Below are 72,089 nucleotides of genomic sequence, written 5' to 3' on the forward strand. Positions count from 1 at the left end.
TACACTCATTTCTGGTTATCATCAAATTATTAGAACCGCTACACAAAAAGCTTTTTTTTATTTTAAAAAATGGAGAAATTTGTTTTCGAGTGTGGTATTTTTTTAAGGGCGATTTTTCTTGGTAAGGTGGTGGTAACATCCTCTAAAATAGTTACGAACCTTCCAAGGACCTGTGAAAAGCTACACTGTTTATACGTTTTACAAAAAAATATGTGGATATGATATAATGCGGAGGTAAATGCACACCAAACAAAGATGGGTTTGAGCTATAGTACTTTATTGCTTTATCTTCTTTTATTTCAACTAAAGAGCAACAAAAAAAATTCAAAATTTTCTTTAAGTTTTTAAATGGCTGAAAAATATAGAAACGCCGCCTAGCAGATATTTTCATTAAACAGCTAAAACCAAAAAAAAGCATAACTAACACCATCTGGCCCCCAAAAAATATTTTTTTTGTATTCAGTTGATCTTAAAATAGTTTGAAAAGAAACATTTTACTTGCCCCTAAATGCATCTAGGGTCATAGCTGCACTAGTATACCTTATATATTAGTTGAATTGTACATACCTTCAATCCATTCCAGAGTAGACCAGGTGGACAGGATCCAGGAAAAGGCTGAAAAAAAAATAATTTTGTAAAGGAATATTCGCAGTTTCTCTAAAAGTGCCTTGTCAAACATAGGAACCCCCCTCATTAGTTTCATTACTTTTTTTGTGGTGTGAATTGTTATCTCTAACTAGGTTATGTTAGATATAGGGTAGTCCCGCAGGGGTAGGATACCGCAGGTATGGGCCAAAGTTTAGGGGAATGCAACTTTAATATAACAATTTTTAAAAAAAGATTGAAAAAGGGGATTATTACACAAGTCAAACGCGGACAGACAGACAAAGTGAATTATAGAGTAGCTTCGCTACTAAAAAAATGTACTGTCACATATTCGCATTCATGTGTGTAAAAATATTACAAAAAAATTATTTGCCATTTAAATATAATAGTTTCCTAAGCAAAATTAACCATGTAACTTGCAATATTGCTTAGTTAGTTTAGGAAAGGTTTAATTAGGGACATGTAACCCCAATAGAGTTTAATAATGTATTATAATTGCATGGTTTTAGAGACAGTTCACCCATTATAACCCGAATTGTATCCAGCTGAAATCCAGCTCATTTTAAGCTGAGTAAAAATAGCTTTTTGATGGTTACACTAATGCTTAGTTTACTAAATAAAGGGCTCTACCTTGTAACCTTGTTATTTAGCAATAAATTTAATAATAGAAATTTCAGTGATTTCAGACATTAATCTTTTTGGGAGCACACCAACTAAGTGACTATCTGTCAGTCTATGAAAATGATAATTTGTTTTAAAGGTTAATAAGAAACATTTTTTAAATATAATTACGGACTTTCTGGTAATGATTATAGAGTAGCAACGCTTTCTAAATCATACCGAACTGTTATAGGAATTTTCATGCAAAGTTTGAAATCAATAGGCAATTCTAACATGTACAAATTTACGAAAAGGGCTAATCATTTCGGACGTACAAACAGTCGGACTGGCCCTAATCATAATAATAGCCTTTAATAATTATATTTAAGAGGTAGATTTTTATACACTTAAAGTTGGAGGCTGCACCCCAAATAGATAGGGAGCATACAAATAGACTAAAATCGTACAATGAATTTTAGAGACCATCTAAGACCATCTTAGGACCTGTATGAAGCTTCCCTGACATTGAGATTTGTTGAGTGGTTGACAAAATCTTGACGGACAAACAAAAATCAAACTTTATATGATAGTATAGTTGATGTATAGGTCAAACATTCCAAGGGAAAGATGTGTCGGTTTAGCCACTAACAATATAAAATGCATGAGCTGCGATTTTTATGTTCTTTTCATCCTTGATCTTCCCAAAATTTGGTTCCGATTTTATTAAGTTATTATCTAAATTATAGTGTTTCCTTTTTTGTATTAATTTTACTTCCGTTTCTCATTTAGGATAAAGTTAAGATATATAGGGGTTTTCCCTCAAAGTGCTCTGTTGATCATCTAAACCCCTTCCCCTTATTTTGAAAAAAATCTTTTATAAGGGAGGGGATAGTTTTTTGTTTGTTTGTTTGTCAGATTAAGTTAGGTTATATTGGGTAATAGTAGCCCACAGAAGTCAGACAAAGGAGAGTAACTACCCCTTATTTTGAATTTATCCCAAAAATAGGAGGGAGTTGCAGAGCTCGACTCTTTTTTTAGGAAAGATTTTTTTTTCTAAATAATTTTGGTACCCACCCAAAAATAGCTGTAAACCTTACCAGGACCTATGAGAAGCCCCACTTTTATGGATAACCATATAGGTTCAGTGGTTAACGCGATCTTTCGGTACACACGCACATATACATAGACAGACACAGATCCTGTTACTTTAATGTAAGGATATAATTGTTTTGGGAATATACCATTGGAGGCTAGAGGCAAAGCCATCATAAAAGAAATGAGATACTTACATGGTTGTTGGCACAGTGAAAGTAGGAAGAACAACTCTCTGGATCTGGAAAGTGTCCATCCGAGGGACATTGGAATATTGCCTGAATTAAATCTCGTGTTTTGACAATTATAGTTGTTAGTTTTGTTCATGAAGGTTCATGAAGGAAAGTAAAACTGTATTTAGAAGATAAAAAGCAACAAAAAATCTGTTGAAGTAAATCCCAAAATTACCTGAAAGCAGGATTCTTATTACGGACATACTTACATTTTAAGACTTAATTGTATATTGCCTAATTGTCTTTGATATCGATTAGAAATGAGTAATACTTTCCAATAAGAGCTATACGTTAAGGACAGATGGACCGACCCTATGGACAGAAATGCTTCTCTTTTAAAAACATTGAATTTTACACTTTAAATGGAAGATTCATTTATCATATAGAAACTCATAATTGTAAAAAAAATTACTCGTTTTTAAACAAGGTCAATTAAATTTAGTGCTAAAACGCTTTTAAGGTGGAAAATATGTTCATACAAGGACAATGTAAATGAATCTTTATATATCTTGGGCATTACATGCAGCGCTATAGACATATCATATGGTTGTAGTTTAGAGCAGCTTAGCTATAGACAAACAGATAAGTGAGAAAAAAAATATAAATAATATTTTGGGGGCAAATGGAGAAGTCGTCAAGTTTACTATGTGTTGCGCCCCCCCCCCCCCCCCCCAACAACAGCTGAAAATAGATTTCGTGATTTTTTTCCGTTTAATTTCATTGTTAATATAATCTGATGGACAAAACATTATCTATCTACACCAAACTGTTTAAAGGTTTCCTTTGATTAATGACAATTAGATGACAAAAATGTTCCGGTGACTTAGATTGTTATGTAACAGCAATTTTAGATTTTACAACATAATTTGTTAACACATTACAATATGTAATATTATCATGTTTAATTTATTTATAATTTGTCTAATAAGAAGAATAAATCATTTAAAACACAAGCAAGACTCAGGGAGGGAGGGGACATTGGGCTGTTTATTACACCAGCCCCAAAGTTTTATACTAACGTTATACTATTCTAATTCATTGGCTTAACAATCTTGGGGACTTTTACTGAATTGTGATTGGTTGGTTCATTTAGATGAGTGTCCAAAGGTTTCAACCACGAATTTTAATCCACAGGAGATATTTTGTTTATCATTATTGGATATGTACATCAATTTATCGGTCATTGTCATTAGATCCATTGACAAACTATTTGATGATTTTATAATCATCTTTCTTAAAGTTTCTACAATTTTTGTACATGCATTATTCCATTCCATTACAATACAAAAAAATATTTCTAAGAACAATAATTTAAACTGTCCTTAATTCTGGGAAGTAAAAAAAAAGTTTTAAAAAATGCATATTTTGGTTATCTGAGATCAGAGTGGAATTTACATCCTTGCTGCAATAAATTACCTCAAAATTATCATGAAAATCAATTTTATGAAGTGCAACTTCTTATAATTTAACCTTTTTCTTCATACAAATTTTATTTTAAATCAGGACCTAAAAATTTATAATTTTAAGATAAAGCTGCAGTTACAATCTGCTATTTGGGACAATCTAAACCACAACCGCTAGAATTTATGGCTGAATGCTTAAAATTTAGCAGCCGTCGCCACCAGTAAAGGAATACTAATCTGCCGTTTTTTTATAAATTGGAGATTTTGTTGTTTTCGTCAAATTAAAATCTTCTTGTTTTAGTATTATCAAACCAAATTACTGTACATTATTTTTTTTGCAAAATTATCTAATTGGGTTATTTAACAAATTGTTTAAAAATTAAAAATGATTCGTGAAAACACGATTCCTGTCCGTAACTTAGAATCATCAAAGCTAAAAGTATTATCATTGTCATTTTGTCTAAAACAATCATTCTAAATAATAAAAATGCTTTAAAAAAGGTAACTTGTTCAAGAATGTGTTTTTCCTACAGTAGGCTAAAAAGATGGGATGTATATGTGTTTGTCTGTTTAAACCTAATAATCAAACTAGCCGCTGCGCTAAAATGTTTCAAATTTTTTGAAAGCGTGAAAAAATATTTGACAAAAACAAAATTAATGGGTAGTACCTTTTAGCACTTTTAATAAAACCTCTATTTTTCATTGAGATTTTAATGAGATCATTATATTTTTTTTTCAGGTTCTTTATTACAACTTTTAGCTTTGACCAGGTGTCTAAAGGCAAAATATTTTAACTGTTATGGGGAGGGGCATTTTCCAAGAGCCTACTACTACTGCTAATGCTATTTTTTGCTTTTTTAAAATTTCAATAAGTTCTTTTAATTTATGTTTGGACACTTTGCTGCTATCATTCTTGTTACTACTAAAAAGCAATCTTTTTTTTATCACATACTTAAAAAGCAAAACTGTGTAATGTGTAAAAAGTCATAAATCACTATAACTATAGTTAAGTTTATGTGTGCACGAATTATCAACGCGCACAGTGTGCGACCTTTTCGAGCGCATTTAATCAACTGAACGTTACAATTGCATAGTGAGCGTATTTACGCCAGTTTCATTCTATGAGATTAGAGTTACTATTCAGGGATCTAAAGGGATAAGGCAATGGCAGATATATTAATGTAAATTCCTATTCATGATACACAGATTTACCCATTCTGTAATTTAAAATTAGTGGTAGAAACGTTTGAACACTAAACTTAATTAACTAACCAATCAAAATTCATAAATTCTCTAAAGTTGTTAAGCCAACGAATAAAAAATTTTTATTATAAAACTTTGGGGACTAGTGTAATAAAAAGCTCATTGTCCCCTCTCTCTCAGCGAGTTACGAGTACTTCAGTTGCAAAGATGTTGAATAACATTGAAATCAAATTGAAATAAATCCCTTATGTAAATATATGCCTTTTCACATAATAAATTTAATCTATACATGAATATAACTTAAGTTTAATATTGTTCCAGCTTAATTATATTTGTAAAATCGTTATATTAGCCAGCTGGGAAAAACATTTTATGAGGGTATGCGAGAATCGGCTCAATACCAGCTGAGTATCCACGATTTCCCCAATAGTAGCTAAGTATCCACGCATATTTCCCAAGAGTAGTTGAATATCCACACTTTTTCCCTATGGTAGTTGAATATCCACAAAAGTTTCCTATTGGTATTTTCATTATATCCTTTCATACTGCTGATTCCCATGACAATAAAGATTTTTATATGTGTTGTCCTTTATTCTAGACTGATTTAAAAATAAAAAAAAAAACATTGTTTTTATATAAGACTTATACAAAACAAGGATGACAAAATAAAATCGTAGTTGGGCATACGAACATTTTGGTAATTACGTTCTTATAGAGTTGATACAATACCCAAAAAATATAGAAAAACTTTGCTTTCATTTATTATATTATATGAAAAAATTGGTTTCTGAAAACATCAACATGTTTAAAATGGACCAACAGACTTTCTATTATAGAATTGCTACGCTTCCTAAATCGTACCTTTTGTATTAAATTGATAGGAAAACTATTTTTCCCCAAATGGTAGTTGAATATCCACACATTTCCCCAATGGTAGCTGAGTATCCAAAAATGGCCCCAATAGTAGCTGAACATCCACGTGGATACTCAGCTGGTATTGAGCCCAAAAAAATATATCTTGTAGGAATCCCTTTCATTTTTGTCTCCCTTTATTCTGGAGTTTTGATCATTTTCAGTTTGTTTTCTCTATCACTCTATAGCTCTATGGTTGGCTCTATGTTTTAATTATAATTAGAAACAGCTTCAGGCGTTATCCTCTTAGAATTTTGAAAATATGAGTACCCCGCCCCCCCCCCCCTCCGACAGAACAACTATTTTACTATTTTAGGTAAGGTTAGGTTTTAGGCTAGGGAGCCGAGCGCTGCGGCTAGGCAGGCAAGGGGGCCGAGTGCTGCGGCTAGGCAGGCAAGGGTGCCGAGCGCCGGGGCCAAAGTTCATAGTTATGTCGCGGGGGGGGGGGGGGGGACTCAAATTTTCAAAATTGAAAAAAAAATACTTCTAAAAGGATATTACCCAGCTGCGCTGTTATTAAATATATAGTTGTTTTTCTTTTAAATGTTTATTTAGAAGCCTCTTATGTGCCTATAAAAAATGACGTCAAACTGGCCAACCATTGGTCTATTGAAATGTATACTGGCCTGCCATTGGTAATTTAGTCTTTGTATCTGCCTAACATTGGTCATTTTTATTGTATGACGTCGTTTTTATAGGCACAACAAATAGCTTCGTTTATTTATCTAGGTTACTCCACTGCTATCAGAAGGGCACAGCCATGAAGTGGAATTTGATGATATTATTTCAAATATTCAACAACTAAACAAACTTATTTCTGATACATTTATGGTAAATATCATAATTAGTAATTATTAAAGGTATCCAATCCAAAGAATAATAATATATCTTGTTAAATTAACTGGTAAAGGTTTTGTGAGTTTTTATTTACAAGTTACAATAATATTCATAGAATTGTAGATTTTATAATTTTCAGAAAAATATAAAGTGGTAATTTTTTTTGTCTGTAGCAAAGGATCTTGCTACCCAGGTTCTACGAAATACCAGAAAAAAAAATCGTTTTACCAGAAAAGTGGTAAAGCTGGTCAACCTGGTAAAATATACCAGTTTCGTGGTAAATTTTACCAGCAAAAATTTTAGCCAAAAAATTAGTCAAATTTTACCATTTTTTTTGTAAAATTTGACGAAACAAAAAAACCCGTTTTTTGTGTTTTAAATAAAAAACAGCTCTTCATAATCAGTTGTAGTACTTTAAAATAATGACTTCTATACAATGAAGCCTAAATTTAAATTTTTTTTTTTTTTTTTAATTTTAGCACTTTTGGAAGTTTTACCAAAAATGTGGTCAATTTTACAACTCTATTTTTCAGGTTAAGTCCGAATTTTCGGACTTAGACAAAAAAACGCAATTTGGTCAATTTTTACCAAAAAGTTGGTAAAATTTGACAAGGTATTTTTTTAGGCTAAGTCCAGATTTTTGGACTTTGCCAAAAAAAATGAACTTGGTAAAATTTGACCAACTTTTTGGTAAAAATTGACAAGGTAAATTTTTAGGCTAAGTCCAAATTTTTGGACTTTGCCAAAAAAAAAAACTTGGTAAAATTTGACCAACTTTTTGGTAAAAATTGACAAGGTAAATTTTTAGGCTAAGTCCAGATTTTTGGACTTTGCCAAAAAAAAAAACTTGGTAAAATTTGACCAACTTTTTGGTAAAAATTGACAAGGTAAATTTTTAGGCTAAGTCCAGATTTTTGGACTCTGCCAAAAAAAAAAACTTGGTAAAATTTGACCAACTTTTTGGTAAAAATTGACAAGGTAAATTTTTAGGCTAAGTCCAGATTTTTGGACTTTAACAAAAAAAAAAACTTGGTAAAATTTGACCAACTTTTTGGTAAAAATTTTTACTTTTTATTGAATTTTTTCGCATAAAAGAAGCTAACTTTTTTTTAAAACCTTGAAAATTATTTCATCATTTCTTTTAAAACATCCTCCCGCATCATCAAAAATATATCAAATTTAATATTTACTTATTTGAGCTAGCTTCATACGAATTAAAATTAAAAGAAAAAAAATCCAGGGTGTGTTTACGCAGATGTGCCGTGTGCATTTGAATTTATCGATTTTTCATCTTTAATATAAATATAAGCTTTCGTATATTCCCCTGAATGTTTCTAAAAGAAAGACAGAGATTTCGAATTATAGAGTAATTTCGCTACAAAACTTATATTTTTAAGTTTTGAAATTTATGGCACCTCTGTGCGCGCATGCGACTATTGATAAGCTTATGATTATTTGAATATAGAGTGCCAAAAATAATTATTAGTTTTGATTCAATTTAATCAAATATTTTGAATCAAGAAGTAAATTACTACTCAATTTTCTCTAAATATTTAAATTACAAAATTGAAAAAAATTGAAAAAAAAATTTCTAAGAGGATAACGCCGATTTTTTCTCCCATTATAGCTAAAATTAAACTTTTTCACATGGTACAGAAAGACATCCTGTTAATTTTATTTAAGAAATAGATATTCCTAATCTAACAATAATTTTATTTTGGTCAGGTTTATGGTAATGAATGTAAAGATGGACGGGCGAACATGGGAGCAGTTACTCTTTATCTTGCAGCAGATAACTCAACTCACCCTCACAGAAACACCACCAAGACGCAGGCACATAGATAATTATTATAGAGAAGTTACGATTTTCTTTAAGTATTTAAGAACAAATTCACTAGCATTTTGCTTGTAAAGAAGAAGTAATGAAATTAGTTTGTTTAGTCAGCACACTAAATCTAAAATAAAGAAAAATTGATATTAATGTAGTTTTGACCTAAACAAAGAGTTTCCAGTATGGCTTTGAAACCGATAAATATCCCCTGGATTAAAAATGGTTCTGGGCCATACTGAAAAATTACGTATTACAGACAATTTTCTATGAACAATAGTCTAGAAATTATATTATCAATACCAGCTTTGTTAGGCCAGTCCTTTGGCCCCTCGGGGCTAACAAAATTGCTATTGATCTGAAAATTTCTCATTTTACCAGTCGCGGAAAGCTGTCTATAATACGACGCGATAAATAAAATCAGAGACAAAAATACCATTTTTAGATAAAAAGTATACTTTATACCTACCTACACACTTAAATAAAAATAGCCTATTTATATTTAATTTGTTCTTGGATCTTTAGTTAATAGTTATCTATGCTTATCAGGGAGGACACCCTTGGAGGAAGGTTGACCCAGGCCATCTTCCAGACCCTCATTGTCACATGGATCAAGGCTAATCTCTATGTTGTTGTGTCCTGTGAACTTTGGGATCAGTTTCTAGAGGTAATGTTAGCTATACTATAATTAAGATAACCTGCAGAAATAGATATTTTATTACTTGGATGTTACACTAGATTTTTATTTTCTCTAATAAAGTAAAACTCCCAGTGGGCTAAAATGACGATAACCCTAATTCGCCCCCTTTACTCCATTCCGTCCCGTCCTACTGGATAAACAAACTGACCATTGAATGAGTTTCATGTTAGCAACCTAAATTGACTTCAATTTTTCCACTGTCATCAATATCCACGTATATTCTATATCCATTCCATAATGTTTTATTTGTTCTACAGTACAGGAATCAGATCTATTTGCCAATCGTCCTAAAGACAACCAATGGTTGATTGTACGTCAAGCTTTTAATTTTAAGAGGGATAAAATGAGGGATTTCAAAGGTTTGAGGTTGGTAATCTAATATATTTTTTTTTTAATTTTGAAGGGAAACAAATAAGGGGTTTTACGGGTTGAGTGGAGTTAACACCCTTTAAGCCCCACCCTTTAAAATCTGTATCAAGAATTAAAAATGAAGTTTGGGGACGAATTTTTGCTTCATTAATTTAGATGAATTATTTTTCCACCAACTTTTCTACTTGTCAAAATAAGTTCGTTTGTTTTAGGTTTTGAGTGGACTAACTTTATGGGAAGAATTAATCCGGGAGTGGTTTAAGACTATGGAAACCCTTACCAGAGTGTTAGCTAGACAGGTATATTATTTTTTTAATGTTTTTTCCATTAAAGTTTATAAAAATAATCGATATATTATTACTGGGATGTTGTACCACATTTTCATTTACTCTGATAAGGAGATGCTCACAGCTGGCTAAAATAAAGATACCCCCCTTCTTTAAACCCAATCCTTACCCTACTACTGGTTGAACAAACTGACCAATAAACGAATTTCATGTTAGCAAGCTAAAATAACGACAATTTTTTCCCCCTGTCGTAATATCCACGTATATTCTACATTCATTAGAGTAGGTGGTATTATCCTTTTAGAAATGTAGCGCTCGGCTCCCTAGCCTGCCTAGCCGCAGCGCTCGGCCCCCTTGCCTGCCTAGCCGCAGCGCTCGGCCCACTTGCCTGCCTAGCCGCAGCGCTCGGCTCCCTAGCCTAAAACCTAACCTAACCTAAAATACTTGTTCGTCGGTAGTCGGGGGGGTGGGGGGGGTGGGTACAAAATTGAAAAAAATTGAAAAAAAAATTATAATTATAAAGATATAATTTTGTTAATAATCATTAATGATGTGGATCAATTTATCGGGGATTGCCTTATCCCTTAAAATCCTTGAAGTTTTACCAACAAAATTCCGTTTGTCCCACTGTCTTATTTGAGAGCTTTACTCTCATAAACGTTATCATTGTTATTTTGTGGAAGGGAATTATGTTTTTTGTAAACGCGAAGCTTTTCTATAATTAGTGTTGGATGGCCGGTCTGTATGGACGAAACTCATAGCTATTATCATTAATTCAAGCATGTAGGAATTGTCCTATCTATTTCAAACTTGTTACCTACTGATTATTTTGGTCTAGCTAAAAAGTATAAGGTTTCTTGTCGTATTTTTTTAGTTTCATACCTATAGTTTTTGATTATAACAAATTCTTTTATTTAGATTGTAAAGAAACAAGACCTCAGATCAGCATTTGAAACATAGGGGGCAGTTGAAGAAGTAAGTTACAGAAAAGTTTCGCAGCTTATATTTATCTTTGTAGATCTGTATAATAATACAAACAATATTTTAGTTTCTTTACAACAAAATGGCTGGGTGTTGCCACCCCCTTAAAAGTCAAGGCTTGCCTTCACCTTTTCATTACTTGAATTTTTTGTTTGAAACTTTCACTACTGCTTTTAGTTAGGTTTAGGGAGATCAAGAAGGGTTTAGAATATTCCACAAGGGTAGGACAGTTAGGGAGTTGAATCCATTTTTATAGAAGCAGAAATATAATCTATGATTATGGTTTGGACCCTCTAAAACTGTAATCTACCCTTCCACTTTCCCCTCTCTTGTTGAAGATATCTTCAACGCCGATACGATTTTTGAAATATAAGATTCCACTTTTGTCTCTCTTGTTGAAGATATCTTCACCAAGAGAGGCAAAAGTGGAATCTTAAATTTCAAAAATCGTATCGGCGTTGAAGATATCTTCACCAAGAGAGGGGAAAGTGGAATCTTACATTTCAAAAATCGTATCGGCGTTGAAGATATCTTCACCAAGAGAAGGGAAAGTAGAATCTTACATTTCAAAAATCCTATCGGCGTTGAAGATATCTTCACCAAGAGAGGGGAAAGTGGAAAGGTAGATTACAGTTTTAGAGGGTCCAAACCATAATCATAGATTATATTTCTGCTTCTATAAAAATGGATTCAACTCCCTAACTGTAGGAGGTATTTTTAAGTTATAGGGAATTGTTTTGATTTATTTTTACCTTATTGTTATTAAACAAACTTCAGGTCTTGAAGTTATTTTTACTTCACTTTATTTTTTAAGGAAATGAACGGTACATTATATGCCGGTGAACGGCTGAGAGTGGAAATATCCCGGGGACGAGGCAGGGGACGTGGAGGCGGAGGTGATAGGGGGCGCAGTTCTTACAGAGGTAGAGGCCGGGGTGGGGGCGGGGATAGGTATGAAAGACGCAGCCCCCCACATTACTCTAGGAAAGTTTTTGTTTTAAAAAGTAAAAGTTAGAAAATCTTTAGGTAGGCTTATTTATTAAATGTAACGTTTAAAAGCAATGCATTTTTTGTAATTTCGCCATGGACTGACGTACAGTTTTGTTATAAAGTTGCTGCGCTAATAAAACAGCAGTACCTAAGATAAAAAAATTTAAAATTAATCTTCCAAAATACTTACTAAAAATCATCGAATTTTTTTTTTCAAAATGAAAACATTTAAAAATAACAGAGGTGGCTCTAGAGGAAGGGGAGGTGATAAGGGTGGCTTTAGAGGCAGAGGCCGTGGAGGGGACAGGGGTGGTTTCAGAGGACGTGGTGGCAGAGGGGGTGGTAGATCCCCTCCACCAAGGTAAAATTTTAAATTTTAAGATTAGTTTAGATATTGCTAGCGGCTGCGGCCCTAGCATTTAGGGGCTCTGTATTAAAAAGGATAGATAGGGGACAGAAATATAGTCTAAAACCATTCCGTGTCATATGAGAAGCTTTCCTACCTATAAAGGAGAACTCAATCGGTTTAGTAGTTATCGAAATCTTAAGCTAAAGACAAAGAACCTTTTTACTTTAAACAATTTAGTATATAAACAAAATATATTAGTGTAATTTCCAAATTTGCTAACTTTAAATGCCTACCATCTCTTTTATTGCTTTATTAAAGATTTTCTAAAATTACAATAACTTTCCTACCTAGATATGCTCTTTTTTATTAGTTCTTCCCTTTTCTACCAATCAAAAAATTTTAAAAACCTTTTTTTTAATGAATTTTAACTTTTTAAGTAAATTATTTTTATTTTTTCAGGTATGAGAGGAGAGATGGCTACGGACCCCCCTCACATTACTTCACAAGGGAGGCACACCCCAGGGGCGACTACTCCCCTCCACAACAACGTTACAGAGGCCCCCCACCGCCAATGAGGGATATGTCGCCACGAGGACCCCCCCCGCGGACCTCCTCCCCCCCACCACAGAGAATATTCCCCGTCACCCAGGAGGGGACCTCCCGGTAGGGGCCCAGGGATTACTCACCTGAACCAAGAGGTCGGCCACCCCCAAGGTAAAATCAAATTTATATCAGGGATGTAAAGGGATAAGTCAATGGCCGATAAACTGATGAACATCAACATCGATGATACATAAAATTAGTGGTTAAAAAACGTTTGAACACTCAACTTATTGAAACAATAAATCAAAATTTAATTAACTCCCCAAAGTAGTTACCTAAGCCAATGAATAAGAAAACGTTATAATAAGAAGAAAATAAAGCTTTGGGGACTAGTGTAATAAACAGTCCACTTCCTTCCTTCATTTAATCCTCCATAACTTAGGACCCCGCGTTCCACGACTCCATACGCCACGTGAAGCATATAATCAGTAATGCATCATCCTATTATATAAAGCAGTAAGACTTTTTTTCTAAATAACTACTGATCCGATTGGGTTCTCTATTTTAGGTAGGCATCACATAGGTCCTGAGTTGGTTTTATTCTATTTTCTGATCATATTTAAGCCTTAAGATGGATTTTTTTTACTTTTTCTATTGAAACTAAAATAAAAAAATGTTGGGATCTATTTCAACTCACCACTAACTCAAGTGCCCCTAGAGGCCTCTAGGGGCTTAGTTACTATTGACCATACACTGTATTATCTTAGGTTGCGGCGGAAACCGGCTCCGATGCTGTACATCCTGGCTATGGATTTCTCTCCGAGAATGTCGAGTTTGCTAATCTTTGCCAGGTAAATGCAGGGAGGGAGGGGACAATGGGCTGTTAACTACACGTGTCCCCAAACTTTTATAATAACGTATTCTTATTCGTTGGCTTAACAACTTTGGGGATTAAGTGATCCCTGATTGGTTGGTACATTAAGTTGAGTGTCCAAACGTATCAACCACAAAAGGTAATCTATGTAAGGGGTAATTTTGTGTATCATCAATGGGGTTGTACATGTACAGTACATCAATTTGTCGACCATTGTCTTATCCCTTAAGATTCTTGGGTAAATGGATATATTATTACCTGGATGTTACACCAGTTTTTCATGTACTCTAATAAAGCGGTACTCACAGCGGGCTAAAATAAAGATACACCCTTATTCCTCCCTTACAACACCCCCTTACCTCCTTCTGGGTAAACGATCTGACCAATATATGAAGTCCATGTTAGGAACCTAAATTCATGACAACAAATTTCCATGATATGTCATTAATAATATCCACGTGTATTTTATATCCCTGGACAGGTAATATTTTCCATTTGACTGCAGGGAGGGAGTGGATATTAGACTGGAAGTTATACTGGTACCCAAAGTTTTATAAACACGTTAGCTCACAACTTTAAATCTTGATTGGTTCATTCAAACTAGCAGTGTCTGAACTAATCTAAGGTGTTGTTTTGTTCAATATATTTGGGGATTTATATATGTATATTTCGTTCATTATCTTGTCCACGGTCATTAGTGTGAGGAATGGGGTTGACAACACACCCCTTAAAATTAAAATTATGTAGATTCCCCCCCCCCCGTTTTTTAAAAACCTCTAAGATTACATCCCTTCCCGTAAAAACCCTGTGCAGACTGTACTGCTTACGTTTTTTTCTGGTTAATTTCAAGAATGTAATATTATATTAATAAGAATGATACCTACCTTTTAATTTAAATTTTTTTTTTTTATCAGGAGAAAGGAGTTATATTTGTTGGTCCACCGTCCACTGCCATTAGAGATATGGGTATCAAGTCTACATCTAAGGTAAATGATAGAGTAGCTACTCAGGAACTTATTTTGGTTGATTTCAAGTAGAAAAAAATAACACTCTATACTATACCGGAGTAACAGGATGTCTGTTCATTTGTCCTGTACGATCTCAATCTTCTGGTCTTCCATAATTTTCAGGGAATGTTTATGCTGTTTTTTTGGCGGGGGGGGGGGGGGGGGGGTATGACACCGCTTCTTGGAAAAATGACCTCGAATATTTTCATTGGTAAAAACCCTCCAACCATCCTCTTTTAAGACGAAACACAAGTAGGCTCTAGGAAAAGCAACTGTGTATTTAAAAGAAGTCTGTCGTTACAATTTTTCTAATATTTAACCTGTTTTTTAGATGATCATGGAAGCCGCTAACGTACCTGTAATCCACGGTTACCACGGAGAGGACCAGAGCCTGGACACCTTGAAGGCGGAGGCAGACAAGATCGGGTTCCCTGTTATGATGCCGAGTAGTATGGACACAGCATGTTCTTGTTAGCCAGGGATGTTGTTACTGCTTATGTTTTCCAGGTAAGCTTTCCCTTTATTTTTTCTCGTTCTGCGTTTTCAAAGATGTTTAGTTAGATAAGTTTGCTGATTTTTTTGCCACGTGTCAAGATGCCTGTAGGAAATGAATGAGGGGGGAGAGGGGGAGTTGAACCTACACACTTTTATTTTTGCTTTCAAAAGAAAAAATTTAGGTGTGAGAGTAAGGGGGGGGGGGGAAGTTCTGACACATTTGCGTAAACAGCGAGTATAGGCTTTATCTTTGGGACGGACGGACGGACGGACGGACGGACAGACATCGTTCTACTTTGTATTATAGATTAGATATTTAGTAGGGAGGGATGGGACATTGGGCTGTAAATTACACTAGCCCCCAAAGTTTTCAAATAACATTTTCTTATTCTTTGGCCTAACAACCTTGGGTACTTTTATTGATTTTTTATTGGTTGGTTCATTAAGTTGAGTGTCCTAACATTTCAATCACTTATTGTAATCTACAGAAGGGGTAACGATGTGTATCATCATTAGAGATGAACATCAATTTATCAGCCAATGTCTTATCCCTTTATATCCCTGTAATTATCTAATTAACTAATGAGCAATTTTATTCCAGGTTGAAAATCAGTGATACGAGGTCGAATGGGGCCGGTGCCAGGCAAATCCTGGAGGTTGCGCAACAGTTTTCGCGGCCAGAGCAGTAGAATCAAGAAAAATATGTTTAAGTGTTGTTTCAATCAATAAAGATAATAATGAAAACAATTTTTTTTTTATTTTTGCGTTTTGTGTACAAGCGAGGTTTTTCTATAATTAAGGTCGTTTTTTACCACTTTCTCGTGATTTTTACCACCCGTTTTTACCACAATTATTGGTAAATTTTTACCATATTTACCCTATTTCTGGTAAAATTTTACCAGTTTAGGGCAAAAATATTACCAGGTGTTGAACAGTTTTACCACTTTTTCGGTAAAATCTACCAGAAATTTGCGGTAAATTTTACCAAAAAAGTGGTAAAAATTGGTCAAAATCTGGTATAAATTTGCGTCCTAAAATGGTAATATTTTACCGGAAATCTGGTAAAATTTTACCGATAATTGTGGTAAAAATCGATGGTAAAAAGCGTGAGAAAGTACCACTAAAAGTGTTTTTACCACGGTTACGGTAAAATTTTACCACCTTTTAAATCGTATAGGCTGGTAAAATTTTACCATAAAAGTGGTAAAAACTAGGTTTTTTTATGGTATTATATCGATCCTGGGTAACCGCTGAACCGATATGGTTCTCCTTTACATTGAAGCTTCTTATAAGTTCAGGGAATTTTTAAAAACTATTTTGGAGGATGGTATCCCATCCTTCTATGAGAAATCACCCCTAGAAATAAATTCCACCCAGCATTTTTTTTACTTTTTCTTTTTAAAACTGAAATTGAAAGTTGGGGTGGGGACTCGGAGTCATCTTAAGTGCCCCTAGAGACTTATAGGGGCGTATCCGCAAGTATTATAAAATACACATTAATTTAATTAATTTAGGTAAAAACGAAGGAAAACGAGGGATCTTTTGAGGCCCGTCCATCTGTGGAGCTAATCCTTCTCCAAGATTGTTTCATACTTGATAATTATGTCCGGGACTATAATCATCAGGTTAATATTTTAAATCAAACATAGTTATTTATTGAATTGTATAGACAGCTTTCCGTGGATAATAATAGAGGCTCAATACCAGCTGAGTATCCACGATTTCCCCAATAGTAGCTAAGTATCCACGCATATTTCCCAAGAGTAGTTGAATATCCACACTTTTTCCCTATGGTAGTTGAATATCCACAAAAGTTTCCTATTGGTATTTTCATTATATCCTTTCATACTGCTGATTCCCATGACAATAAAGATTTTTATATGTGTTGTCCTTTATTCTAGACTGATTTAAAAATAAAAAAAAAAACATTGTTTTTATATAAGACTTATACAAAACAAGGATGACAAAATAAAATCGTAGTTGGGCATACGAACATTTTGGTAATTACGTTCTTATAGAGTTGATACAATACCCAAAAAATATAGAAAAACTTTGCTTTCATTTATTATATTATATGAAAAAATTGGTTTCTGAAAACATCAACATGTTTAAAATGGACCAACAGACTTTCTATTATAGAATTGCTACGCTTCCTAAATCGTACCTTTTGTATTAAATTGATAGGAAAACTATTTTTCCCCAAATGGTAGTTGAATATCCACACATTTCCCCAATGGTAGCTGAGTATCCAAAAATGGCCCCAATAGTAGCTGAACATCCACGTGGATACTCAGCTGGTATTGAGCCCGAGAATCTTTCTCAATATCCATGTATTTCATAGCCATTCTGGCAGCTGCAACACTGGCACTAAGAAAAAGTTACACGTTACAGCAGTTGGCAAGATCTTAACGGACAAAATTTTTTTTTCTTCTTTAAATCACTTGTTTAAAGATTGGATGTCTTCAAAGACCTCTGAATATAAACTGGGCTTAGTTTACGGGGAGGTGTTTATGCCTTTCATCCAATAATTTAAAACTCTAAATGTCTTGGTTGGAAATTGTTTTTTTGATCTTTAAGCTACATTGGATACTGGGAAGCCCGCAGGGTTATGGCACCGCAAAGTTAGGTTGCTTCGCAGGGGTTACCATAAGAAAAACTACCATATTTTTTTCAATTTATTCCAATAATAAGTTATGTGTGGGGTTCTTGGCTCCATAGGGAAAGCATAAAATTCATTTTTAAATCCGATAGATTTAAAAAGGTTTTATGCATTCGACAATGGCCGAGAAAAACTTATCTTTGATAGTGCTAGGTGCTATTTAGAAAATTTTTATTCGTTGTTTTGATAAAACAGGCAGTGCCAAACCCATAACCACAATAAACCATTCAAGGAAATGAAAACCTCTTCCCTTTCATTCTTTTTCTCTCTCTCTCTCTCTAATTTTTATTTGATCATCTAATGCTTGGATTTCTTTTATAAGCAATGGTTTAATTAGATTGAATTTAAATCATTTATTAGAAGATTTACTATAGTATTTCGACTGCGTGATTTTTTTTATTACTTTTTAGAATGATTGTCACTATTCCTCGTGACGTAACCTACCCTTCTTCTTCTCATAAATGTCACTATTTTATGGTGAAGTTTAATCTAAAGTCAAGAAAACAAAACATTATTATAACCGGTTCTACCCGCTTCCTTGTTCTCTTCCCCACTTTCAGTTCAGAAGGGTGACGCAGATTTCGCGATTTGAATAAAAATTATCTTTATATTATAGCGAATTAAATAATCTTGCAAGCATCGCTTTTATCTTATGAAGAAAAATCAGCGAAAAACGAGATCTGGAATTTGCGTCACCCTGCCAATATGACGCAAGAAGCATGACCGCTACGACCATGGCAATATTTTAAACCCAATCCTATTTTATAGCGGGGCAATCAAAGTTTTTATATTGAAGTAGTTAATAAAATTCAATAATCTCTATGTATTTTTGCAACATGTCTGTTACTTTTCAATAACTCTGTGGCTTCGCCAGTAGTCTCCAAGGACCTCACACAAAGATGTGGTGTTTTACCCCAAATTTATTTTCATTTTGAAGATCGATATATAATTAGTTGAATGTTACAACAGATGTATTATAATAAAGTGGTACGTCTAGCTGGCTAAAATAACAATACCCGCGCTATTTACCCCATCCCCTCCCTTCCTACTAACCATTAATAGATAGCCTAGATATAGATAATAGATAGCCTAAAACCTATCCTGGACTATTGCTAAACTTCTCTAAACATTGTGAAGCGATCGGAAAACCTTTTCCGAGATCTTTATGTACACACATACATAAATCCTTTATATAATTTTAAGATTTAACCATTTTGTGTAACATTTATTTGACATTGATAATTTTACATTAATCAAAAGTAAAAATGCAGTACTGTAATAATGTTTGAAAAATAACTTATATTCATTACATAAAATACAAATATTAGTATTATCTACATATTAAGAAAATCTATAAAAACAACATTAAACTATAATACATAAATTTTTATAATTTGTCTTTTTTGATTCTTTGATCACAGCTAGAAATGATAATTGACTTTGTCTTTTTTTTTTTACATAAAGCTACTTTTTGCTCAATACCCGTTTGGTTGGGGGGTAAAAACTGAAAATATTAGGACGTGGTGTAGGGGAAAGGAGGGTAAAAAAGTAATAATCTCCCCCCCAAAAAAACATTTCTCCAAAATATATTACATTCTACGCCTCTCCTCAAAACAATTTGAAATCATACCCAAATTTAAGGTTCCATAGGCACCCTTTAAACATCTGAAACCCACAACAATTTTCTTAGGCGCTTCACGCACTAAAAATCCGAGTGATATATTGACATTTCTTACACAATAATAATTTTTTCATGGGTGGTATGAGCCCAAAATTAATAACACTATGGGGGATTTTCTATACCCCCCCTCCTCTCCACAAAAAAATATACATTAATTTTCAAGTGATTCCAAACTTCAAACCCTTTTACAAAAAATAACTTTTTAAAATTGTGTTAGACAACATCGAAATTTTAGCGCATTGCGTACCTATGGTCTGTCCGTTTGTTAGTTTGTCAGGTTGTAACCCATTCTGCGAAATTAAAATTAACTAAGCTAACTTATTGGGAAAATTTGATTATTTCGGCTGCTATTTGAGATTGACTTTTCAAAATTGTTTTAAAGAATATTAAAACCAATAATGATCTACTCTATAACTAACTTTGTCCGTCCATCTATTAAAACTGCATTAGGATTAGAATAATTTTAATTTATGTGCTTTACTAATTGAGGACTTTGTCATCCTTGTTCAACTATCTTTTACCAGTGTTAAATATTTTTAAAGTAAATTTAATCCACATCTGATCTGAAGGCTAAATTGTTTCAGCGGAAGATCACACAACAAGTTAATGAAAACTAGTAAAATATGTTGCCCAAGGAACCCAGAACTAGTTTTGGATAGGGAGGGGGTGGGAGGGACTGTGCCCAACACCCCACAGTCATCAAATATAAAGTTTTGGCATACTGCAAGTATAAATTTTTCCCTTGCAAAGTTTTTTTTTTCCACTATCTCTTACAGGAAAAAAGTTATTAACCATCAAAAAAGTAATTTTAAAAAAATCATTGTGGGGAATGGTACTCATACAGAGCTGTATCTTTAAATCAGTTTTGTGGTGATCCAGATCGGGGTGAGCCAATTTTCCACCAATGAGAGCACAGCATTTTATGAAATGCCGCGCTGTGATTGGCTGAAATTCGGCTAACCCCGATATGGCTCACCACTAAAATGATTTAAGGATCCAGCTCAGTTTAACTAAATCTGGTTCTGGGTTCCCTGGGCATTATATTTTACTAGTTCTCATCAACTTGTTATGTGACTTTCCGCTGGACCAATTGGGCCTTCAGATCAGCTGTCAATCATACATAATCTATAGACATAAAACATAACTAACATTTTTACAACATTAACACAATAAAATTACAATATAATTCCTTTTAAAATCTTTAGTTAAAGTATTATAATGCCACTATATGATAATATGTAAATTTAAGTAGTTGTAGTTTTGGTCCTAAATAATTAGGAGAAGATTTTTATAGTGCCTATAAAAAGAATGACGTCACACAATACAAATAACTAATTATAGGCCAATACACAGAATAAAATATATACAATGGTATGCTAGAATACATTTTAATTGACCAATTGTAGGCCATTATGACGTCATTTTTATAGGCACTATAAAAAGCGCTTCGATAAAGGAATGTGAAAATACAGTTTGGTTTATATACAAAATAGATAATAATTTAATACAGAATCCTCAAATATTTGTGCTAGTATTACATATTTTTAAATCATTAAAATGCTCTAATAATGTACTAGCACTAAAAAAATATGGAAAACTCAAATTTTTGTTGGGAAAAATCACGAAACCTTTACCTTAAGAGGAATTTATTTTCCAGCAAGGTTTTGAAACCGATTAATATCCGCTGGATTAGAACCGGTTCACAGCTATACTGAAAAATTATGTATGGCACTGCATTACAGACAATTTTCCACGAATACCAAATCTTAAAATTGATACCAGTTTTGTTAGACTGGGTTTACAAAACTGGTATTAATCTTTTAATTTTTATTTTAATATTCGCGGAAAACTGTCCATAATATAATTTTAATTTTTGTAGAAATATTCATTTTAAATTTTTAAAAATTTACAATAAAACCTAAAGAAAAGTTTCTTCTGTATTTTCAATGTAATGCATAAATGAAAGAATAGACGCCACTTTTAACATCGAGCTTTTACGTCTGAAAAAAAGAAAATTTCATTAGCATTATTAAATTTAAACAATAAATATGTATCATCGAGGATCTAAAGGGATACGACAATCTCAAATAAATTTATGTACACCCTAGTGATGATAAACAAAATTACCCCATCAGTAGCGTAAGATTATTGATTTAAACGTTTGAACACTAAACTTTATAAATAAAAAAATAAAAATTCAATAAAGTCCCTAAAGTTGTTAAGCCAACGAATAAAGAAAACAAATAAAAATAAAAATTTGGGGACCCACTCACTCTGGTATCATCAAAGATTACAAAACAACTTAGCAGCTTAGCAGTGGCGGCTGAATTATGTGGCAGACTATAGATATATTAAGCCGCTATGGACAAACTGCAAACTGTCTGTATTCTATTGATATGTAATTTCAAGGATCTATGTCAACTGTATGGCTTAAATAAAGTTGTCGTGTCTGTTATAATATCGACATGCTCTTTAACCCATTAGTGCCGAACTTCCCCCCTGTCGTCAGAATCGCTTCAAATTTTAAACACAGCTTCCTTAAGGGATTGTAAGACATTTGTATTTTTAGATTTTTTGATTTGTGGCATACCAAAGAAGTTTTTTTTTGCGTCGTTTCCGACGCATTCGGACTAATCATTTTACCCATGCGTCTATTATGTACCATATCGGACTAATCATCTTAGGCTTTTACTGTATAATCTATTAGTTGCTTTGCCCATAACCTCTAGGGTGGGTGGGGAATGTCAGAAAAATAGCATAAAGCCATCCCAAGATATTTATAAAGCTTTCCTGATAAGTAAAACCAATTCAGACCCGAAATTTCTATAATCTTTAGCTTCAGACAAAAACCTTACTACTGTATAGTATGGAACACTATACTAGCAGCAGTTACGCCCCTAGAGGCATTAAAGGACCCTTGGGTTGGAAGGGAGTCAAACACCCTCTTTTAATTACAGTTTTTAGAGAAAAATTGATAAAAAATTTTGAGAGGGGTTTATTATTTTCTAGGGGTGATTTCTCCTAGGGCGGTTGTGGTACTCTCCCCGAAAATAGTTATAAACCTTACCAGGTTCTATGAGAAGCTACCATGTAAAGGAGAACAATATCGGTTCAGTGGTTAGTGAGATCCCTTTGTACACACAGACATATATATAGAATGTATATCCTGTTACTTTATTTTAAGGATGTACATAGCACAGATACTTTACAATCAGTGTCTGTCTGTACGTCCATTCGTCTGCATAAAACAATTCAGAATATAATTATTTGGTACTAGTAGCTACGCCCCTAGAGGCCTTTAGGGGCACTTGAGATGGGGAGAGGTCATTGAATTCAACAACAATATTTTTTTTTTAGATTTAAAAAGACTTAATTTAATTAAGTTAATTCTATTTTTTTTGTGTTGGGTTTTTTTTATGATACTCTCCCCCAAAATAATTATAAACCTTACCAGGTTCTATGAGAAGCTACCATGTAAAGGAGAACCATATCGGTTCAGTGGTTAGTGAGATCCCTTAGTACACACAGACACATGTAGAATATATATCCTGTTACTTTATTATAAGGATACATCACACAGATACTCTACAATCAGTGTCTGTCTGTACGTCCATTCGTCTGTATAAAACAATTCAGAATATAATTATTTGGTACCAATGGCTACGCCTCTAGAGGCCTTTAGGGGCACTTGAGATGGGGAGAGGTCATTGAATTCAACAACAATGTTTTTTTATTTTAGATTTAAAAAGAATTAATTTCATGTAGTTTATTCTATTTTTTCTTGTATTGGGTTTTTTTTTTAAGGGGCGATTTCTCTTTGGAGGGTGGAGGTAACCTCCCAAAAAATAGTTAGTTATAAACCTTCCCAGGACCTATGAGAAGCTACAAAGTAAAAAAAAAGAAGCATATCAGTTAAGCAGATACACAGAGAGATATCCTTTCACTCTATTACAATGCTTTAGCTAAGAAATATGATTTTGTCGACAATTATATTGAACAACCAAATACATGACAAACCCTCGCCCCCCCTCCCAGCCCCTGTTAGTCCCCAAAGTTTTATAATAACTTTTTCTTATTTGTTGTCTTGCTAACTTTGGGGAATTGTATTTGTATTTTGATTGGTTGGTTTATTAAGTTAAGTGTCCAAATGTTTCAACCACTAAATGTATATAATCTACAGAAATATTTTATGGTATAATAGCCCTGAGTAAGTACATCAATTTATCGGCCATTGACTTATTACTTTAGATCCCTAACAAATACATTTCTTAGTTGTAGTGTAGTTGTTAATTAATTGGATGCAATTGTGTATATACAGACGGACGTATATACAGACAGACCATAATTGTAGAGTATCTGCGCTATTTTCATGAATCCCTTAACAGCTAGGCTGCAATAAAAATTACAGAAGTATAAACATATTTACAGTCTTTAATTGGCTGTAATTTTGATATATAGACAGACATACATACATTCCCTAGTTGTAAGGTAGCTATTATTTATTTGGATGCAATTATGGAAATACAGACAGGTGGACGTACAGACAGACCCTAGTTGTAGATTATCTGCGCTACTATTTTTATATCCTTAAAATAAAGTAACAGGTTATTGTATGTCTTTGTGTGTGTACCAAAGGACCTTGCTAACCACTGAACCTAAATGGTGCTCCGTTACATGGTAGCTTCTACTAGGTCCTGGTAAGGTTTATAGCTATTTTGAAGGAGGGTACCACCACCATCCCGAGAGAAATCACCCCTAGAAAATAAAAAAAAACAAAATTTAAAAAAAAACTTGTTCTTTAAAAAATTGTAATTGAAAGAGGGGATTTGACTCCCCCCGCAACCTAAGGGCCCCTAGATGCCTCTAGGGGCGTAGCCGCTGCTTGTATTGTATTCCATACTAAAAAGTAGTAAGGTTTTTTGTCTCAAGCCAAAGATTACAGAAATTGCGGGTCTGAATTGGTTTTACTTATCAGAGAAGCTTTATAAACACCTTGGGATGGTTTTGTGCTATTTTCCTGACATCCCCCACCCACCCTAGAGGTTAGGGGCGAAGCAACTAGCAGATTATAGGAGATTATACAGTAAAATTCTAAAATGATTAGTCCTATAAGGTCAAAAAGGACGCAATGGCTAAAATGATTAGTCCGAATGCGTCCAATACGACGCACAACAAATTATCAAAAAAAAGTATGTAAACTAACTAAAATTAAAGAAAACTTAGCAGAAACTAAAAATATATAATAAATGCTATAATTAATTATAAATAAGTATGTTTTAATTCATTAATAGAAAAAAGTTAGACCTGGTGTGGAAATTTTTTCCTATTTTTTCCACCTCTGCCATGAAAATATGATTTCATCTGGTCATCGAATTAAGTGAGAGCCCAAGCAATGTAGAGGACTAAACTTGAAGCTCTATTCAGTTATTTACAAACATTTAAAAAGGACAGCACAAAAAAATAGAGTGATAGTATAGGTTTGAATTTGTGCGTCGTTTAAGACCCTATTGTCATTAATGGGTTAAATAAGTTTTTTGGACAATATTTTCGTTGACTCAAATAAAAATTGGTCTTGACTGACTTAATATCGACAGCATAATGGCATTATAACTACTTTCGTGGTAACGCCTCTAAAGGGGCGATTCGTCGGATTTTAACAGTAGCTTTTCTCCTATTTCTAGCCACTGCGGAGTGCTCTAATCCTGTGGGGTAATCACCTTACATAACTTAATCTAAAATAACATATAAAAAGCTACTGTGAAAATAAGACGAATCGTCCCTTAAGAGGCGTTGCCAAGAAAGGGACCATACCCCTAATTTACTTCCTATAATACTAACATAACAGGGCACTATTCTCATATCTTGTTGATTCACGATAATATTAATAAAGTGCTACCAAACAGTTATCCAACAAATACATAAAAAAATATTTAATCAAAAGGTAATTTTAAAATCATGCAAACTAATTTGTGAGTGAATGTGCAAGTGAGATTCGTATTTCTCCTAAATTAAAACTAAAATTAACTTAAAATTATTAGGGATCTAAAGGGATAAACAAAATGGACAATAAATTGACATAAATCCCAAATGACACTACCAATAACAATTCAATAAAAGTAACCAAAGTCCATGTGCCAACGAATATGAAAATGTGGTTAGAAAATTTTTAGGTAGAAATTTAATTTATAGTCCAATGTTCCCTCCTTGAATTGAAATGCAAACAAATCACAAAACCAGTGTTTCAAGTGATAAATGAAAATATGACATGACTATAAAACTATGAGAAATGCTGATTTATAGGTATTATAATGCAGGGATAAGACAATAACCGATAAATTGATGTAATCCCAAATGAAAAAACTCAAAATTACCCAATTCTGTACATAATAATAGTGGTTGAAACGTTTTGACACTCATCTTAATAAACTAACCAATCAATTTATTTTAAAAGTTTTATTTAAAATTAAAAATGTTATTATAAAAATTTGGGGACTAATGTAATAAAAATCCCAATGTCCACTCCCTCCCTGGTTATAATTACACTTATACCCTAAACCAATAAATGAAAAGTAGTTACTAACTATGTAAAAAAAATTGTGAAATTCTTGTGCAACTAAATATAAAAAATGCTATATGTTTTGTGCATTGGTAGTTAGAAATACCTAGTCTGTTTAAATGATTTCATATTGGCTCTAAACACATTACTACTACAATCTAAAATATTAGCAAATCTTAAAATCTATTTCTAACATATTTTTCCCTGTAAAATACAGACTAATCTATTAAAACAACCCTAACTTACATTTTTTTCTAAATCCAAAGTTCTTTGTCTGAAATTTGAAATTGTTATAGCACAACATTCAAGGAAAAAGAAGTATTCAAACATACAGACCTTAAAACAGACTGAAAGACAGGCATATAGAGAATTTAAAAAAAAAAGATTACCAGTTTTAGAAGTAGATTTAAATACAGTTAAACATAAACTAAGACAACAACTAAAAACTTGAAAAACAGATAAATTTGCGAATTCATCTTTATACACAGCGAGGTATGGAAAAGGTGCTCTATCTTTTTTGTAAGTGGTTGTAAATGACCTCTAGTTTTAGTAAAATTATTTATTCATATGGACATCTGAAACTTTTTAAAAGGTTACCTAGAGGTTGTGTTTCTGGAAGGGAACAGGTACCAGAACCAGTTCTTTGTTTGTTGTGCGCGAATACCGCGTAATTTGTGTCTCTCCCGCTCTCTTCTGCTAATTTCAGGAATAAAGGATAAATAAATGGGCAAAAATATGTACTAAAAGTGTACTTATAAATAAGAAAGATATCGGTTTAGGTAGTCAAAATTGGTCCAAAGTACTTAGATAATCTTCCAACTAATACTTTAGCTATTTTTCTCCAAACCATATTAGAGATATAACCCTAAAAATATGTAAAATTAGCATAAATAACCCAATAGAAAAAAATAATTACAGCTACATATCCATTAATCCAATGCCTGATGGAGAAGCACCTCCAGTAATACTGAGAGATCTGCAGAGGTCCACATACTGTATAACATCAGGTAATCCATTTCTCAACACCTAAAATCATACTAAATTTCTTAAACATTTTACTTTTGGTGTGCTCTCGTGATTAACCCAATTGAAGGTTTCCTTAAAGTCCATAGTCGTGCAGCACAGATCCCACCCCCCCCCCCCCAATTTTTAATTGATTGAAAATAAGGAGGAGGGGAAATTTTTGTTTGTTTATTTAAAGCAATGTATATTATAAAATATTCAGAACTCTTAATAAACAAAAAAGATACATTAAATTTCCTATATTGTCTTTTTTGAGTGATGATTTAGGTAAATGTAGGGGACAGACCCTATCAGTATCTACAGAGTAGCTTTGCTACTAAAAGTAAACCAATCAATATAAGCTCGAATTATTATATTGTTAAATTAGTAATCTTAATTGATTTATGACCTTAACAGTGGCAGATTTATCTTGATCAGTAGATGCTTCCAAATGATCACTTTCTTCACTAGCTAGCTCCTCATAACTCTTGTCAGCTAAACTGCTGCTGAAATGATTAACTTTCGTTGATAATAGACATTTATCACATCGTATTAAAGACAGCTTTCAGGAGATATTAAAATAAAAGTTAAAAGATTAGGAATTTAAATCATTGTATGTATTACAGAGAAAAGGTTTTAATCCAGCGGATAATAATCGATTTCAAAGCCATACTGGAAAAGCTTTTATCTAAAATTTGGTTCTTTTTGTTCGAATGTTCTTGTGTATTAAGCACTTTGTTTTATCTTAAGACTAATGATTTAGGATTTAAATAAATTTTGTCTTTTCAAGAAAATCTTCAAAATGAATCAATTCGTTATTTTGGATAGATATTTAAATTAAATGAATTTATATCAATATCTATATACACAAACAGGGATGCACACAAAAGGTGACCAAAAGGCGTTGCTACAAAAGACCTAATTACAAAATATCTAATCCTACAGAAGACATAATCCTGCAAAAACCAATTATGACAAAATACCATATTACAAAAGACCTAAATGACATAAGATCTGATCCTACAAGAGACCTTCATTAACTTAGTTGAAATCAGATTAGATCTTTCGTAGGATTTGGTCTTAGGTGACATGACGGATTAGGTCTTTTGTATCATCGCCACAAAAAAAGCAATGCATTTAGTCCAATTTACCTATTATGATCATTCCTCTTGACATCATTGTTATGTTGATAATGTTCAACTTGAATTGTATCTATGTCCTGGTCTAATTTGTTTTCTAATTGTCTGGAAGCTGCATACAATATGTCCTCTCTCTCTCCTGCTTCTATAGTCGGTTGTCTAAATGTATTTTTTTTTTAATAGTAAATAGCATCGATGAAACAACAAAATTAATTTTGTAAAATCCATTCATTGATTTTTTAACGAAAAAATAAGAAAAGTGACGAACCCCAAACTTTCCCACTTTGAGAAAGACGATTCCAGTGACGTCATATACGTTTCGGGAAAGAAAAAGGGAAGGGGGGAAGAAAATCTCTTCAAAAGAGATGGGAGAAAAGGGAAGAGATTTTCTTCCCCCCTTCCCTAAACGTATATGACGTCATTGGAATCGTCTTTCTCAAAAACAATATAAATTCTTACATGGAGTAATTGTAAGATTATCATAAACTGCTGGTCACGTGGGTGCAATTTTGTTAATCCTTGGGTTAGACATTAGCTTGACATTGCCTTATTTTTTGAAGATTTTTAATAAAATGTTAGAAGAATAATATTTCATTTTTTCTTTGTAATTAAAAGTATTTTAATTCTGAATAAAAATTGTTACCTGATTTTAGCTTGATGTGAATTGTTTCGTTTTTCTGATCTTGATAGTCTACAATAAAACAAGGACTATTATTTTCAACTTGCGGATACGCCTCTAGAGGCAACTAGGGCGAAATGGGAGTAACCAACCCTGAAATGCCTAATGTTTATAATAATATCTACAAATATCGGCGAAGAAAAGAATTGCATAGAAGGGTTGCTATTTCATTTTTTGATAAAAAAATGTCTTAAATTTCTTGTAAAGATGCCCATGATAGATGACATCATACTTGTCACGTTGTCCATAGTCATACATTAGTTTTGGTTGTTCTTGCTTTATTTTTGATATCTATAAACTTTTTTACTGATGGATATTACAAAATTTTTATTACGGGTCCTTTAAGTTACGTGCAACAAAATCATTTTGCTCTCATCATACATTAATAAATTGTATGTACAATTAGTTAGGGAGGAAGGGGACATTGGGTTGTTTATTACACTAATCCCCAAAGATTTATAACTATCTTTTCTTATTCGTTGGCTACACAACTTCGGGGAGTTATAATGAATTTTGATTGGTTGGTTCATTAAGTTGAGCGTCCAATTACATCCTCTACAGAAAGGGTTACTTTGTGTATCATCTTTAGGTATGTACATAAATTAACCAGCCATTGTTTTATCCATTTACATCTATTATAAAGACAATTTATATAGGACAGAAAATACAAAATAAGTGAAAGTGTATCAAATGTAGAAAAAGTCTAGACTTAAAAGAAATTTGTAGAAAAGTTGTATTGTCAATAAATATTTCCATAAAATCAAAACAATTACAAGCTAGCAATCTAAAACATTAAAACAATGTTTGTCTGTTATTATGAGGCTTAAAAACTCTACAACCTTTATAATGAATATATCTTATTTTTTTAGACAAGTGTTGGCTTTTGGGTTAAACACTATCTTCTAAGAGCAATCGACAAAAAAGAATGCCAATAAATATATGATAAATATATTTTAACAAATTTCAAGTGTAGGGTATGAGCCCCTAGAGGCTATGAGTAAAGTTCCACTTCTCCAAACTTTGAAACCTCCAGTTTTAAAATAAAAATTAATTGGTAATTTTAGGTTCTTATTGAATGACATTTGATTTCTACAACTTTTATAAACATACTAGCTTTGAGGACTTTTTTGTACAACTGTTTAATTCTCACGTACTTTTATTCTGTAGAAAGTAGTTGTTAACACTTTTCTAAGAAAATACAATTCTTTTTTTAGTGGCAAAGCTACTCTAAAAATCAAAAAATCCAACTGTATGTCTAGAAAATTTTGGAAAAGGCGTTGCGCCAAAAGATTTGATTACAAAACACCCAAGTTACAAAAGTCCTTTTGCTATAAAGACCTAATCCTACAAAAGACCTAAAATACAAAAAAAAGGTCATATTTTTGTTGTATTTTATATAGACTTTTGTAGGATTAGGTCTTTTGTAATTTAGTTCTTTTGTAGAATTAGGACTTTTTAGAATTTGGTCTTTTTTAGGATTAGGCTTTTTGTAAGATTAGTTCTTTTGTATTTTAGGTCTTTTGTAGGATTGTGATTATGAATTATAAGATTAGGTCTTTTAAAGAATTAGATCGTTTAAAGAATTAGATCTTTTGTAGCAACACTATAAAAAGTGACTTTGTTTGGTTCGTTGGTTTTAACACTAGAAACCCTCTTTCAAGATATTCTATAAAAAAAACTTATTTATACCTAAAACAAAAATGACAATATTCCACGTAGTAAAGCACTAAAAAATCACGGATGGACAAACGGACAAAGTGAGTTTTAGATCAGATGTGGGAAGAAAATCCAAAAAACTTTTCCGAACCAAAAATATATTTGTATTTTAAACCAACAGACTGACGGACGAAGTAAGTTGTTTACTGGATTCTCATTACTGAGAGGTATTTTAGCAGTCCTTCTTAAATAGCAGCCGATAAATCCTATTTTATAGTTACAGACGGACAGACAAAGTGAATTATAGAGTAGCTTTGCTACTAAAAATTAAACTATTAGCTATTATCTTTATGTTTGTCGGCTGAAATAATTTTTAAGCATAAATTGGGCAACTCAACTTAGTTTAGGTTAATTTAAAGGCAGGCGTGATATATTTGTTTTCCATGATGTAATAAAAAGTATGAATGAAAGAAATATAATACCTTGGCCTTAATATAATCATTCAATATGAATGCTTTGTTAATAAAAAATGCTGGTATCTATTTATCTATTTTTATAGAGGTAGTTTTTAGATAAATATAAAATTAACTAATTATTAAAGAAATAAATCAATAATCCTAATATATCAAGTAGTAAGTTTTTTTTTGTTTGAAGCTTAAAATTTCAATAACTGCTGAATCTTTTAAGTTATAATTTATAGGAAAGCTTAATAGGGAAGCTGAATGGTTCTAGGCTATGTTTAATTTAAATCTCAGGATGGTTTAAAGCTATTTTCTACCCCTTTTCTCACCCCTTTTTAATAAAACCTCTATATTGTAGAGACGCAGCAACAAATAAATAATAATTTAAATTTTTTTCTCGTATTCATTCGAATCCGGTGGATAGGAACCAGTTCTCATCCATACGAAAAAACTATGTCTAGCATCTTATTATATCCAGCTTTCTACGAATATAGAAATGTACAATCTTTTTAGCCCGTGCCTTCGGCACCTCGGGGCTAAAAAAACTAGTTTTAATCTCATAATTGTACTTTCTATATCCGCGGAAAGTCGTTTATAATACGATGCGAGAAATAACTAATATACAATTACAAATTATTACTTTTTAAATGTAATTAAAAGTTTGGTGTGCTACTTAAAGTCTCTAAAAATATCCTTGGACTATATAATTTAAACAGAAACCTTTTTTAGGCTATTTTCCATCCTCCTTACAATTTTAATGTTCCAAGAAAAAATAACCCAAAATTTGTTAGACAATCAGTAATGGGCTGTTTATTACACAGGTTCCCAAAGTTTTACAATAACTTTTCTTATTCGTTGGCTTTTGATTGGTTGGTTTGTTAAGTGTTCAAACATTTTAACCACTAATCTTAAAATACAGAAATGGTAATTTTGTTCATAATAATTGGGGATGAACATCAATTTATAGGCAATTGTCTTATCCCTTTGGATGCCTGCCATCTTCCTGTCTGTTTACAATGAAACTAACCTGGAAGAAGATGTAAGAGCTGAAGAACTAGTAGATCTATGGGTCATGCTCAAACTCCAAAATCTGACAAAGAAAAAAAGGATCTACTGCAGTTCACGGTAAAATATTGCTGGTAAGCAATATTTCCAAAAATCTATGAATTTTAAAGGCTGCTAGCTGCCAAACGGCTGAACGTACAGATCATACCCGCACACCATTTTAAGCGGTATAAGAAGGCCTACAAATAATCTGGAATAGCAAAGATCCAATTATGCACAGGGAAAGATCCACTGAAGAAAAAACGCATAAAATAGGTCTTTTTCGCGCATTTCTCTGCACTGCGAGATAATTATGCATTATTGATTTATGGCTATTCCAGATTATTTGTAGACCTTCTTATGCCGCTTAAAACAGTGTGCGGGCATGATCTGTACGTTAAACCGTTTGGCAGCTAGCAGCCTTTGAAATTCATAGATTTTTGGAAATATTCCTTACCAGCAATATTTTACCGTGAACTGCAGTAGATCCGAAAAAAAAATATTTGAAGATTCGGATCATGGAAAGAAAACGAAGTAGCGTGTTTCGTCGTATTTTCACAGTAGCTTTCCTCCTATTTCTAGCCCCTGCAAGGTCTTTTTCCTAACCCTGCGGGGCACTCATCAACATTTACCTAACCTAAACTGAAATAACCTATGAAAAGCGGCTGTGAAAATACGACAAATCCGCTACTTCGTTTTCTTTCCTTTATTTAACGATTTTTAATGTAGGTTCTCGTGCTATAGATATACCAATTTAGGATTGAAGCAAAATTCAAATTTATTAATAAATAATAAACATGGAAAAAGTTCAATAAAAAGAAACATTCTTTTTAATAAATAAAATTAGAAATATTTATTTTTAATATCGTACCTTGATCCTGATATCAAACGTCCGCCACATCCAAACACACGTCGAAATCTTTCTCTAAACCTATAATAAACAGATGAATTAGAATAAAAACTTTAGGAATAATTCTATAAGATTTTGTTACTATGTACATTAAGACGTCAAGTTGTTAAGTCAACGAAGAAAAAAATGAGATTATAAGACTTTTTGGAGTATTGTGACAAACAGCCCATGATTGACCCTCCCTGTATTTTACCACCCTTCTTAAAATTTAAATCAGGAAAGCATGTGCCTTAATTCACCCCTTTAAAAAAAATCCGTCTGACACAACCCCAATAATAATTATATTAAATGGTATTTAAAAAATAAACTTAAAAAAAAAAGAATTGCGAGGCTTGTGTTAATTGTAGAAAATAATACTTCGCATTTTGTTACAATTTATCTGAACTCTAGTTTTTGGAAATATAAATAACATCTTTGTGCTGTTTGTACTCTATTATCTATGTTAAAAATGTGAAGATGGATGGAAAATGCAATGTGAGAATTAATACTACCTGGAGGACATAGTGTTGTATAGGATTGGATTGATGGCTGAATTTATGTAAAACATCAGCCGAGAAAAATACAGTAGATTGTAATACACTTCACTATCTAAAATATATAAAACTAAAATCTAACTGTGCTTGGTTGGATAGAGTAATAAGAATTTCAAAAAAAAATTTAAAGGGAATAAAAAAATTTTAAAGTGAGTGTTATTAGTGTGAAATGTTGGGAGACTATAGTTTTAGGGGCCTATAAGTCCTTTATATTTTTGATCCTTTATAAAAAAAATCAGGATTAGGTTTGTAAGATTAAGTCTTTTGATTAGATTTTTTGTAATGTAGGTCTTTTAAAGGATTAGGTCTTTTGTAGTTCAGAGCTGGATCTTTAAAAGCGTAGCCGTTGCCGTAGTCGTGGTCAGAGTTACAGCCACCAACCTAATAGCGATCTTTAAATCATATTAACCACGCGTTGCCGTGGCCACAAAAAAAAAATGCGATCTTTAAATCATATTGGCAACGCGTGGTCGTAGTCGTAGCGTGGTTAACCACGCTAAAAGTGACCACAGTCCGTTAGTGTGGCTAAAGCGTTGCTAAAGCCACAGCCATGACTACGGCCACGGCTACAGCCACGCCAACGGCTACACATTTAAAGATCCAGCTCAGGTCTTTTGGAGGATAATGTTTTTCGTAGGATTAGGTCTTTTGAAAAATTAGGTCTTTCGTTGGTTTTGGTCTTTTGAAGGATTATGTCTTTTGTAGGATTATGTCTTTTGTAGGTTTTGGTATTTAAAGGATTAGGTCTTTTGTAGGAATAGGTTATTTGTAGACTTAGGTCTTTTGTAAGGTTAGGTCTTTTGTAATTTAGTTCTTTTGTAGGTTAGGTCTTTTGTGATATAGGTGTTTTGTATCAACACGTAATTATTACCTAATGCCTCAAAAACTTCAACGGGAATAACAACAATCCACATAGTCAATACCTAAACAAGAAGATTATTAGAATCAGAGCACAAAAATATAAGTGAGGATACCCTTTTTCTTACTTTATTCGTCCATTTGCCCTAAAGAGTAAATTTGAATTACTCCGTGTTTTTAGAGACAGACAGCTGAAATACGACTATATCTATGATAGAATATAACATATAATGATGTCTATCTATCTGGTTGTCTGCAACTTAAGATCTCAGTGACCACTGATGCGATTGGGCTCTATTTTTTAGGGAATATAGATACAATTATAACGATTTACAAATACTCCATAACTCACTTGGACTGTAAGACTAAGAGAAATCATCCTTTAACATTTTAAAATATCAACTGAAAGTCTAAACCTGAACCAATTACGGCAATCCCTGTTTTAATTTTTTCGAAAGGATCCAAATGGGTTTAAATCCAATTCTTAGACGCAGCTGACGCACGGCTGCCGAGCCCAGTATTCAATCCTTACTTTGAAAGGTAGAAGACAAGCAAAGAAGAAAGTAACTACAGTGCCCAGCATCAAAACTATTTGTCTCCGTCCCTTCGTTATAGCGGCTCCTTCCTTCTCCTTCATATCTCTCTCGGATACACTAGGACCTAAAAATATTTAAATCTTAGGTAATACACGGAATCTTAAGGGATAAGACAATGGAAGATAAATTAACTAAAATCTCCAATCATGATAAAAAAATGACCATTCTATAGGTTGGAATTATCTGTTTAAAAGTTTGGATATCGCAAATTTCAACCAACCAAAGATTCAATAAAAGTACCATTAACAGACATTTACACACAATTACTTGTCTCTCTAAGGTGATATTTTAGACGGTTTGATGCACGACTTGTGTCTAAAAGTTCCAACTGTGCCTAGTAATGAAATGAGCCTGTTATTTATCAATACATTTTCCCTATGTGTACCTTATGAAGATAATGAAGAGTAGTTACTCACAACCATCTTAACTAAGATGGTCCTTTTAGCAATATATATCAAAGGTTGATGGATTAAAGCATAGAGCAGCTGTGCTCATAAAATAACTTACCCATATGTTTGTTTGGAGGGCCTTTAGCAGTCAGCTGTCTCGCTATTGTACAGTACAACAGAATTAATACTACCAATGGTAACCAGAAAAATAAACTGAAAAATAAGATATTAATAAATAATACACATATCTTGAATGAAATCAAGAGATAGTTGAAAGGGTCTTTACAACAGGCTTTTTGAACAATTAGGTTTTAAAAATTTCAAATTACATTTATAGTAAACCTTATAATATTTTATTTAAGAAGTTTGATTTTATGAAGAGGTATAAAAAGTGGTTTTATTTCAATCAAATGCTTTGTTAATGTCAGAAAATGCACAGTTTGTTGAGTATTTCAAACTTTTTAAAAGGACAATTTATTCAAATTTAGAAAATTTAAATTATTTGCTTCTCTATTTGTTCGTTTGGCTGTATTGTTCCTGAATGTAGCTGATAAATATATCTTAACTTTTTAAAAGAAATATGTGATATTTTTTTCTTCTAGAGAATACAAAATAAATATATTAAAAATGTACAGTACATGTTGTTTATAAGATTCAATAAAACAATACTCAAAGATTTATTGTTTATCAAAGGATTCAAAATGTTCAAGGACAAAAATTTCTTTGAGTTGTCTTTCAAGATTTATGATTTTCTACAATATTGTTTTCAAAAAGAGAGTAAAGAAATATGTCTATACCAAAATCATAAACAAAGAAGATTTATTAAAGACTTATTAGAATAAATGATTGAACTTTTTATCTAGTTTTTAAATAAATTTCATTGTAAAATATTGGTTACTTCCTCCCTCTTACAAATTTTTCTATCTTTTAATTTAAAACAAAAATAGAAGAAAGGGGATAGCAACTGTAAAAAGAAAGAACATTTTACCTAATAATGATCATGAAGTAGACTTTAGTCCAAGCAGCATCAACATCTGTAGAACATGTAGGAGAATTAGGATTTGTTGTGTTATATGTTGCCATAGCTAGAACTAAATATAATAATCAAGGTTATATAAAGTGTGTTACCTTTTTGACAACTCATCTATTTTTTGTATTTGTAGCATTCTCCAATCAAGAGAAATCCCAAAACATACAATCATGGTTTTTAAATTCTCCAATTCATAAGGTAAATACAGTAGTTTTTAAAAGATGGTTATATTTCTTGTTACAACTTTTAATTGGAGGCTGCTACACATACAAAAATTGGATCATAGTTCAATAGATGAGTTGTCATAACGCTCATGTACTTGGATACCATCTGGGTCATCATCACCACCAATAAGAGCGTCCTTCAGATCATCATCCCCAAAATTAAGATTTAGATTATCATTTTTTTTACCATATTAAAAAACTTTTTGTTTTACTTTTTGGGCTAATTATTATCGCTAACAAGTATTTAACTAAATCCTGTCAACTGGAGGTTGGCAGCTGTCCTCTGAAGTGATAGCGGTCAAATTTCTTATTTTCCAAATTTTCTTTTTTTTGAAATATATTAATTTCTACCCAATATTATGTTTCAGTATAATCAATGCATAAATCCCTTCAAGAATAGCCAATTTAACATAATCAAACTTTAAAAATGAGAGAAAAGTAAAAATAAGTATTTTTTCTGTTGATTTTATGGTATCTGTGCATATAAAAGGTAACACCCAAATTTGCCTTTTTCTGGTGTTTTCATCAATTTTCCTTGAAATATAAAGATATCTTAAAACTGATTGATTGGGCTTGTAAGGGAACTATTTGAGTATCTTCAATCGAAAATGGTCTGATTTGTGAGCATTTTTGACCAAGTTATGGCCAAATAATAATGAAACATATAAAAAGGTAACACACTTTATACAGATAGATAAACTATATAACAAGTAGGATCTACATTTGTAGAAAATGTAGTAGAATTTGGATTTGTTGTGTTATATGTTGCCATAGCTAGAACTAAATATAATAATCAAGGTTATATATACAGATAGATAAACTATAGTACAAGCAGCATCTACATCTGTAGAACAGGTGGAAGAATTAATACAGATATATAGATAAACTATAGTGCAAGGCTATTTTTATGCAACCTCCCTCCCCTATACAAATACAAAGCCAATATAAGGTAGTATTCCTATAATATAAGCTATAATGATTTTTTGTCTGAAGTCTAAGATCTCCAATAATACCGGTCCAATTTTGTTGAATTCAAAATAAAACAGTAAATGATGATATAAGATAAAAAACAGCTGCTTAAAATTAATCACAAAAAGATTTCTTTTCTTCAATATAAAGATCAATTGTAAGAAAGCTACGCTTCTTTAAAATAAGATAAAATTGTAATGTTCCATGACCTAAAATCAAATTCGCTGTGTTCACTTCAGAGAGAATTTGTGATATTATTTCAATCATAAAATGAAAATATTCTGATAATATTATACCCCTTGACACATTTTATTTAAGATTTAAAGTTAATTAAATCTTTTTTGGGTAAAATCTATTTGTCTTTAGTTCAGACACGAAAGGGTCGGGACTAATACTATATCATTTTTAAAATTCAGGTTTTATGTTATTTTCCTGGAAAGCGAGTAAACTCTACTCATAAACTTTTTTTGTGAAGATATACATCAAATGTTTCGTCTACCTGGAGAGGTAAGTAGCAGTGATAATGTCCATGATATCAAGCAAACCAGTCCAGCTTTTCTTTTAGTCCAGATTCGTCCTGCCTTCAGTGGGATACAGATAGCATAGTATCTGAACATTTCAATTTAGTAATGGCAGATATTTTTTCTCGGGGTAGGAGGGAAAGTTCATAAATTGCAATAATACCCTTAGTTTGATAACCATATTATAATATTCTTTGAGTACTTTCATTGAGTTCTGGTTAGTTAATTACATACTAGTATTTTCCAAACATTTTAAACAATAATTTTGTGTATCATCCGTGGGAATGTACATCTATGCAAATAAATGTAATCAGGTATCCTTTAAAATCCCTGACTTCTCTACAAAAGAATCTTAAATGAACAGAAAAAAAAATTTGCAGCAAAGTCTTCTAAAGATTAGTGGCTACTTTTATAGCAAACAAGAATGACAACTTTCATAAAAGAGAAGCTCTGAAACGGTTGGTCAAAGGGACATGATTTTTTTTTTACAAAATTGCGTAAATAAAAGATACTGTTTAAGGTATATTTATATTTTAGGATAATCAGACCAATAGGATAAATATATCACATACAGATTTAGAATTCAACATGTTTTTAAAATGAACGTACGGACTTTCAGGTACCGATTATAAAGTTGCTACACTTTCTAATTCGTACCTTACGTCTACAGGAATCACCACGCAAAGTTTGAGATTGATAGGACAATGCTAAATTAACGAAAACACCAAATCGTTACGGATAGACGGGCGGGCGGACGGACCGACCATATTTATAGAAAAGCTTCGATTATAAAAATTTGGGTGTGAAATGACTGTACCTTTCAACTGTGATTGCGAGGATGGTTAATACCGAGGTATGGGATACTGCAAGCTCGATAAATGGTACTATACAATTACCACACTTCAAACATTAGAGTAAAAAAATAGAGGGGGAGGGGTTATGTAACTGTAAGTTCCCAACCCCGTGGACCCTAGCGTCTTTCTAAAGGGTCTTTGAATATCAGCCAAAGCATCGTAAATATTAACACAGCCAAGTCGATAAAAAAAAGAGCATAATGCAATTTGCTCGCAGACGGAAAAGGTCCTCAAGACTGGAGCCAGGAAATTGTCTTGTTTATACATCTATACTTGTAACATTTATTTTCAATCATTGGTTCAACTAGTTAGTTAAAGAGTAGCTCTTCTACGAAAATGAAGGTATACCCAGGAAGGAATTGGACATTTGGCTCCTTATAACACCAATCCCCAAAGCTTTATAATAACGTCTTCTAATTCGTTTGCTTAACAACCTTGAGTACTTTTATTGTATTTTGATTGGTTGATTCATTAAGTTGAGGCAATACAAAAGAGGCAATTTTGTACATCATTATTGGGGATGTACACCATTTTATTGGCCATTGTCTTATCCCTGAACCTTTCTATGAAAATGAAGTTATACCATATTTCCAAAGTTTTATGCAAAAGCAATGAAAAGAAAATATGTCATGTCTATAAACTTTTGTGAAAGTTTTGTAATGAAATATAACATATAAATATAATTCGAAACTAATGCTTTGTATTTTATGGCGCATTTTCTAAAATATATATTACACAAGAAACGTAAATTGACGTAACTTTATTTGACCCAACTATTCCTTAAATGTATTTATCAAAAAAGTTCGTTTCAGGTCATGATGAAATATGAGGGAAACTGCTATAAAATCATAAGTCAACTTAATAACATACAAACGCACGGACGTAACCTAATCCCAAAGTAGCTACGCTTGTTATTATTTGTATATTATAATACAAGGGTTGAAGTGTTCCTAAATGGCACATAGTATTTCCCATCAACCATATATCCTACAAAATTAAACAAATATTAAAATTAAAAAGAATTAAAAAAGATAAAAAATACAAGAAAAAAGAGAATTGTTAATATTGACTTATCCAACATTTATAATTAAAGTAATGATTGATGATTGGTCTTTTAATATAGGTGGATGTGGGCCTAGCCTCCAGGCAGGGGCGTCCAAGCTTTTTATTTTGGGGGGGGTAAAATTTTTTTAAGGGGGGGGTAATTTCGTTTTGGGGGGGGTAAAATGGCGCGCGAAGTGCGCCGCAATTTTTTTTTACCCCCCCCAAAATTTTTACCCCGGGGGTAAAATTTGCTTGGGGGGGGTAATTACCCCCCCTGAAATCTGTTGGCAGGGGTAAAATTTGTTTACCCCCCCCAAATTTTACCCCCGGGGTAAAATTTTTGGGGGGGGTAATTTAAATTTTATAAAAAATTTAGTATTAAAAATGCGCGCGAAGCGCGCAAAAATTTTTTTTGTTAGAGATTTTCTATTTTGGGGGGAGTATTTACCCCCCCAAAATGGTTTGGGGGGGTAAATACCCCCCCCAAAATCGTTGGGGGTGCCTACGGCACCCCCAAGGTAGGGGTAATTTTTTTTTTGGGGGGGGTATTGTTCACAAAATTTTGGGGGTGCCTACGGCACCCCCAAAATCGTTTGGGGGTGCCAAATGGCCCATTACCCCCCCCCTTGGACGCCTATGCCTCCAGGGGTTATTTTTAGCGAGGAAAAATCGCTAAATACCCACTAAAAGCCAATAGAAAGTTTCCCTAAAAACTCCATAGTTTTCAGTCGTTGGCAGATCTTAATGGAAAGAATAAAACATATATCATAATACTTTTAATTTTGCGTTTGTACCAGTCTAAGGTTGTAAATGTGTACAAGTCAGCTTAATCTGGAATTGTGAGAGACATACAGACAATAGACACACCCTAATTGTAGAGTAGCCTTGCTACATAAACTCTCTATCTTACCCGTCTCATGTACATTTCAATCATTCCATTTGGACAACATATAACTAATACTAACAGATCTGCAAAACTAAAATAAAAACATCCAATTTTAAAACGTTTTGAATTTAACAATGCATTTGACAGAATAAAAACTTAATCGGACAGACAACATTATTTAAAAGGAAGATTTTTAGTTCATAAATCATCAATTTATTTCGATAAGAAAATCACGAAACCTTTGAAATATATCTTTCATATGTTTCAATATAACTCTTTTATATTTTTGATATATTTGACATACCGACCGACCTAGTAAGGTGAGTACTGATTACTCTTTAAAACAAAGTATTTTACCAAAATATCAGAAGCCTAGAAGACAAAGTGAATTATAGAGTAGCAAACCAAGAAGTTGAGCCGTACCTGAGATTTAATAGGAAAAGATTTGTGGAAGATCTCATAGATTTTGATGTGAGGATGACAATTATCACTAATGTGTTACCAAGTACTCCAATACCTAAACATTAACCATTAGAATAATAAACTATAGGCGGATGGGGTTAAATAACTGTATGCCTTGTGCCGACTCTGAATTGGGTCTTTGAAAATCAACTAATAGTGTCGGGAATATTAACACAGACAAGTAGAAGAAAACAGTTTGCTAGCTGACGAAAAAGGTCCTTGGAAAAGGGGGGCAGGTAATTATCTGTATGTAAATCTATACTAGGGATCTATTAACTAACCATTTTTATTAGCGCAGCAACACTAGAATAAATCTTGTCGGTTTGTCCACCTATCAGGCTCGTATGGATTTCAAACCACTATCTCTAAACTTTTTGGGCTTTTACCAGGGACAAGGGAAGGCTATTCTGGCAAACAATGCTTTAGAGCTGATTTCATAGATTTCCAGTTTAAACTAGATGATGAGATTAAGCAACTTTTGGCAGAATTTGACAAGAATCTAAAACATTATTTTGTCAGTTTTTGCTTAATTTACTATAAGCCATTCAAAAATGATTTTCAGAGATTAGTACTATGTTTATTTTTGAGATAAATGAACATAGAGTAAGCTTTTTACATTATTTAGATATTTTATCTAAATCATAGACTACTCGTAAATTATAGGTTAAATAGTGAATAAAATTTATTGAAAATCCAAACAGTGGATAGCTGTGATACTTTGAAACATATTTCAGATTGTTTAAACATTTATCCCATCTAAAAATTAAAAAGAAAAAAAGTTTTTGCGACACCTAGCAATAAAGTTTTAAACTATATAACTATGCTTTTCCAAATCAAACATTTTATAATTTTTGTTGTGGTTTAATTTTGTATTTCTCGACAACATCTTGCCCCTAATTGCGAAACAAGTTGGAAGGAAGTTTACAGAATTTAAAATATGGGTAGTTTCTCCCAAAGTGCCTAGTGGAGCACAGAATCCTCCTTTCCCTACCATTAATTTTAAAACAAACTGTAAACGATCAAAGGGGCGGGAGTGCTTTAGGTATAGCATTTAAGAAACCAGCAGATATAATTTAAATATGGGGGGGGGGGGGGAATCAGTGCTTCATAGGCAACTTTGTTGTAAGGCACCAATATATGTTTTTTTATGTTTATTTTAAATTAAGTTGATCGTCAAATAGATTTAGTATTGTATGATTTATGGTTATTATTTTTTAAAAGCAAAGCTTTTCCATGATTAGGGTCGGTCCGTGCGTCCATCTGTACGTCCATCCGTTACAGTTAGCTTTGTTTGATAATTTAAAAAGGTTAGCATTATCCTATCGATTTCAAGTTTTACATGCTAATTCCCATAGCAGTTAGGTACGATTTAGAAAGAGCAGCAACTCTATAATCGTTACTAGAAAGTCCGTATGTTCATTTAAAACAAGCTGATTTTTTACTTTTTTTACAACAAATTTTTGTATGTTAAAATTATCCTAGTCATCTAATTTTTTTAATTCTAATTCATATTACAACAAAATACATAAGCAAAGCATCTCTAAAATCAAGTCCTAAAAATGTCAGTATGTTCTAAAACCGTAACATGTATTTAATCAGTTTTGCAACAAATTTACTTACAATTTTGTAAAGACATATGCATTAATATTCAGTTTATTCAGTTCTGACACTGTTAATGTCCATTTGTCTTTCTATTTCAGAGCTTCGCTTTTATGAATGTTGTCATCCTTGTTTTAATAAGAAATGAACGATGAATTTTATTTTTAACTTTAAAGTAAGATGTTTTTTAGTTATTGAATCAATTTGAAACTTATGCCTAAACTTGCTCTAAGGGGTTAATTGTGGTGTTTAAAAATGAGTCGAAGTAAAAATTTGTCAAAATATTTTGTTTTTTGTCTTTAAACAGTTACAAATTTTATGGATAAGAAAAAAATTTAAAGATTTTAATTTTAGGAAATATTTAAAAATGTTTTTTTAATCTCCCTACATCTGACTTGTTTAGTAAGATGTTTTTGTGAATCCGTCTGCTATTTTATTATTTAATAGTGTACACTATTCTCATGAGGTTTAGTGAATTACCCTTATGAATACCCTTATGTATTATACTAAGAGCCCTTTTTTGTAATAGTTGCACCATTCATAACATTACATACTTGGTGAGGTTTCGTGATAAATTGGCATGAATTTAATAGAATTGTTTGTCAGACAGACATTCCCTTGTCCCTGGGCTTTTACAGTGTTAAAATTTATCTGCCATACACTTTTGGTATCTATTTAAGCAATATCAGTCAGAAAATTAACCCTGTAATTGCACGAACTTTATCTGAAAGCTCTTACTGTGCATTTTGCCTGTTTATAGGCAAATATATGACGAAGCCCAATCTGTATCACTTTTGCACCACTTTTGATTCCTGTGACGTAATATAACTGAGGGATTCTCCATCTCTTTTTAGGGGTTTTCTTTCCCACTTCTCTCATCTTCCTCATTATATGACGTCAAAGGAATCAAAAGTGGCACAGATTGGGCTTCGTCAAATATATTACTCTTACTCTATTGATTTTATACTATGTTACGTTTTTCTTTAGGTTGGAATTCACTCTAAGTACAAGTCCTTATTAGCTGTTAGTCTTCCTCTTTTGTAGAAAATAAATAAGGTTTTGTTAAAGTATAAAATGCACAATATGGATGAAATATTTGCTTCTATTGTATCTAATTCTATGACAATATGTATCCCAATGCAATTTGTATATCAATATGGGTATCAAGTCTAATATACAAAAGAGGGCGTCTTGGTGGTTTACCTCAAAGTATGTGGTCGAGCGCAGAACCTTCATATTTTAAAATAAACTTGAAATTAGGTCTTGGTAGTATTTAATTTCTTTTTATCCTACGACAGACTAGATTAGGTTACATTGTATACTTGGTAGCCCGGCGGGGTTAGGTCAACGAAAGTATAGGTCAGCAGGGTTTTACCCACCTCCCCCCCCCTTCCTCCCATCCTAAGCAGGATTAAAAGTTTGGTTTAAACTGTGTAGCCAGTAATGTCTGCATTAACCATTAAGACATATAAGTTTTCCGGAATTTTAATGTCAGGGGGAGATTTGAAATCTGCATCAAATTTTAAGGATTTTTTATAAAATTCGTTTTTTTGTACAATTCTTTATCTAAAAGCGGAAATGCATTTTAAGTTAATTAATTTTGACCAATAGGATAGGTGGATTTTAAACTACCTGCGCTCTAATTGGTTGAATGATGTACCAATCACAGATGCCAAAATTAATTAACTTAAATTGCATTTCCGCTTTTAGATAAAGAATTATAGAAAAAACGAATTTTATAAAAAAAATCCTCAAAATTTGATGCAGATTTCAAATCTCCCCCTAACTTAAAAATTCCGGAAAACTTATATATCTTATTAACCATCTTTCCAAGTTTGCAATAGTTATGTATCGCATCGTATTATAAACAGCTTTCCGCGGAAATTAAAAATCTACAATTATAAGATTAAAACCACTATTTATTTTCTAATAAAAGGAAAATATTACATAATTTTTTAGTAGGCCTGATAACTGGTTTTAATCCACCGTATATTGATCGGTTTCGAAGCCATAGTGGAAATAAATTTCCCTTCTTATTCCCGACTTGATCTTAATATCTAGGTATAGTATCCAATATTAATATAGAGACTAATTGAATATATAATGCAATTATCAAATAAGTAGTGCTACAAATATTACTTAAATAAATCCTATTATAAAAATTATTGAATCTTGTTAAGTTGGCTAACCACTACATCGATTCAGTTCTCAATTTTAGCAAGTTTAACATAGTTTTCACGTTGGGTTTATGCTTTAAAAAAATTCATTTCAGGGCTGGTTTTAGGCTATTTTAACCTACCTCCTTTGACCTTTCCTTTGAATAGAGAGCATCTAGTTGCTAGAATTTTTTATCTATAATCAACACAAAAGTAATTTTTAATATTTTTATATTATTTGTAGTACCTCTATGTTAATCAAATTGTCGCACATAAATTGCCTTATAATGAAAGTTATTGTGATATTTGATGCACTTTTATTTAGATTAGAACCGGTTTAAATGCTGGACAAATTCTTGTTCTATTGCTTTAAATGCAAAGAGTGTAACCCTGTCCCTTTCCCCTCTAAAGAGAATTGGTTCGAAAAAAAATATCACCACCAAAAGATATTATTCTTTCAAAATAAAATTAAAAAGTTGTGGGTCAACAAACACCCTTCAACTAGCGGTATAGAACATATCTTTAATTTGAAAAAACTTGCGTTATTGGAAATATATTTTATTTGAAAAAGTAATAATCACAAAACCTTACATCATATTAGACCAATAACATAGGGTTTCTCTATGACCAATAAGTTGTTTTTTGAGTAAATAAAAGAAAGTAATGTTGTCTGTTTTAATTACTTATTACTAGCTCAAAATGCTTTGAAATTTAGCTTTCTGTTAGTATTGATTGAAAAAGAAGCAAATAAGATTAAAGATAAATAAGAATAGTTTTAAGGTAAACTTCTACAAATTTTGTGAGGGGATAAAACTTAGCTTAAGTAAAAAAGTAGCAGTTTTTAGTACCCTAGGAAAATAGGGATAGATATAACAGCTTTTGGCCTACCGATTCTATTGACGTCATAGTAGAGGGAAAGATTGCAAGGGAGGAAGAAACCCACTAGAAAAGAGATAAGGTATTACCTAAAGTTAAAAGAAGAGGTAGGCCAAAAGCAGTGACATTTACTTAAGCTAAATTTTATGTATTTACATCTATAGACCATGAAATACTAAGTCTAAATAGGATGAAAACGTACTGAGTGAATTATAGAGTAGCCATTAAAATATCTTACCTAAAACTAAGCTACATAATGAAAGACTAGTGTATGCAATGTAGGCAGGTAGGGTGGGTTGAGGTACCAAGCTCCCATTTTCTAAATATAACAAGTATAATTATATCCATAATAGTGCAGTAATAATATATATAACAATAATACAGGGAGGTAGGGTGGGTTGAGGTACCAAGCTCCCATTTTCTTGTATTATTATTTTTATTTTGATATTCTGTAAATTTTCTGTGATACAATGCTATACATGATTTTTCAGTATGGCTGAGAACCAGTTCTAATCCAGCGGGTATTAATCAGTTTCGAAGCCATAACGTAAATGATTAAAGAAAGTAAATTACCTGTAGTAGTTGATATGTTGAAAATCGAGGTATCCATTCCAGGGTTAGAGCCATCAACATTACTGTAACTAAACATAATAAATAGAGGTATCCATTCCTGGATTAGAGCCATCAACATTAGTGTAACTAAATAAAATAATAGAGGTATCCATTCCTGGGTTAGAACCATCAACATTTGTGTAACTAAACAAAATAATAGAGGTATCCATTCCTGGGTTAGAACCATCAACATTAGTGTAACTAAACAAAATAATAGAGGTATCCATTCCTGGGTTAGAAGTTTAGAACCATCAACATTACTGTAAAAGTTTTGTAACAACTTTGATCATATTAGTTGGCTAAAAAAATTTGGGAAGTTATTTTAAATGTTGATTGGTACGTTTCAAGCTAGTAGTGTAAAAACATTTCAACCAATACTATTATTCTCCTTGAAAAAAGGTTTGTTTATTATCATTGGGGATGCATATCAATTTATTGTTCACTGTCACTTGGCTAATTCAATAGTGTAGTTTTTTATTTAATATCCGCGGAAATCTGTCTATGATACGATGCGATAAATGATTATTTGTTTCCTATATTATAGAGTAGTAATTTTTTTTGTTTGCTTTTTAAGATCTCGCTGAACACTGAACCGATTAAGTTCTATATATCAAGCCCCATTTTAGTCCCTAGGCAGGTTTTTATATTTTTTTTCTCTCTAAAATGTAAGAGGCTAGAGGCGCAAACACTATACAGCTTGAATTTAACAAGAATAATTTAAAACTATACTTCACTGCTTGCAGACTTGTTTGTCCTTGTTAAAACAACAGAGAAGAGTTGATATAGCTTAACCTATCCAAAATTAATGATGGCAAATATATGGGAACATTTTTCAAACTGAGAAACGATGTTTTTTAGAAGCGAAGCTACTTTATAAAATCAATGTTTGTCCGTCCTAAAAGTCTAATGGAAAAATTAGTTGCTAGTGTGTACCCACCAATCAAGATTTGATAAAAGTACACAAAGTTTTCAAGTCAACAAATGAGAAATCATATTTATAAAACTTTTGGTATTAGTGTAATTTACAGTTCAATGTATTCTATACAGGAATAAATTGATATATGATTACTTGGATATATTGACAAGGAAAAATTTACTGTCAATTTAGGTTGCTATTATGTACTTCATTCATTGATCAGTTCATTCCTCCAGTAGGATGGGAGGTGATGGTGTGGATTCCGTTATTTTAGCCAGCTGGGAGCATTACTTTAAAAGAATACATGAAAATCTGTTACAACATCAAATAATGGATATGCTTTGCTTCATATGGATGCTGTAATACTTGTTTTCCATTTAAGTGTGGCAATATCAAGTTACCCAACATAAAATCTTTACAAACAAATAAAGATAAAAATGTGGTTTAAACAGAAAATACTAAAGAATCAGAATTTTTTCAAATGTGTCTAATTGAAATTCATATGGATAAAAAAAGGTTTAATTTCTTTATTAATCGTAAGTCTTGGGATGGTTTTAATCTATTTTACCGTCCTAATCCCCTAGATGCCAGAGGCATAACAAAATTCTAGTACTTTAAAATTTATATCATTTATTAAGACATTTTCGTACACCACTTTTAACATTTAGTAGGATAGGATTTGCGTAATACTAATATATACTAATTTTGACAATAGGCTTCCTTATTTAACATTGCAATAAGAACTAAAATACTATGACAGCACATGCAATAGACTTAAGACAGCTTAGAGATACAACCAGAATGGCAACATCCATAAAAACAAAACAAAAAGCATAGACAGACGGGCAAAGTAAGCTATAGAACAGATTTACAAATGTCATAAAAAAGAGAGAATATGAGAAAAGTTCTTCATCACGAAACCTTTTTAAAAGAATAAGTAGCTCTGTCTTTTAAAACTTGGTCGAAAGACCAACGTTCCTAGTAAATTAATTACTGGATGCTCATTTGTACAGAAAATCATACCCAAAAATTTTAGCCGTTTATCTAAAATAGCGGCAGCGAAAATCAGATTACGGCCAGACTGACAGACAAAATGAACAATAGAGTAGATTCGCTACTAACATCACTAAATCAAACTTTAGAAAAATTGTGTATTTTGTTTTGGCGTGAATTAAAACACAGGGATCTAAAGGGATAAGACAATGGCCAATAGATTAATGTACATCCCCATAAATGATACACAAAACACTGAACTTAATGAACCAACCAATAAGAATGCACTAAAGTCCCCAAAGTTGTTAAGACAACGCATTATAAAACTTTGGGGACTATTGTATAAAACAGTTCATTGTACCCTCTCTCTGATTAAACATAAAATTTAATGTTTATCTATTTACTGGTAACTCTATTATTACGACCTAAACTGTCAATATTTTGTCGCGTTGGACATTTTACAAAAAAAGTCATGAATATATTTTAAAGGGTTGAAAAAAAGGATTTGCAAAAAAAATTATCTTGTTAGTCGTTACTGTCAAAATTACTCTACAATTAACTTTGTAATTTTGTGTATTTCTTACAAGAATCAATATTTTATGCTGTTATAGGCTGTTAAAAAAAAGTTATCATGACTGATTCAAATGGCAATAGGCCTACAGTATGTTGATAATCCAATAGTAATTTATCTGGAATAAGGTATAGCCTACAAGCGAAATAAATCTAAAATAATATTTGGAGACAGATAAAAAGGTCGTCTTTATTACGATGTGTCGCCCCTCAAAATCAGCTAAAATTACCAAATATTTTTTCGAAATAATTCAGTTGTTGGTTACAGCTGGAAACTCGAGTATAAAACTTCCAACAAAAAATGACAGAAAGTCCTTATAAACCATTAAAAATAAATGTAACAGAAAAGTTTGCAAGAGACTAGTAATAATTCGGTTGTTGGTTAGATCTGGAAACTTACATGAGTATAAAACTTTCAACAAAAAATGACAGAATATATATACCATTGAAAATACATAAATGAAAAAGTTTGCAAGAGACTAGACATAACCAGCTGAAGAGCCATGCAGCGCTAGAGCCTCATACATACCAGCAGAAAAAAGTCCAAAGAACCTACCTAATATTTTCACTATATTGAGAATCATTGAATAAATGATTGTCTCCGTCCATTTCTTAATTGTCCTAAATATATCACTTTAAAAATTCACTAGGTATTTTTATTAATTTTCTCATTTATGTGCCAAAATTATCTTTTTGACTTGAATTGTTTGTAGCATTTCATTTTGAAATCTGAAAATAGTCATGAATTAAAATTGAAAACATACCTTTTTTTATGTATAATAGTTGCTTATCGCATCGTATTATAGACAGCTTTCTTATGATGATTTTAATCTTATCATTTTTATTTTAATATTCGTAGAGTATGGCTGAGTCCCGGTTCTAATACAGCGGATTGTAATCGATTTCAAAGTCATATTGGAACATGTTTTTTTTATAGATATTTTTGTTAGTTACTCTAATACTCATACTTTTCTTGCTTCTTAATAACATTACCATGTAAGGTTTTATGACATGCTTTAATCCTATTGTTTTGCTTTAATTTTTGAACAGCCATTAGTTATAAAAGTTTCCTGACTTTATTATGTCTAATTAATCAATCTTCACCAATATTTTATCCAATATTTTTTTCATTAGAAAATCATACCTTTGACTATACTTTAACTTTATGATACTAAATTATAAGATTTTTACTCAATAATCTATAAGAGATAACTTATTGATATTGTATGTGCATGAGAGTATGTATGGATGATAACTGGTGTAGATTAAGTGCCCGCATCACAAATACTATCATATCTGTAATCAGTAGGCATTATTATTTAACAGGACACTCCCACATTTATATTTGTATGTTTGGTGTTATTATGGGAGATACGGAAAGTGTCATGTGTGACGTCATAAAATATATCTAAAAAGGAAGGATGAAAGAAGTGGAAAAGGAAACACCTAAGAAAGATTTGGATTTAGACGTTTTTCCTAAATTATGAAATTAGCCCGAAATGAATTAATTTTTTCAGGATTATAAACAAAGTGGTTCAGGGATAAGACAATGTTATAAAAAGAAGCTTTTCCTGCAATATTACGAATTTTGTAGATTAATAAAATCTGAAATGTTCCCATTCAATTAAAGTAAGTTTTTTTGTCTGGAGCTTAAGATTTGAGTTCTTATTTTTTGGGAAGATTCACATAGGTTCTAGCATGGTTTTTGGTTATTTTTCTTCAGACTTTAGCCTTGGGATGGTTTTAGGCTATTTTTTTGGCTCCTTACCCACTTTATGCTATTAGAAGCGCAACCAATATTCTAATATTTTTTTTGCATTTTAACAAAAAAAATACGACGAGAGTGTCCCTTGAAGCCCTCACCTCTGACTGTCTCTGTAAAGTGTCTATTTTAAGCATATTGACTGTAATATAATTAATTTCCAAGTTTCTTTTATAAATTTATTTAATTAATGCATTTATACCTGTTAGAGGGTAAGCTTTAGTTTGCTACTTTGAATAAGTAAATAGAAATCTTCTTAGTAAAAAATAGCATTATAAACAAAATTGCTGTCTAAATAGATATTTGACTGTTATCTAAAATTAAATGCATAACCTTGCGGCTCATATGCCCTATTCATAATATCTAACATATCCCTAGTTAAGGCCAACCTATAATTGTATAACACACAAAAAAACTAACCCCCCATCCAATTCTTACTTTTAATATTTCAAATATATTATCAAATCTGTTCTATTTATTATTTTGCCAACTTATTTTTCTAGTCTCATAGTACCAGTATGATTAGGAGACCAAATGAGGACAGGAGGACACCCGCTTTATATGGAATAGACTGGCTCAAAAAAAGAATTAATATATTGTGTTAGGGTACAGTCCCTTTCGTGGCAACGCTGATTAATGGGCGTTTCGTCGTATTTCCACAGAAGATTTTCCCCTATCACCTAACTTAACTTAACCTAACCTAACCTATCAAAGGCTACTGTGAAATTACGACGAAAAGCCTCTTAAGAGGCGTTGTCACGAAAGGGACTATACGTAGGGAGAAAGGAGGGGATAATGGATCAAATATTCAATATTTTACGGTTCTCAAACAAAAAAGAGAAAACTGCACCAGGTTGATAGATTATCGATTCACGATCGGCCATGTAAGTTATTATACACGTACAGTGCGTTAACACAATCTAAATACATTTAAAAACAAGAATGACATCAGCCATGAGTAATATAGCAAGGTTTGTTGAAAAATAATAAAAAGCCAATCAAAACAACGGATAAAGTAAGCTATTCAGTAAGAAAGCATACTGCAGTACACAAAAAGAGTTGATGCTAAATCGGATTCGGAGGAATCTTCATAAAGGCATCAGACGTCTATCTTTAAAATTTAGTGTTTCCCATAGGAATCCTAACTGGCATAAAAGTTAAAGACACCTATTAAAGTATCTTAAAGAAAAATTGAAGATTTATAACTAGGGACTTGCGGTAGACGGGTATAGGGGGTGTCGAACACCCCACTTAAATTTGAAATGGAAATTCTTTTTTAACCCACTAATGGTTTCTCACCTCCTAGTGAATCAATGTGCACATCACTGCTTCTATCTTAAACATTATGTTCAAAAAATTGCTCAGACATACGGATAAATAGCATTATAGCGTAGCTTCGCTACATAAGTGCATTCCTTACAAAAATAGATACACTTGTATTATGACCATTAAATTCAATTATAATGATAGTTTATGGTGCTAGAAATGGTCAAATTTAAGCCTAATATTATGTGGAAATTGTGTAGTTAGAGGCTGGAATCTAAAGGGATAAGACAATGGGCGATAAATTGATTTAAATCTTCAATGATGATACAATATGTGATTAAAATGTTTAAACACTCAACTTAATGAACCAACCTATCTAAATTCATTAAAAGTTCAGAAGGTTGTTAAGTCAACGAATAAGAAAACATTATTATAAGACCTTGAGGACTAGTGCAATAAAGAAGAGCCCATTGTCCCCTTCCTTCCTGAGTTAGCTGAAAATTATGCAAAGCAAATATTTATTGGAAATTACCAATGGAAATTTTCCGTTATCTACAACATTTTGTAGTTCTTGCATTTGTTGCATCTGATAGAATTATCAAATTGATTTAAAACAAGCTAAATTTAATTTTTAAAAATTAAACATAATGGCACGGACAAAATTTAAATGTATGTAGATTCTTATTGGCGATGAGAATCAGCACGCGAGAAATTTCAGACTTTCATCTTATAAAGCAGCTAAGAAATTACATTATTACAAATTGACAAAGCATTACATATTGTACGATATAGCATGTAAATCATTCTATGAACAGCCGCATAAATCTATTCCCCTTCTGTGACAGACAGAAAGACGGACAGACAAAGTGAACTATAGCGTATTTTCGTTAGAAAAAATTTAATCCATAGGAACAGGGAAGAATTTTTACTATTTTTGGGGAGAGTATCTTTACACTTCCAATAAAAGGTGGCCCTTCCAAAAAAAATTTTTTTTCTTTTTAAACTCAAATTGAAAATTGGTTGGTGTCGACTTTTCCCCTTCTCACATTAGCTGCCCCAAGAGGCTTCTAAGGGCGTAACTGCAAGTAGCTTTAACGTAATATACATATAAATTATTTTTATTGAAGATTCTTAAAAATAACATACTTATTGATTTAAGGAAAACAAATATTATCTTATATTGTGGTATGCGGCAGCTCTGGACCATGCAGAAACCAAGACATTATAGTGATGCTACGCACCCAGCTAAATCCTGTTATTCTACAATTGTAAAGCCACCTGAAAATATGGCAGATAACGGTACTGATTTCATCTCTCAGCTGTCCTGCAAATGGAGGGAGGGGTGTTACCCCTCCCTCTCCCATCTTAAGCACCGGAACCTTCCCCTTCAACCACCAAGTTATCAGCACCACCTCAACCCTGAGGATAAAGGATCTAAGCCTTCCCTCACCTGATAGAATCACCCCCACACAGACTGTTGTTGTCACAAGTAATCATCAAACCTTCCCTCTTTAGTACCCAGACCTACCACTCAGCCCCTCTATGCTTATCTACCTATTGTGCTGTTCCATGGGCTATCCTGCCTGCCCCAGACAGGGATAGCCATCTACCTAACCATTGCAATTATCTATGTTTTACTGTATGATTTATCTTTAACTATCTTTATTCCTAATCCATATGTATTTATATTATGTTGTACAAGTTTAGTTATCCTTAGACCTGCAATAAAGAAACAACTGAATAGACTATGTTTATTATTTAGTGATTGCTAGAGAAGCGTAGCTTCTCTATAGTATAGGTGTCCACGTCTGTTCACACTGCCGTAGTCTTTATCCGAACTCTGGTGTCTGCCATTTACCCTAGGCGGATACCACAACTTTTGGTGACAGCTGTGTGAGATTACGGCAAACCACAAGTGTAGAGCAGACGCGCAGCTGAGGCTAAGGTACTCCCAGCAGTGAAACTGGCAAAACTGACACAAGCAACCTGAATTACCCACCCTGGATAGCAAGGTCTAACTCTGCATCCGGCAGTTGTGGAAGTGAAACAGCGAAACCTGACGAAGAACCGCGAGAAGCGCCGCCATCTAACGGAGAATTGAGCGCTCAAAAGGCTGAAACAGGCCTGCGGACCGGCTGAAACAAGCCAAATAAGTGCAAACGGCTGAAAATAGGCCAACCTTACTGCAAGAGATAGCAGGATCCGAACCAGCGGCGCTAGCAGGACGGGACATTCCCTGCCGCCATCAGCCGGATTTGGATAAGCGGCGCTAGCAGGACGGGACATTCCCTGCCGCCGATAGGCTGAAACACGCCACATAGCTGCGAGCTGCAAGCCAACATACGAGTGTAGTGCACCAAAGCAGAGAAAACTACGTCAACTCCAAGTATCCTGAGAGGCTACAACGCAGCCACCCATCTAGAAAAACAGATATTATATCACATTGCAGGGATTACCACCCTGGTGTGATGGTTAAACAATAGATTTATGAGCAAAGATTGGCAAACAATTTGTTGTGTTGTGATAAAACTAAAAATAGAACAGGCTTGGATTTACTGTGTATTGTGATAACAACTAAAACTAGAACAGGGTTGGTAAACAAATCTGTTATGTAATTGTGATAAGGACAAAAATAGAAGCTAGATGTAACATAACAAATGCCCTGATACACAATCTAATCACCTCAAGCCTACAGCACAACAACAATACACCCCTTATTTCAGAGGAAAGGGAGGGGCTCTCTCTCCATTGAAGAGAATACAAACAAGGTGATATAACAATAAACCTAGGATTAAGGAGAGAGGGCAACATTACCTCATTACACAGTTATCTCAAACCCACAGCATTCCCCCCTTCCTCACAGGGGGAACGGACGGATTTACCCCGTCCCCTCACGCGCTTCCCCCCTCCTACCCACACTTGACTAAGTCCGCCCACGGTGTGGAGCTAGTGACCGGGAACACAGAGCGCCATTTACGGGTAGCGCAACGGAGTGCGGAAATATCATAAAATTCAACGGACAAAGCGGACCAACGAGAGAGCGAGTTGAGGGATAAGTGCGCGTTTTACCTGTGTGCGCGGATTGACGGTGCGTAAGCGCGCTGCACGGAAAGGAGATTTCACGCACACACACACAGGAGAGGGGCCACTCTATAGCATACAACAGAGATATTTTTTTAGGAGAAAAACTTGCAAGCTCCTCCCTCCCTATCTACAGTGTGATAAGGAAAACTAAACCAGTTCCTTAAACCCGCTCAGACCCTCAACATCTTCCTAGCCCTGCCAACCCTACTTCAAAGCTGAGTGGTTAGTGAAACAAATATATGTATATATAAATACCCAAGTGATAAATAGTGTTGTTTTTGTATCATGGGTGCAAGTAAGTGAATACTAACCTCACCATACAACACTGGAAACTGATATGGTAACTGAACGAAAGTACGCCCACCCTGTGGATCTAGCCTGACTTGATGCCCCACACTGGGCAGTGGTGGTGTGTACCTGGACCATCGACCCTCATAGTTGTGAACTATATACAGAGGAAGCGTGATTTTTTTGAGCAAGGAGGAAAGCTAGCTAGCTCTGGGGATATTCCTATACACGTATATATATATATGGGAGTGTAGCCATATATATATAGATAGCCTACCCATCCATATATCTACTAGCGGATACGCTCCTAGAGACATCTATGGATACCTAACATATTCCCTTTTATCTCTAAGCTAAGATCCGCTGGTTGTCACAGAAATCAAGAGCTATACTGGAAAGGAGAACAACTGAGGCTCAACAGTTAAACAAGGCGCTGGCACCAACAGACCAACCCCCTGCTACTTATCATGGGGACGCGCCAGCCACAGAAACTCTTGAGCCAGGAGGACCGAGCCTACGGCTACGTGGACTACCACCCTAATTACACAGCTATAGTATTTATAATAGGGGTGAGCCGGCTCGAGCCTCCTTGTGGCGCGGCTACTCTACTCTGCTCCTATATCTACAAGATAAGAAATTGTCAGCCCCTAGCCCGACGTGCGGCAATAGAAGACATTCCTGATTGGGCATTAACTGTGTGCCTAGGCCTGCTGCTGGCACTGTGGTGGACAGAAGTCTTCATTTGGACCAGAACCACCAACATCTGTACCCCACCACTCTCTGCTTCTTCATACAAGATACCGCTTCTGTTATTACTTTGGCCTACTGTGTTGAGTACAGTAAACATCAAACACATGCCAGGTCACAGACCCCTGGTCCCTGAGATGCCCTTGTCTGGAAGGGTGACCGAATGTCCGCTGCACAGCTCCTGTACAGTTGGTGCTCAACGCACGAGAAATGGCGATACTGGACTGGGGATTGTTGAACCTGTAGGTGTCCTCCTGGGGGTGTTGAACGATGCAACTGAGCCTAATGAGAAGGTGACAAGCTTCAGAGACTTAGTGGCCAGCCCCAAGATGGACACTACCACCAGAACTGAGACTCCAAGGGGGCCCAGCCCTAGGGCCAGTACCACCTGTTTCTGGGGTGGAAAGGTCCTCCCTGGCGCTGGCCTCACCAAGCTGGAGGATGGGGAGCTGTCCCAGGGGAATAGGCTCTTCACCCAGATGCCCGACGCGTACCTGGGGGTGGGGGAGCCGCCACCCAAGCCTCCCTGGAAGCCCCCAGGCATGGAACGACTGGGGACCGGCCTAAGGATGGGGAATGGTGACCTGCTGCAGTGGAAGGCTTTACCCAGCACGGAGGGAGCAGGGTTGACCAGCAGCAGTGAGGCTGTTCCCCCACACTCCAAGACCAGATGCCTCTACTCTGTTGAACCACTGCACACGTCCCAGCCAAGTCCCCCCATGCTGCTGAAGATGGAGGCCCACCAGGATGCAGAGCTCCAACTAGGGAAGTCAATAGGAAGGGCACCCCCTGCTAAAACCAGAACCACCGCAGGGGCTCCCCACCAGCAGCTGACGGAGCCTGGCAGGGACGCAATACCAGCTGGCAACTCTGGCCCAACTCAGGTGGCTACCAACAGCCTGCTGGCAGTCCAGAATGCAGTTCAGGCTACCATCAGTATGGCATCTTCTGGGCCTTGCTGGTTCAACTGTGGGTACCTGTCCACACACCGGCCACAGGTACCCCCCAAGAGATCATAGCCCCCCTTCCGACTGGCACCATCAACGGCCTTTGCTACCAACTACCTGGCGTACCCAGAGGCAGGATCCCTCATGTGGAGAAGCACCTGCAGAAGCTGAGGCCGAGGCTGGCCTCGCCACCCAGGAGAGGAGAGCCGCTGTTGGATGGAAGGGACCTGTGTGTATGGGGAGGAGGCTGAATGTAACCAAGGAGCCACCACAAGCAGCCCAGCACCGCCTGACCCCTAGTAGGGGAGACCCTGTTTGTCAGCTGGTGCCCCAACTGGAGGAGGAGAGACCTGGCAGGTTGATACACCCAGGGGAAGCCGGCCTGATGGGACCCAGCTGGACGAAGGGGCGCTGCCGCTTCAACGGCCACACAGCCGCCAAGTGTAGAACCGGTTGGGACCAGGCAATGAAGAAACACCAGGCAGCCCAACAACCTGCATGCAACCAGTCTGACACCCAGGTCCACCTGGAGGGAGATGCCCAGCTGTCACCCCAACCAGCTGCTGCCGCTGGGGCCGCGGCTACCCAGGAGTCTGTGTCTCAGATTGGGACCATAGTGGCCAGGATCAACGTGCTGGGAGGAGCGGCTGAACCCAACCGGGTTGGCCTGGACCTCCGCCTCAACCACATGGAACCGGTGTTCGTGCAGCCAACCAACATTGCGGAGCCAGAAGTCCTGCGGCCTCGGCCGGTCGGCCTCAACATGATGGTACCCGTCAGACCGCGTCCCCCGAAGGAGGAAGTAACCCCTGTCACCCCCAGCAAGAGCCGAGGGGCGCTACCCAGCGCCACCGGGACGGTGTACGGGGAGGCCCGGGTGGCCGCCGAGCGGGAGAGGCAAGAGGCGCTAGCCAGCGAGTCTGAGTCGATGTATGGGACGCCAACCGGCGTCGCCACCCGGAAGGAACGAGAGGTGCTTCCCCGCACCACCAAGCTGATGTCTGGGGCGACAACCGTCGCCGCCACCTGTGAAGACTGGGGGGTGCTATCCAGCGCCCCACGCTGGTGCCTGGGGCGACAACCGTCGCCGCCACCGAGAGACCTGGACCCCTGTGAAGACTGGGGGGTGCTATCCAGCGCCCCCACGCTGGTGCCTGGGGCGACAACCGTCGCCGCCACCGAGATACCTGGACCCCGGAACGAGCCCGCAGCCCCAGAGGAAGGGGTGACACCCGTCACCCCCGGTCAGCCCGAGCCCCCAGCCAGCAGGGAGAGTCCAGCTGTCCCTCACCCTCAACTGCATCCAGCTGTCTACCTCCCTCAACCAAGCCAGGGTAATTGTATTGCACTGGTGTACCTGGAAGTTTGGGCTGGGTCAAACTTGCCTGCGCCCCCTGCATCTGCCCCAGGAACCAGGATATCAGCCATTACCAGCCAAACTGAAGAAGCTTTGACTGCTGCCTGGGGAGTAACTCAACTAGAGGCGCCAAGTGCCGAGCCTAACCATAGAAGTAGAGGATCCCCAGCAATTATGTCTACCCAAGATGGAGACGATGTGCCTGGACACCTTCAGGCTAGGGGAGGAAATCCGGAGCCTTGTGCCTCCAGTCCACCAGCAGCAGTGGCCGTGGATGGGCCTGTCTCCCAGCCAACTAGAGCGGAGCCACCTTTGCAGATCCAAGACAGCCTCCGGCATAAGGGATGGACTGTTACCTTCCCCTACCCTGCAGGTCTGACTGCCATGCACCACCCTGCCAATGTCCAGGCTGAGCCTGAGAGAGGCAACGCTCCTACAGTATGGCAACCACCACCTGCCCGCGTTGACAGAGACCCTGGAAGCCGAATGAACCTGACCAGCCCCGAGGGCAAAGGAGCTGCGCCTGCATCCAGTAGCCAGCCTGCCAGCAGCAAGGTGACCAACACGATGGAGACCACCAGCCCAGTAGAGAAACCTGAAGAGGTGTATACCAGGCGGCTGTTGGTCCAAGCCCCCTCATGTGCTGTGCCACCCCTGGAGGGTGCCAGGGTGGCCTCAGAGGTACACATCCAACGGCCAGAACATCCAACAGGACCAGCTACTCCAGCAGAGATAGCAGATTCCGTTCGACCTGGGGAGGGCTGGAGTCTACCACCGTTCAGCAGCTGGTATCCTGGCGGACCCATTCCACAAGGACAACAAACCGAAGGCCGCAACCACTGTCGGAAGTCTGGCGGTGCAGACAACCCCTCCCAGCCTTCCGAGGGGAGAGTTGTGGTATGCGGCAGCTCTGGACCATGCAGAAACCAAGACATTATAGTGATGCTACGCACCCAGCTAAATCCTGTTATTCTACAATTGTAAAGCCACCTGAAAATATGGCAGATAACGGTACTGATTTCATCTCTCAGCTGTCCTGCAAATGGAGGGAGGGGTGTTACCCCTCCCTCTCCCATCTTAAGCACCGGAACCTTCCCCTTCAACCACCAAGTTATCAGCACCACCTCAACCCTGAGGATAAAGGATCTAAGCCTTCCCTCACCTGATAGAATCACCCCCACACAGACTGTTGTTGTCACAAGTAATCATCAAACCTTCCCTCTTTAGTACCCAGACCTACCACTCAGCCCCTCTATGCTTATCTACCTATTGTGCTGTTCCATGGGCTATCCTGCCTGCCCCAGACAGGGATAGCCATCTACCTAACCATTGCAATTATCTATGTTTTACTGTATGATTTATCTTTAACTATCTTTATTCCTAATCCATATGTATTTATATTATGTTGTACAAGTTTAGTTATCCTTAGACCTGCAATAAAGAAACAACTGAATAGACTATGTTTATTATTTAGTGATTGCTAGAGAAGCGTAGCTTCTCTATAGTATAGGTGTCCACGTCTGTTCACACTGCCGTAGTCTTTATCCGAACTCTGGTGTCTGCCATTTACCCTAGGCGGATACCACAATATAACTTACATGATTTCTTGAAATTTCTGACTTTAAATGGGCTACACCTTAAATACTAATTGAATCAGACAAACTATTATTACAACAATTGATATATTGATACATGGAGACATGTAAAGTAAATATACTTTTTATTTTACAATTTTTGAAGATGTATAATTTAATTTTGAATATTTTTAAAAATAATATTATGCTTTGATTTTTAATTGAACCCATCTCTGGTTTAAAGATTTCAAAAAGGATGAAAACGTCCATAAAAGCGATGCTCTAAAATCGTAGGACATTAACACTTGTAGAGTGTCAGAATATAATTGTTTAGAACAAACAAAAATAAACAATTATGGATTTAAACATAATGTAAAGTTTGAAATAGATAGGACAAATCTAACATGCCTAAATTAACAAAAAAGAGCTAACGGACGGACTGACCGACACTGATAAGAAAAACTTTGCTTTTTAAAGTCACATTATGATCCTTTACTTCCTGGTAAATAGTAAATCAATTACAATTACACATATAAGCTAATATTCTCATAATAGGATTGGTATTTAAATGAGATCTGATATAATATCTATAAGTGGTTACCACCTTTACAGTAACCCGCGACTGTAGCGTAACATGCAGCCATAGTCGGGGAGATGATGGGTTTGAATCTCGGCCCACGTCAAAACTAAAGACGTTAAAAGCTGCACCTACTACTGCTATATCAGATAAGATTTAGTAAGATTAGGGTGGGAATGCTTTTCCCAAAAACAGGCGCACCTTACTACCAGGCACACTTAAGACTTTCAGATAAAGGTCGTGCAATCAAAGGGTTGGTGCAATAGTCAGGAAGTTGGTTAATTCATTTTTCAAAGCTTGGCCCTACGTTGTAATCAACTTTCCTCGGATATCTTAATCATAGGTGGTATGTATATCCCTTTACAGTGTAAGCTACTTTTTTATTAATGTTCATTCATTTGATTTTCTAGGTAATTGGGCTTCGCTTTTCATGGATGTTGTCATCCTTGTTTATTTTATTTCTGATCAAGTTTTAATTAATAGCAGAGATCTAAAGGGATAAGACAACATATTTATTTTTTTAAAAATGGAGACTAGTGGAATAATCAGCCCAATGTTTCCTCCTTCCTGGATAAAATATCTATAATTGGTTACCTCGCACCTTAGAACAAATCTACTTACAATTTTGTAGACTTTCACATTATGTTCTGCTTATTCAGTTCTTACACTTTACAAGTAAAAATGTTCGTTTGTCTACTGTTTCAGAGTTTCGCGTTTTTGGATGTTGACATCCTTGTTTTTTTTTATAATTCTGAATATCCTACGCATAAAGATATATGTGCTTATCAAATTTTCAATTAAAAGTCTTTAGGCATGTCAACAGTTGAAATTGATCATGCTAAAAACTTTGATGCATTAACAGACCATGACAGTATCTTTACATAAAAATAGCCGAATGTCTGTTTGTATGTACATTAATATCTCGCTAACCGCTGGACCGATGTAGTGGTGAAACTGCTAGTTTGAAATACGTCTTTGAAGAAATTAAATAATTTAATGATAAAAGAACGTACACACCTATAGACCTTCTTCTCTTTACCACCCTTTAAAGATTATTCCTAATTGTTTCAAGATTCCTCATGCAAAGTTTGAAATCAATTGGATGATTCTTTTATGTCTAAATTTCATATTACAGCTTTGTTTCACTTACGAAGGAAAAAGGGATATTCCTCATTATATGTAGTTTATCCAATAAATGTATAAGTATAGATACATAATAACTTGCCAAATTGGTGGAGACCCATTTCGTTTGCTATCAAATTGCTTTCTGTGTTTATATTTTTTTCTTTTTTTTAAGCTGATTTCAAAGAACCAATACAAAACCGGGACATGGTCCTCTCCCTGTGGACAGAGTTACATATATCTCATGTCCCCTCTATTCATTTACTTTAATGTCCATCCTTTTAATTTGCTATAATGTGTTTAAGATAAGATAGAAATTCGTGTCACGCGAAGATAATCAAGTATTATACAAGGGAAAAAGAATTAGTAAATTTACTAAAGCAGCTTATAGTAGTAGTAAAAATGACGCCATACAATGACCAATGATAGCTCAGTACACATTTTACCATTGGTCAATAATAATGTCTACTGGCCTATAATTGATCATTTGTATTGTATTGCTTAATCTATAATACAAAGTAGCTTGATGTCTGTCCGTCTGTCTGTCCCTTAAGATCTCGGTAACCACTGAACCGATCGGATTCTACTCTTTAGGGAATATACCTAATGGTCCTGTGGTGGTTTTAGGCTGTTTTCTTGGGGGGTGGGACACCCCCAACCCCCCCAAAAATGAAAAAATTCCCCCTCAATTTTTTTAATTACTTAAAATTTGTGGAGGCATCTCCAGAGGTAATTATTTTTTTTTCTTTAATTACCTATTGGGCCAAAGCCCCTAGAGGCTAGGGGCGAAGCCGCTAGTTTTTTTATAAGGTACTATACGCTACTACTACCCTAGCATCGAGGGGCTTCATTTAAGATTTATTTAAAATTAATGTTTTTTTTTCATTTTCAAGTAGGAGAAGGGGGATTCTTGGGACTATATTTGTTAAAGTCTTATCTTTACCTTTAATCTATCCTGAACCAAGATGAAGCTTTTCGAAAAGTAAAATATCCTGGGTTTCAAGATCTAACTGGACATTAAGACATATCGATCTACATAGCTATATAGATTAGATAAGAAAAAAAAACAATTTGTAAAAACCCTTTTTTCTAGAATATATGTAAATCTTGGGTTTACTAATAACATTACTCAACATCGAAGGGTGTGTTTTCACCTCCGCATATTATCCCATCTTTTAGTGCTTCATATGCGCTATAAGACACAAAAACAAGGATCAAAACATTTAAAAGTAGCAAAGTAAATGATGGATGTATAACAGAACAAAGAGTATTATAAAGTAGCTTTCCTACTAATATAAAGAAGAGATTAAAAGATGACAACAACCCTCCCCCCCCCGCCCCCCCCCCCCCCCACCAATTTTGATCTATTAATAAAAGTAAACTAGCGAAATCCCTTCTTTGCCTCTAGGGGCGAAGCCGTTTGTAATTTGACAATGTGATACATGTACAGAAGTGAATACACACCCATCCTAAGAGAATAGAAAGAAATAGGGAAGAGGGTTGGCAAATATATAATAATGGGAGATAGGTGTTACAGAGAATGTGTGCTTACAGAGACAGTACAAGCTTTAGATCTATTTTACACTAAAATTTCGAGTTAATCTTACAGGTTAACTAAAACTGAGAAAAATCCGTAAAATTTCATTTAATATATAGGCATTAGAGAATTGTCTTATCGACTTCAAACTTGAAATGTTGATAATAACTCTTTTTGTCAATGAATGTTATGTTTTGTAATTAATCTATTCATCTGATTTTTGGAATACTGATTACAATTACAACAAGATACAATGTTATAAGCGGGGCAACTCTGTAAACTAGTCCTAAAAGAAAAGTATGTATTTAATGGAATTGAATCAACTGTGACAAATAAAAACAAAAATATATGACTACTAGAAATTCCTTTAAGATTTGGGCGGGTTACTATTTTCTCTCATTGACTAATCTAAAATACAGAGTATACTTTTAAGATGGGGTTATCAGAAAGAATAAAAAGGAAAGTAGTAGTAGGAATAAATGTAAATGAAAGGGAAGGCAGGAAGAATATGGAGAAAGAGGTGAGAACAAGAGTATTGTATGACAGGGATAAAGTAATGGCTTCTACTGCTGCTTTGTCAGACACATGCCATTAAGATGTACCTATGTACTGGTATAGCTATACTTATCTAAAAAGATATCAAATAAAATATTTCATTTGTAGAATGTAGGACGATAACGTAAGTGGACAAAGTGTCTCAAAAATCTGCCATGTGACGTCATAAAAATTAAGGATTATCCATCTCTTTTTTAGGTGATTTAGGACAAATTGAATACATACGGGATTCTCATTTGAATATAGATTTTTGTCAACAAATTTTAGCCTCATATCTTGATTATAAGCTAATAAAATCACCTTTCCCCATAAATTTCTTAGAGAGGAATGCAAATATAGAGAAGGATGTATCTAATAGTAGAGTTTCTTCTCATCTAATAATAATAAATGATATTGAAATATTTTAAAAGAGATGAATTTTATATTAATCAGAGACTGATATTAATAAACTATTCATAAATCTTTCATACATATAAAGGAATAAGAAACCGTAAGAAGCCTAGCCCAATAATTTTTTTAGGAATTGGTTCATTATCTATATTTACTTATTTCTTCAACCCTGACTTATTGTATGCACTTATTCTAAAGTGCAAGTAAATAATCTTGTTAGGGAGAATTCAAGGAGGAATATAATACAGAATATACACAACTGAATGAGATAGTCATCTATACATGTTGAGTTAACAAGGTTAATATTATCCATAAGTATGCTACTATTCTAAAGTGCAAGTAAATAATCTTGTTAGGGAGAATTCAAGGAGTAATATAATACAGAATTTACAAAACTGAATAAGATAGTCATCTATACATGTTGAGTTAACAAGGTTAATATTATCCATAAGTATGCTACTATTCTAAAGTGCAAGTAAATAATCTTGTTAGGGAGAATTCAAGGAGGAATATAATACAGAATATACACAACTGAATGAGATAGTCATCTATACATGTTGAGTTAACAAGGTTAATATTATCCATAAGTATGCTACTATTCTAAAGTGCAAGTAAATAATCTTGTTAGGGAGAATTCAAGGAGGAATATAATACAGAATATACACAACTGAATGAGATAGTCATCTATACATGTTGAGTTAACAAGGTTAATATTATCCATAAGTATGCTACTATTCTAAAGTGCAAGTAAATAATCTTGTTAGGGAGAATTCAAGGAGTAATATAATACAGAATTTACAAAACTGAATAAGATAGTCATCTATACATGTTGAGTTAACAAGGTTAATATTATCCATAAGTATGCTACTATTCTAAAGTGCAAGTAAATAATCTTGTTAGGGAGAATTCAAGGAGGAATATAATACAGAATATACACAACTGAATGAGATAGTCATCTATACATGTTGAGTTAACAAGGATAATATTATCCATAAGTATGCTACTATTCTAAAGTGCAAGTAAATAATCTTGTTAGGGAGAATTCAAGGAGGAATATAATACAGAATATACACAACTGAATGAGATAGTCATCTATACATGTTGAGTTAACAAGGTTAATATTATCCATAAGTATGCAACTAATAAAGATAATTTCGTCCATATTTGTGTTGACCCTCCATTTTCAAGTTTAGTTCAGTAAAGGTAAAGTTAAAAATAATTTAGAGGCTATTTTTTTCACAGGCGATTTATATTTGGAGGTTAGGGTACCCTCCCCCAAAATAGTTATAAACCTTCCCCGGACCTATAAGAAGCTTCACTGTAAAAGAAGGAGAATCATATTGGTACTGTGAGTAGCGAGATCTAAGGCTATAGACACACAAATAGTTATCATGTTACTTTTATAAAAGGATTACAGTATATGTTTCTGATTTTTTCAAATTATTGTTTGATTATTATTTAAAGCATCGCTACGAAACCGATTAATATCCGGTGGGTTAGAGCCGGTTATTTGCCATACTGAAAAATTATGTATAGCATCGTATTATAGCCAGTTTTCTAAGCATATAAAAATTCACAATTATAAGATTAATACCAGTTTTTAGCGCGTGTCTTTAATTGGCTTTAATTCTTAATGGTATATTTTTATATCCGCCGAAAGCTGTTTATAATATGATGCATTAAATAACTTTTCTTGATACTCATATATTACAATGTCAATTCTTACAGATATTACTTAAATGTGCTACTAAATAGAAGTTATTTATACGAGCCACAGATCTTCTCAATAATAAATATATTTTTATTTATACTTGTTAATACTTTCATCTAGTATTAATAATAGCATTATTAACAGGAACGATTACGTCCAAAAGTGTTGATTCATTTTTATGAGGCTAAATGTGAATTATGTAATGATTATTCATAAATATACCTAATAAAATAAAATAAAAAATGTCCTAAGAATGGTTAAGTTTTAGATATAAACCAAAGTCACTGACTATAAGATTGATTCTAGGTTATTTAATAACTTAAATCAAATCTATATATTGAGAAAACTGAAAGTTCCTATTGATCATGTATTGGTAAATTTGTATCAGAGGTCGGTAACTAGTCTTATCCCTTAAGATCTCTGCACTGGTAATTCAAAGCTCAATACTATATGAACAAAGGTGTGTTTTGTAAATGAGATGGTAAAATCATTGTTTAGATTATTGTGAGCATTGCTACTCTTTAATTTAATCACTAACTTTGGTTTGATTAATTTTTTACTAGTGTTGATCAAAACTTAACAATGTATGGGCTTCGCATCTTTGGATGTCATTATTCTTGTTAGAAACGTGGTTTATATTTTGTATTTAATAGAATTCCAGATAAGATAAAATATTCCACTAAACCATAATTATTTTTTTGGTATGAAAATTGCTGGATTTTGTTAATTGGTGGCTATTCAGTATTCATGTTATTTTCTCTAGTACAAATACTTCTAAAGAATTGTTGATTATGGATTCACTTAAATACAATCTACTAGTTTCTACATTCCATATTATATGGAAATGTATTACAAATTTAAAGGAGAAAAGGTAGCAATTTAGTAATAGAATTATAGCCATAGCTTACACTTATTGGCTTCGCCTCTTACTACAAGGGTAAATACACAACGCTGAGTGACTTTTGGAGGGATTGTACTTTATTCTGTCATATAGAAAAAAAACAAGGATTCGTGGGGTAATCTTTTTTTTAAGAACTATGATCATTTATGTTTAATTGACCAATATAATTGACACATAATTATTTGTTAGTTGTATTCAGAAATTTAGTACATTGGGCACATAATCATGAAGGAGAACTCAGGGATCTAAAGGGATAAGACAATGGCTGATAATTTGATGTACATCCCAAATGATGATGCACAAAATTACCCCTTCTTTATATCAAAATTAGTGGTTGAAACGTTTGAACAATCAACTTAATGACCCAACCAATAAAAATTCCCAACGAAAAAAACGTTTTTATAAAACTTTGGGGAGTAGTGTGATAAACAGCCCAAAATCCTCTCTCTCTCTCTCTCTGGAGGAAACTTCCATATCTCTCTGGTCTTATTAAGCCAAATGCCATTTTATTAACATACATATTTAATTTGTATAAATTGGAATAATAGTACTTTGTTATTTCTTATTTTAAGAGGTTTAGGGATGAGAACTTTGACTACACTAAACCTTCATTTTAAAAGCGAGGATTTTCTATATTCAGGGTTGATTCGCACGTCCATTAAAAACATACAGGTTTTTTTTCCTTTTTTTTCTCATATAATTTTAAACATATTCTTAGGACAAAAATGTACAATATATTCATACAATCCCTATAATCTAGTTCTTAAAACGTAATTATGTCCTTAAACAATATCCTGAATTTACGCAATTTTGCAAAACATTTATAGACCATTTTGTTTAGACTTTTATATTAATATCCTGCGTATTAAGTTTTGATAATCTACATGGGTTAATGTTCGATTGTCCTACCGACTGATTTTGGATCTTCTTTTTTGATTGATATTGTTATCCTTGTTTATCTAGATTTAGCTCAATTAATTGTTTTTAATCAATTGTTATTGGTTATCTTAATATTCACCAAGTAAAGTATCCACCGCGATATTCATCTTTACTTGAGAACCAAAATGACTCTCTAGACCTCCATGTGCTTACACATATGAGGTAAGGTGTTATTAAATTAAACACGGTAGCAATGATTATCATAATCTTAACTTTGGCCAATATTCTCAAAACTACTTGTTTTATTTTCGTGGACTACATAATAGTTATTTATCGCATCGTATTATAGACAGCTTTCCGTGGTTATTAAAATTAAAAATTATTAAAGATTAAAACCAGTTTTGGCACCCCCAAATCTGGAATTAATTTTAAGAGTTTTTATTGTTTATTATTGAAAATTGTTTGTAATACGATGTTATACATGATTTTTCATTATGGCTTAGAACCGGTTCTATTCCAGCGGATATTAATCGGTTTCGAAGCCATTTCGAATCCTTTAATAATTGTTATACAAAAGTCCTTTTTTATAAATTTAAATAAAAATTTGATCCCAATAGCTCGAAATATCCAAAATGAAAGAATCAATATGATTTTAAGATTTAAAATTTGGTGAATAAGTCCCCTGATATATGATGTGCAATTGAACTATAATTTAATAGTGCTTAAATTATTCTACAGTGTCAATACACATTTCATATTGGAATTCAATTTAAATTTTATTTGTAATATTTATAACAAAGTATGGATCATGTTACTTGTAGGTGCAGCGCTTATCACATGTTACTTGTAGGTTTAGCAAACTCATACATGTTATTTGTAGGTGCAGCAATATCCCTCCTCCATTCCCTATAGAGATACTAATATGATTATAAATAGAAACAATTAAGATTAATTCGTTTTCCTGGTTTAATTTGGTTCAAGATGAAGGAAGTTGTTTGTGGTTTTAAAGTTCTTTAGAAATGACTAAAAAGCTTATTTTCAATAAAAATATAACTAACATTGTCTGCCTATCTCCTTTTTTTTATCTCCCTTTAACATGTTACTTGTAGGTTTAGCAAAGTTAAACATGTTACTTGTAGGTGCAGCGCTGCAAAAAGTATATCTTTATTTAAAATAGCTCATTTATTTTCAAGTTCCAAAAAAGTCTTAAAGATTAGTTGTAGATACAGACAAACCATAGGTAGTTATAGAGTAACTGCGATGTAAACACAAGTCTTTATAGGATCAACTCTGATACTTAGGTTTATATAATTTAGCTGTTTCTATCAATATTTAGTTGTTGGATTATGGGAACACAAAACGCCCAATTGAAGCTACTCTTATTATCATTTGGATGTGTCATCACTTACGCAAAATGAATCATAACTTGAACTATATATCATGTTGAATTATAATGAGAGGTAGCCAACCATACATTTCCAACCTCTAAAAGAAAGTAATGGGAGTTGTGGGATTTTTCCCCAGGGCGATTTCTCTTGGAAGGGTGAAGACATCCTCTCAAATATAGTTATAAACCTTTTCTGAAGCTTAATTGTGAAGGAGAACCATAATGGTCCAGCGTTTATTGAGATTTTAATCTTCAAATACACAGACAAAGACACATTACTTTTATATAAGAATTATATCATTTTATGATTAATGAATAGAATATTCGAATATATCAATGCAAGGCTAATGAAACCCTTACTCTTAGGATAATCTAGAATTTTTATATTATTATTTGGTAATTCTTGAATAAAAAATACATCAAATACACTTATTGGTGGCCAAAAATAGTTTTATTTGCTTCTTTCCCTTTTTGCTGTTTTATTAATACTTTGTAGATTTCAGTAATGCGTTTAGTATTCAAATGGTTAAATTAAATGGTATTGATACATGTGTTGTTATGAGCATAGCTACTCTATGGTTCAATATTTCTTTTCAAATAGAAATCAAAATGTCCATTCTATTGTAAAAAGTAGCATGTTTCTATTTGTCTGTATTTTAAGATTTCGAAAACTACTGAACTGATTGAGTTCTTAATATCATTGAAGTTTTTCATTGGTCCCAGGATGGTTTTAGGCCATTTAATGTTGAGATATAAATCTTTGCAAGGTTTTAGGCTATTTTTTTGCTTTCCCTAACCTTCGATATCGAACCTCTGTATGCTAGGGACGCAGCTACTAGTAAATTTTAAAGAAGAAAAATTCGATTTTCTCTTCTGTATTGAAAAATTTCCATTAACAATGAAAATTTACTATTATTTTTTCCGTCCATATTCTGTGTATGAAATAAGAATTTTTAAGGACGAAATTTGATATCTCAGATGTTATTAAAGATATATATCTCATGACTATGTTAAAGATTCTTATGTGTATTAAGATATATAAGTTTTCCGGAATTTTAATGTTAGGGGGAGATTTGAAATCTGCATCAAATTTTAAGGATTTTTTATAAAATTCGTTTTTTGTATAATTCTTTATCTAAAAGCGGAAATGCATTTTAAGTTAATTAATTTTGACCAATAGGATAGGTGGATTTTAAACTATCTGCGCTCTAATTGGTTGAATGATGTACGCCATCCAATCAGAGCGCAGATTTTTTAAATCCACCAATCACAGATGCCAAAATTAATTAACTTAAATTGCATTTCCGCTTTTAGATAAAGAATTATAGAAAAAACGAATTTTATAAAAAAATCCTCAAAATTTGATGCAGATTTCAAATCTCCCCCTAACTTTAAAATTCCGGAAAACTTATATATCTTAATGTGTATATCAATAAATATTATATTATTTGCTAAATTGAAGTACCATCATAGAATGAAATAATATATTCTGGTTAGTTCTAGTAATGTGATTTCATTGTTGCTCGATATTCTTATCAAACCTAGAAGTAAATACACTTAATTATACTTTTACTTTAAAAGCTTGAAAATATTCTAAAAATAGAATTGCAATGTACAATCAAGGTTTTAAACAAGGATGGCAAAATCCATTAATAGTAAAGCACATAATTAATTCATCGATCACATACACAAAGAAGGACAGAGAAAATATAATATATAGATAGTTGGTCAATAAGGTATGTCCATACGTCCTTAAGCTCTAATCGTTAATTTAAGCATGTTTGAATTATCCTATGTTTTACAAATTTGCATGATAATTCCTGTATCAGTTAGGTACAATTCAGAAAGCGTTACAAGAAAGACTGTACTTCCTTATAAAATGTCCATACAAATTGAATTTTCTAAATTTTTGTAAGATTTATAGAATAAGTACTAAAAATGAAGTCCCAAAAAAATTGTTGAATGTCTTGTTGTCTGCGATGTTGTCATCCTTATTCTACTTATGTGTCAGTAAATGTTTTAAAAAAATCAATTAAAGATGAATAGACTAAATTATTTAATCGAAATGAAATTGTTTGATGATAAAATCAGAATGCAACATACACACACACAATACACATGCCCATACACACACACACACACACACACACACATACACACCACAAAAATCAAAAGCATTTCCTATCTATTTCACAAAGACATACTTTACCTTGCTTGAAGCTTAGCTAATCTATAATTAGGAAGGGTCAAACGTGCTCAATCTTAACGGATATAATAAGATTTGGTAATAACAATTTAATATTGCCCTAAAGATTTTAATCCTAGCATAGAAAATGATAAATTCATCACTTTGAATTATTAAAAAGGGGATTCCTGAAACTATTGGAGTAGCATCTTAATACATCCATTCTGCATTTTAAGCGTTTTTAGTTTCACGTCAAATTTTTACATACCCTTTGACGATACACAAATATATCCATTTTGTAGATTAAAATTAGTGTTTGAAACGTTTAAACAATCAAATTACTTAACCAGCCATTTAAAATTCACCCAAGTCCCAAGTTGTTAAGCCAACAAATAACTCAACGTTATTATAAACTTTGGTGACCATTGTAATTAACAATACATTGTCCCCTCTCTCTCTGGGGTCTAGTAGATTTTATATGATCTAAATAAAAGTAAAATCTAAAATGTAGGGGAAAATAGAGTTAAATTAAAGGTGAAAGATTTGAAATAATAAATCTAATAATATTTATTCAATACAACTCTAAATATTTTGCATACGTTTGGGGAAAGAGATATGTATAACACATAGAAATAA

The 72,089-nt window shown here is 33.9% G+C and overlaps 3 protein-coding genes across 5 annotated transcripts in view; 1 reads left to right on the forward strand and 2 right to left on the reverse strand.

The window, feature by feature from the left end:
- The window catches only part of LOC145324162 (chitin disaccharide deacetylase-like), a gene marked incomplete at its 5' end in the record, with an annotated part of 12,138 nt that extends 9,523 nt beyond the window's left edge, over window positions 1-2,615 (reverse strand). Inside the window, 2 exons of the mRNA XM_080166789.1 lie at window positions 568-615; window positions 2,496-2,615. Of these exons, the coding sequence (XP_080022915.1) occupies window positions 568-615; window positions 2,496-2,615 (168 nt within the window). The remainder of the gene's footprint in view (window positions 1-567; window positions 616-2,495) is intronic.
- Window positions 2,616-8,473: 5,858 nt separating this feature from the next.
- On the forward strand, window positions 8,474-16,053 carry LOC145324803 (uncharacterized). Of its 3 annotated transcripts, XM_080167445.1 has the most exons (10): window positions 8,492-8,719; window positions 9,264-9,381; window positions 9,996-10,082; window positions 11,866-12,033; window positions 12,281-12,402; window positions 12,850-13,104; window positions 13,701-13,784; window positions 14,722-14,793; window positions 15,146-15,321; window positions 15,911-16,053. In XM_080167445.1, exons 1-6 carry the CDS (start codon window positions 8,616-8,618, stop codon window positions 13,055-13,057), a joined length of 807 nt encoding a protein of 268 aa, XP_080023571.1. In that variant the 5' UTR covers window positions 8,492-8,615; the 3' UTR covers window positions 13,058-13,104; window positions 13,701-13,784; window positions 14,722-14,793; window positions 15,146-15,321; window positions 15,911-16,053. The 3 variants fall into 3 exon arrangements, with proteins under 3 accessions (XP_080023574.1, XP_080023573.1, XP_080023571.1); XM_080167448.1 differs by lacking the exon at window positions 12,850-13,104 and having other exon boundaries at window positions 8,474-8,719; XM_080167447.1 differs by lacking the exon at window positions 13,701-13,784 and having other exon boundaries at window positions 8,489-8,719.
- An 11,070-nt stretch (window positions 16,054-27,123) lies between these two features.
- LOC145324166 (growth hormone secretagogue receptor type 1-like) lies at window positions 27,124-49,909 on the reverse strand. Its single transcript, XM_080166792.1, has 19 exons — window positions 49,741-49,909; window positions 46,667-46,734; window positions 46,332-46,412; window positions 41,424-41,517; window positions 41,025-41,091; window positions 40,024-40,057; window positions 39,034-39,103; window positions 38,195-38,304; window positions 36,461-36,563; window positions 35,591-35,685; window positions 35,020-35,147; window positions 34,501-34,552; window positions 33,588-33,684; window positions 33,058-33,117; window positions 32,170-32,232; window positions 28,990-29,037; window positions 28,359-28,505; window positions 27,617-27,713; window positions 27,124-27,231 (listed from the first exon to the last, which is right to left on the reverse strand). Exons 1-19 carry the CDS (start codon window positions 49,791-49,793, stop codon window positions 27,124-27,126), a joined length of 1,575 nt encoding a protein of 524 aa, XP_080022918.1. The 5' UTR covers window positions 49,794-49,909.
- Between the last annotated feature and the right edge of the window lie 22,180 nt (window positions 49,910-72,089).

The sequence above is a fragment of the Acartia tonsa genome, chromosome 7 (assembly GCF_053477335.1).
Source record: "Acartia tonsa isolate MP-2025a chromosome 7, ASM5347733v1, whole genome shotgun sequence".
NCBI classification, from domain to species: Eukaryota; Metazoa; Arthropoda; class Copepoda; order Calanoida; family Acartiidae; genus Acartia; species Acartia tonsa.

What these genes read in the sequence shown, in the direction of transcription:
- LOC145324803 (XM_080167447.1), top strand. Translation starts at nt 8,616, where the DNA reads ATGGTAATGAATGTAAAGATGGACGGGCGAACATGGGAGCAGTTACTC. An exon ending in TTTGGGATCAGTTTCTAGAG is followed by an intron (nt 9,382 to 9,995) that starts GTAATGTTAGCT and finishes CGTTTGTTTTAG; the next exon opens with GTTTTGAGTGGACTAACTTT. An exon ending in CCAGAGTGTTAGCTAGACAG is followed by an intron (nt 10,083 to 11,865) that starts GTATATTATTTT and finishes TTATTTTTTAAG; the next exon opens with GAAATGAACGGTACATTATA.
- LOC145324166 (XM_080166792.1), bottom strand. Translation starts at nt 49,793, where the DNA reads ATGGACGGAGACAATCATTTATTCAATGATTCTCAATATAGTGAAAAT. An exon ending in TTGAAATGTACATGAGACGG is followed by an intron (nt 40,058 to 41,024) that starts GTAAGATAGAGA and finishes TTAATTTTGTAG; the next exon opens with GATATATGGTTGATGGGAAA. An exon ending in CTCGCAATCACAGTTGAAAG is followed by an intron (nt 38,305 to 39,033) that starts GTACAGTCATTT and finishes TGAAATGTTCAG; the next exon opens with ATACTATGCTATCTGTATCC.